This window comes from Lontra canadensis, unplaced genomic scaffold (genome assembly GCF_010015895.1).
Source record: "Lontra canadensis isolate GAN:19392208 unplaced genomic scaffold, GSC_riverotter_1.0 scaffold152, whole genome shotgun sequence".
NCBI classification, from domain to species: Eukaryota; Metazoa; Chordata; class Mammalia; order Carnivora; family Mustelidae; genus Lontra; species Lontra canadensis.
In genome coordinates, this window is record NW_022631146.1 from 1,596,764 (window position 1) to 1,668,852 (window position 72,089).

Sequence of the window (72,089 nt, forward strand, 5' to 3'; positions counted from 1 at the left end):
CTTTCCAGTAAGCATTAATATCTGTTTTCTTCCCAATTTTTCTTCATGTCTTCATTCAACTCTTTTTTTCAAGACTTTATTTATTTGTCAAAGAGAGAGAGAGAGCACAGCAGGCAGAGGGAGAAGCAGGCTCCCTGCCGAGCAAGAAGCCCAATGCAGGACTCGATCCCAGGACCCTGGGATGATGACATGAGCCAAAGGCAGATGCTTAACTGACTGAGGCAACCAGGTGTCCCTTAACTCTTCTTTCTTCCCATCACTTCTATCTTTTACTCTTCAAGACAACTGCTCACATTACTCTGTCTCCATTCTCCCAGTTTCTAGAAGGCCCTTCTTCCATCACGTCTAAACCAGCACCCAGAATCCCCTGGGCCTGCGTGTGCAGCATTTCCTTGCCCTGCCCTGCATCAATTCATCATCCATCTCGCCAGAAGCTTCTCAGAAATCTGCGGGTGGCTTCCGGCATGAAATTCCTAATGAAGGCTCCCTGGGTTCCCATGCCATCTGGTGCTTCTGTTACTCCTGCTCACTGTCGAATGGGGAATATACTCTTCGCTCTAGATAAGCAAAATTATCTGTAACACCCTGGAGCTCACTTACTCACTTTTCTCAGAGCCGTCGCATCCAGCCAACGACCTTCCTCCCCTTCACCATCCTTCAAAAGCCTACTGAACAGGATAGCCACATTGAGTGCCTCCCCAGGGATCTACTATCCATGCAACAGCCAATCTGTGCAAGGCTGCATTTGGGATCTTGAGTTCTACAAAGTAACTCTGCTAGCCTTCTAGTCCCCTCCACCTCCACGTAAGCCCATCATCAGCTCTCTCACCCGAAGAAACAGGGAAAGGGGAGCGGTGAGGAGACCTTCACCTAACAAGGTGACTTGACTAAAGTTCCAAAGAAAAGGAAGAACCACTCACATGGAGACCTAGGAGAAGAATATTCTAGGCAGAGAGAACACTGATGCAGAGCCCTGAGTGCAGAGATGCCTGACGTGATAAAGAAATGACAGGAGACCATGTGGCTGGGACGGAGGGAACAAGATCAACAGATGCAAGGATAAAAGAGAGATGAAATAGACAGATAGATACATAGATAGATAGATACATAGATAATGGAATATTACTCAGTCACGAAAAAGAATGAACTCTTGCCTTTTGCAATGACACGGTTGGAGCTAGAGAGTATAACACTAAGCAGAATTAAGTCAACCAGAGAAAGACAGATACCATATGATTTCACTCATAGGTAGAATTTAAGAATCAAAACAAATGAACACATCGAAAATAAGGAGACAAACCAAAAAATGGACTCAACTATGGAGAACAAACTGGTGGTTACCAGAGGGGAGGTGTGTCGGGGAAATGGGTGAACAAGGTCTTGGGGATCAGGAGGGCACCTACCGCAGTGAGCACTGAGTAATGTATGGAAATGTTGACTCACTAAACTGTACACCTGAACCTAATATAACACTATGTTAAATATGCTGGAATAAAAATAGCAATAATAATAATGAAATATAATAGAAAATAGCAATAACACACACAGGAAATGAGGTCACAAAGGCCTTGGAAGTCGCTCACAGGTTGGAGCAGACAAGTGACACGATATGATTATCACCAGAGCCTTCTACTGACTGTCAGGGAGGTCACAGCAGGAGCAGGGAGATCTGCTAGGACATTGTTGCAATCACATTGGTGCTTTGGACTAAGGCGGTTGCATGGGAAGCCATAGGGAAGGGTGAAACTCTGGGCATACTTTGGAGGGAGAGCCAACACGATTCTCTGGATTGAGGATAAAGCATGAGAGTACACGTCAGGTGTCAGTACAACTCCCAGGGCCTGAGATTTCGGGCCAACAGAATTGCCAACACTGCCCCAGGGCAGATCGCCCCACTTCCCCGTCACACTGACTCTTCCTCGATTTGCAACCCTGGAAGTAAAGGGAGACAGCTCATATAAAAGAGACCCATGAGGGGCACCTGGGTGTCTCAGTGGGTTAAAGCCTCTGCTTTCGGCTCAGGTTGTGATCCCAGGGTCCTGGGATCGAGCCCTGCATAAGGCTCTCTGCTCCGCAGGGAGCCTGCTTCCTCCTCTCTCTCTTTCTCTGCCTACTTGTGATCTCTGTCTGTCAAATAAATAAATTCTTTAAAAGAGACCCATGATCCAATAGGAACCAGAGGGAGGAGGCAAAGACCCCACAGGTTTTTCTGGCCACAGTTGCTGGAAGAAGAGCGTTGCCTCTACCTGAGGTTAAAAAGCTCATCTCACCTTGTGAGGAGCCTTCGTCCCTGACTGTCCAATATTCAGCTCCAGAACCCACAAGCTCCAGCCCGACTTCCTAAAATAGGGGTCTGGAAGATCAATAAAGCCCTTCGGCTTATTTGAGTGGGTTTCTCTTCTTTGGAATGACACTGCTTGTGAAAAGAGAGTCCGAAAAAAGAAAAAAAGAAAAGAAAAAAAGACGGGGCCCCTGCTCTGCCGATTCATCTCATTCTGTGGTACCAGGCTCTGTATCTGCTGCATCAGCTTCCAAAGAGAATGCAATATCCCCTCAACCAACAGAATGAACAGTAAATGTACAAAACAGCCCGCATGCATCAAAGTTGAAAGCAACAGAAATCTGCCTCTGACTGGCTTAAGCTAAAAGGGGAATGCACACTGCCCACCAGGTGAGAAGTCAGAGCTGACTCTTCCAGTATGGTGCCTTCAAGTTCAAATTATACCATCAGGTATCTGTCTGTTTGTCTGTCGTCTATCCATCCATCCATCCATCCATCCATCCATTGATCTCTTGGTGTGCCTACTTCCGTGTAGACATTCTCAGACAGATTCTACCCACATGGTAAGAAAGACAACGCCCAGCATCTCTGGGCTTTGATCTGTCGTGGAGAGACTATCCCCTCTCACAATCCTTATCATTTTGGGGGGAAGGTTTCTGTCTGGCCTGCTCAGATCCCCTGTCAGCTCGTGGGGAGAGTGGCACTGCAAGCCCTTCCCTGACTGACCCATTGCATGGGTGCAAGAGTGGTAAATTCCAGAAGGGAGGGGTCATCAGAGTCAGACAAAAAGGTAAGAGACACTGGCTGCCTATAGGTCCTTATTCTAATGTATGAAAATGGTTTTCTCTGTGATTTGCAATTGACATTACAATGAATGTGAGCATATACATCACCACAAAGAATGGCAGGTGTTTCAGTATGTTTAAAGGAAGTTTTCCTTTACACACACACACACAGAAATACAAGGACTCCAGCAAAGGTGTTAACTTAAAAATTCATTTGAAAGGGTACAGGTAAGCATTTCACAGGGATGTAAATCAAGTGTGACTTCCATAGCTACTAGGGTCAGCTAGCTCTTCTTTTTTTAAAACTGTGTGTAAGTTGTGAGGGAAACACTCCTTGGGCTGGGCTGGGAATGGGTTTCAGTGCTGTCTTGCTCAAGGGACATTTTTTTAGACACTAAACTCTTTCTGCTTAGGACAAAAAAAGCAAGGATTTTAAGAAATGAATGAAACACAAATGAATTTCCCAACGCTAGGAAAATAAAAGCCTCTGGGTCTGAAATACAGTGTGGAGAGTCCAGGTCATGAGAAAAAAAGGAGAGTCATTCAAACAAAGATACTCAAGAGACCTACAAAAGTGTCTCATTTTGTGAGCATTACACATATGAGGGAGGGGGAAATTTGTTGGATATTGATTTATGCACAAGGCCACCAAATGTAACTTTTTGTGGGTTTGGGGTTTTCTTCCTTTTCTCTTTCCTTCTTTCTTTCTTTCTTTCTTTCTTTCTTTCTTTCTTTCTTTCTCTCTCTCTCTCTCTCTCTCTTTTTTTTTAGGAAATGTATTTGTTACTTTTGAAAGGAGAATGAAAGCCAACCCTCAGTCCCTTAGGCACTAACCGCTCTGCTGTGAGCCACCCAAAATCCTTTCCCTCGGTGACAACTTTGCCCAATTACATAATCCTGAGGAGAGCACAAGAGAGGAAGAGGTAAAGCTTTAAAACATCAGCTTGGGCAGGGAGGAAGGAAATCCACCAGCTGAAATGAGAGTTAGGGGCAGAAGACTTAAGGCTATCCTCAATCCCCAGATCCTTTTGTAATTTACAAGATTGTCAGTTCATCTCCTGGGAGCCTTCCTCGGCCTTATTAGGAGAGGAGAAGGGCCCCTGGGCTGGGTTGGGGAGAGGAACCAGAGGTAGTGATACTCAAGGGAAATAAAATCCTCTAGAAAAAAAGGCATAAAGTACTAACAACTAAGAATTCCCGAGGCCTTTTACATTGCTTAAGTTTGGATAAAATGTCTTCTTTATAAAAAAAACACACCAGCTATTTACATGTTGTTTCTTAAAATAACGTCTACTTACTTAACTAAGAATGTATATTTTCCTTTAAGTGTTTATAGAATAGGGGTCCCTGGTTGGCTCAGCCGGTTAAGCATCTGTCTTTCACTAGGTCATGATCCAGGGTCCCAGCATCAGGACCACAGGGGGCTCCCCGCTCAGCAGGGAGTCTGCTTCTCCCTCTGCCCCTCCCCCCACCTGTTCACGTGCACCCTCTCTCTCTTTCTCTCTCACACTCTTTCTCTCAAATAAATAGGTAAAAAAATAAAAATAAATGTTCTGAGAATGCAGAATTAGGTGGGGTACAAAAAGAGCCGCCGTTACCTTCTCCACAGTAACCCTGTAGCAGGCCAGTGTGTAACTTCTAGACATTCTTCTCTGTAGTTGTACCCATGCATACAAGCACGCAGACATGTGCACACACCCATGTATGCATCCATGCACACAGAGAGCAGGTATATGAATAGAATTAAAGCATATGGATGATTCTATGTACACTTTTTCACCTAAAAATATTTCTTATAAATCTTTCCGTGTCAGTTCTGCAGACCTACCTTGTTCTCTAACACTGAGGCATATTATTATATAGTATTATCTACATCACAATTTATTCCCCTAATGATACGCATTTAAATGGTTTCTAGTTTTTTCCTATTATAAACAACGCGCACTGAAAATGGTTATCGATGCTTCTTTGTACACCTGTGCAAAGAATCCTCTCAGACAAAAACCTAGAATTGAAAGTAATGACATCATTTTTACTTTTGAGGCACCCTGCCAAATACACATTTTTACTTTTGATATACATGGCCAAACTGACCTCCAAAAGACTACATTTTATACTCCCTCAACGTTGAAAGCAACAGAATTGTTTCCTTTTTGATTTCCAATCTAATGGATGAAACTGTGATCATTGTTCACTGCTTACTAATTAGATTAAGTATCTTTCACATTTGAATTGGTCACTTTGAAGTCTGTGACCTCACTGTTTCTATTTTCCCCATCTTTCCACTTTTTTTCTTTTTCTTATTTATTTGTATGAGCTCTTTATGTATGGTGGATAATAATATTTATCTAATTGTGTAGCTTGCAAACACTTTACTCAGATTGTTGTTCATGTCTTAAACATTTCACTGTATTAAAACTTCAGATTTTTAATGTAACTTAAAAAAAAAAAAACTTTCTCTTGTATGGTTTCTGTGTTTTATAACTTAATGCTTAGAAAGTCATTACTGGGGAGCAGGAGCGGGGTGGGGGGGGTGGTGCCTAGGTGGCTCACTCAGTTAAGCATCTGGCTTTGACACAGGTCATGATCTCAAGGTCCTGTGATTGAGTGCCATGTCCGGCTCCCCATTCAACAGAGAGCCTGCTTCTCCCTCTCCTCTGCCTGTTGCTCCCCTTGCTTGTGCTCTCTCTCTCAAATAAATAAATAAAATCTAAAGGAAAAAAAGGCTGAAAATTACACTATGGTTTTGAGCTTTTTTCCTAATGCTTATATAGTTTTTCCTTTAGATTCAGTTTTTTAAACCATATGAAATAATGGGAGATTGAAATGTTCTTTCCTTCTTATTGTCCTGACATGATTTACTGAATTGGTCATCTCTTCTTGGAAGTGTTACCTTTGTTATACTCTTAATGCCTATGTAAACATAGTACATGCATCTGTGTATAGATTCATTCCATTGATCTATTTCTCTGTTCTTGAGTTACGAACACACTACTTTAATTACCACCATTTTAAAGTATGTTTTGATATAAAGTAGGATAACTCTGTCCCTGTTAGCTTGTTTCTAATAAGAATCAAAAGATTATTAGAAACAAGCTACTTGACATGAACTTGTACATGGGCTTGTCAAGTTTCATGGAATATCTCCTTGTAATTTTTCTGAGAATTGCACTGAATGAATAGATTACTTAGAGAAGAACTGACAGTCTTCACAATTTTGAGTCTACCATCCAACATGGTGTATGTCTTTTTATTCAAGTTTTCTTTTGTCCTTCAATAAGATGTTACAGTGTTCTTCATACTGGGTTTTTTTCTAGACTCTTTTACTACTGTCATTAAGATGTTTTTGTGACATTTCCTAATTGTGTATTAGAGTCACACGAGATTACTAAAATTTCATCCATGCCCCCAGCAACTATTGTTAAATGATTATTCTGGGACACTGCGCAATCCTGATTACCTAGTGGAGGCATACAGACAAATAATTGACTTCTGTGTTATTTAAAGATAAACCGAGGCATGTTAAAAAACGTATAAGAGCTTATTTTTGCAGAAATCGACTCAAATCAGGCCGAGCCAAACCAGAAATGGTCAGGAATGATCCACTGACAGGATCGGAAAAGACTTACACAGACGTTACAGAAGCCGAGCAAAAAAACAATTGGACTGGTATAGTTTAAGTGTTTGCCTTATTTGGAAAAGCCATACTTGGTTATTTTTGATTGGTTGTCCTCTGGCTTCCAGCTCTTAACCTTGAAGCATTCACAAGCTTGGCTTTTGGTTTTGCTTCCATAGACTATGAAGGCTTCAGAACCACCTCTGCCTAATGGCTTCCCTGTTTCATGAATTTAACAGTATTCTTAATCTCTATAAGAGAAGCTACAGGATGAAATATCAGTGAATAAATTTTTTTAAGACTTTATTTATTTATTTGACAGAGATCACAAGTAGGCAGAGAGAGAGAGAACCAGGCTCACTGCCGAGCAGAGAGCCCGATGAGGGGCTCCATCCCAGGACCCTGGGATCATGACCCGAGCCAAAGGCAGAGGCTTAAAGCACTGAGCCACCCAGGTGTCCCATCAGTGAATAAATTTTAATAACCCAGGTTGAATGGATACATGAGCCAGAAAGCTGAAAGAAAAAACAAAGGACTTAAAAAAAAATTAAAAAAAAAAAAACCCAAAAAACTCTTGAGCACATTTCAAGCTCATTTGTAGTGTCTTCTATAGAAAGTCAGACAGTAGACATTTCTTCACTACTGAGTAGTAGAAAAGGCTTTGCTTTCCTGTGGTCATGTGCTTTTTCCTCACAAAGAACCAAAAATATGCAAGGGCATATACTCTTCCCCAACCCGCCTTTCTTCTGCATCTAATGCCAGGAAGTTCAGAGTTAACTTGCTTGGTCAACCGCAGTGAGTGTCCATTATTCCTAGTCCTCTCCTCCCCACCTACCCGGCCCAGTGTTTGCTTTTGTTCATGTTTTCAGTGTGTATTTCCTATAAAATTGCTTGATCTGGGAAGCAAGGCAAGGAAAGAAGAGAAAATATTTCTCAGCATCTAGGACACTAGTTGGTATAAACAGAATTGAGGACAATGTCAGTCAGCTCTGCGCCTTCACCCACACCCCCCAGTCTCAGGCGCCCCCCACTGCCACCCAGCCCAGGTTCAGAGAGACCCAGAACTGCTCTGTACTGACTACAAGGCCCTCTGTCTGGGGTTGAGCCTCTTGCCCCAAATTACCTTTGGCTCCTCAGTCAGCAGCCAAGTTCTCATGGAGCCACAAAGGACAGACAGTCCTGAACCCTTTTATCATGAAGACAGTATTTTATTGAGTTGTTTGTTGTTGTTTTTTCATTTTTCTAGGTGTTTGTAAGGAGAAAAAAACCTTCTCTCCAGGCCTGAAACACCTTTCAAAGCTGCGTGCTCAAAGCAAACAGCTTTTCTCATTCTGTTTATGTGTTTGGGCCCCACAATTTTGAGTGACTCAGATGTCAAAAACCAATTCCGATCTGGGGGAAGGGCTCCCGTGCCCTAATTTAGCGGATTTTTCACATTGCGAAGCCAAGGAGACAGAAAATGCTGAAAAGAAGCTGGGGACCAATTTCAACCTGAGCTACAGGTTTGCATTTTTCCGTGTCTCTGCATTCCCTTCCTGTCTCCACCCTGCCATCCACACCCCCCCCCCCCCCCCCCCAACTTAGCTTTTCTATTGCAAATGATCAGGGACAGGGATTTGAATCAAAGCAGAAACTACTTCCTCTGTTCCTGACCTGCAGATGACTGCATCACAATCTGAAATATTTTGCACACTTACCACCAATTGTGAAATAAAGGAGCTTATCTGATGTATGTCATATGAGTAAAAGAAAATTACAAAATAATAGATAAAAATAAAGGTTTATTGTGCATGCAGGGGAAGTCATCACTGGATGAATAAATGGCCTTTAGGTTTTCATATCAACTGGGCTGGAGCAAGAGGACAATAACAAAGGATTTACACCCCCCCACCACCACCCCACCCCAAAAAGTGATCACCACAACCTTTGCAACAGATTTCTGACCCTTGAATAATGCAGAACCCGGAAACTAGCGGAGCTAAATTTCATCACAGATAGAGAGAGGTGATTCTTCCACTACAAAAATTTCTAAAAGATTCAACTAACAAATTTTCAACCCAAGTAGCTCCAAGAGAGCTCTCCCACGGAGTTCAGTGAATGACAGTCATTGTTCCTTAAAACAGACTCCTGTGTTTGGAGACTCCTGATTGCAGGATAAGATGTTTTTTTTTTTTCTTTTTTTTTAAATCTGAGGACTCCCAAAGTGGCTTGGGAAGGGAGAACATCCCAGCGTTTTCATAACCGGCTCTGTTTAAACCCTGACCTTGATAAAGAAGTCTTTTTTTTCTTTCCCCCTCGGCATCTTTACTCTTTAATAGCGTTGCCCCTGACCACAGAAGCAATGTGTGTTCCCTTAGACGTTCTGCAAAATGCTGAAAATCGCAGGGAGGAAAAAATTTGAATCGCTTGCTCTTCCAGCACGCCTCCATTAATGTTCTTAACTGACTATTTACATTTAACTGTTGAGTCTTCGGGCCTATACGTTTCAGTGTAGATATTCAGTCTCCCACAAAAATGAGAACATACCATTTTTGGTTTTTCATAAATGGTTAAAAATCCTTACCATTGTGGTTGCTGTTAGATGCCATCAAAAGCTGCATCAGAATGTCTTCAATTCATCCCTTCTCACGGGGCATTTGGGTTTTTCTTGTCAACATAGAGGTCATGGCTAAAGTCATAAATGATGTAAAGTCTAACTTAATTCACTCCAAAGGGATATTTCCACCCCAGTGACCAAGAATCCTCTTGGGGCAGAAGCCTGATGGGGGAAAACAATAAAAGGAAAACATTTTACATAGTTTTAGGGAATTTGGCTAAACCAGAATCTAGTGCCATTTTTAAAATGCCAATGACTAGCATTTTGTTGGCTTAGATACACAGGGAAACAACCCACCAAAATGAAAAAAAAATTCTCTCTTTCTCTATGAAAGTGCTCTGTCCCCTTTCTCTGAGGAAGAAAGAAAGAAAGAAAGAAAACCATCTGAACCTTTACATCCCTTTTTGGCAATGAACTCCCAACATTTTAATGTCACCTCCTCTGTAAAACATCCCCGAGTCCCCTCTGTTAGCCCCTGCTCCCCCCACCCCTCCCCCAACCCCACCCACCCCTCCCTACAAACACTGGCTCTGCTCCTGCTCTCGCCAGTGATCACTGCTTTCTGCTAAGCTGGGGCTGCTTTAAAGGAACCTGTTTCATCTTTCCTCCCAGCTTCCTTTCCACCAGGGTCTACATCCTATTCAATCTGGCAGCCCAACACAGTAGGCACATAAATATTTGTCGAATGATTCTTTCAAGGCACCTTGGCAAGGGTCTCAGGGTGTTTCTTCTGCATTTAGGTCTCTCACAGGCTGGAGGCCACAGTTTAACAAAGCTAGGGCAAGGTCAAGGGGAGCCTGAGAAGGCAGCTTTCAAGTTGAGTAATGAAAGGCAATGTTAATTACTGACATGGGCCATTTAGAAGGAAGAAAAATGCTATCACTTACTAATTTTGCTGAAATGAACACACTCTTGTCAGTGGCTAATAGTTAACAAAGCCCATCTTTTCTGAAGACAGAGCAAGGAAATCCCAGTAAAGGACCTGAGTAGACACAGTGCAAGGCAGCTTCCCGCCCCACATGTCTGCACTGGCCAGAGATAACATGTCTTTCTTTTTTTGGTGGTTCACGTATAAAGTTAGACAGAAAACCATGCTTGGGAAGTTAAAAGGTTCATTTGTACCAAGATGTTTATGATGGGCTTATAGGGGGCCTCTGTCACAAAAGCCCAGCTCAGGAATCAGGTTTACATGTTAATGGGGTTGGGGGGTGTGGGTAGAAAGAGAAGAGAAATCAGCATGTGGAATGGGAATTCCTCCTCCTTTTAGTGGGAAACGCTAATTTAATCAAGAAGAAAGGGTTTGTGGTCCCTGGCATTCTCCCTGGGCTTTCAGATTCCTGGATAATCTTGGGTAGAAGTTCATAAATGCTTCTCAAATGCTCCCATGCTTTCAGTCTGAGCACTGGTTTTGGCAGTTGTGAACTTCAAGTGGACCTATTTAAGCTGATCAGAGGAAACAGGCTGACAGTGAGCTGATTAGAAACCCTTCTTTAGAGGGGTTTCTTAGAGACCCTTCTTTAAAGAGGGGAAGGCGTTCTTAACTTTTTTCCCCTGGGCTTTGGAGAGGGCCCTGGGAGTGGGTCATAAAGAAGAAGGGGAGGGGGAGGGGAGCATCCATCCTAGAACAGGAAGAAAAACAACCTCCTTGCCAGACCTTTGCCAACCTTCTTGTTCTTGTCAAGCTCTGCTCTGAGGGAATGTTTGAAGATAACAGGAAAGGAAATAATGAGATGATATGGCAAAGATGAGCTAGACTTGAAAAGACGAGTACAAGCTGTTTCCTTGACCTGGGCTTATCTCAAGCCTGCCAAAAAAATAACCATGGATCAGGGGCCCATGAATAGGTTAGAAACATCAGAGTAAAATGTCTCCTTGAATAATAAAACAATATCCGAGTTCGTTTAGAAAACAACATGACATACGGGGCAGCCAGTGACACTGCATCCACACAAAGGTGTGTGTTTGTGTCCAGGGATGAAAGGTTGGGTGGGAGGGTGAGTCCTTTCCAAACGCGGACTGTTTATTAGGAGTGAGGAGTTCCATTTGAGAAATGTTATAAACATATTAAACATTCAGAGGGAACATTTCAAAACCTCGGGGTGGTGGGGACTGGATTAGGAGTTGCTGACAGTCACACACGCATGGAGGAGAAGGAGAAGTTTCCATGGCAAATTCTCAATAAATGAGTAAGTTACCCTCTTGCGATCCGCAGAGCCCTTATCAGCAACAAAAAAGCTCAGGTGAAGGATTTGTTTTCCAAACTGATAGCCCACAGCGGACCTAAAATAGAGCAGGTCCTCGGGAGTGGGGGAGACCAGAACCCCTGGAAGAAGCCCACAGCCCCTCGAGCCCCTTGGCAATGCCCCGCTGGCCTCGGGGTTGCCATCTGCTAGAACAGAATGACAGTTTAGATTTTGAACCTAAAACTGAAAATGAAGTTTACAAATTAGCTTTGAATAAATATTATCCTTCCCATCTCCAGAGAAGAGCTGCAGCCAAATTAGAAAAAGACGCAATTCAGCTCCTAAATACAGAGAACCAAACCTAAGCCAACCTAACCTGACAGAGGGCTCTTGCTCTACCAAAATAGCATGGTGATGTCATGCTTTTCATCACCCCTCCCCCCAGAAAACCACCTATCCCTCCTAAAAATAGCTTGATGTAGTTCTAAGGGAAAAAAGGAAGAAGTTGAAATAAAAGGAAAAAAATGTTTTCAACTTTAAACCAGAGAAAAATAAAAGTCAATCTTTTCCTTCCTGTTTAATCATCTCCCTGATTCTGTGCACGTGTTTGTGTGTGTGTGTGTGTCAAAATCCCCTTAAAATTGTACAAGAAGGAAAAATCATTTCCAAAATAATTAAATTTATGGAGTCTTCTTTTCTTTTGTTTTTTCTTTTTTTTAAAGATTTTATTTATGTATTTGACAGAGAGAGACACAGAGAGAGAGGGAACACAAGCAGGGGCAGTGGGAGAGGGAGAAACAGGCCTCCTGCTGAGCAGGGAGCCTGACATGGGGCTAGATCCCAGGACCCTGGGACCATGACCTGAGCCAAAGGCAGAGGCTTAAAGACAGAGCCACCCAGGAGCCCTGGAGTCTTATTTTCTGAATTCATCTCATTTTAGTAGATTTTCCCTTTGTTTTTCACCAGTCAAGGCATTTGCTTTGGGATTTTACCAAATTCTTACTTTGGAGCTCTTTTAAAAATGTTATCTGTGGAGGAAAAGGAACAAATTAAGGAGATCACTAAGTGTCAGGAGCCTAAATCAATGGTTCTTGATGCTTTGGAACCCCAGGAGACATGTCAGGCTTATCAAATAGGGAGGCACACCTGTTACATCCTTTTGAACAAGGCATCCGCATTGTTCAAAAGGAACCTAGGCGGTGCTGGGACACAGTCAGCAGTGAGAGCTGCTGAACAGACTGGATTCTAGAGAGCAGGCTCCTGTGTCCCCATCCCCACACCTGGGACCTGGGTCTTGTCCCAGCCCTCACTGATACAACCGAGGTCAGCTATTCTGAGATATCCATGATTTTATTTGATTTTTTTAAAGATTTATTTTATTTATTGGGGTGGGGACAGGGGAGATAAAGACAGGCTCAGCTCAGAGCCCCATTTGAGGCTCAATCTTATGACCCTGAGATCATCACTTGAGCTGAAACCAAGAGCTGGACACTTAACCAACTGGGCCACCCAGGTGCCCTGAGATTCATGATTTTAGAATCACCCTCCCCTCAAAATAGTTTAGCCTCCCTCTCCCACTTCCTTTGTTTCTCCTAAATTGCTGCTGATTTTCTTTGTCCCAAAATCCGAGCTCCCTATGAAAAGGAGGGAAAGTGATGGAGATGGAGAAAAACCTGACCCAAGACTCCAACGGAAGATGAGCCAGGAGGCCCCCTGCCAGAAATGGAAAACTGGACTGGCTGAGTCTTGCCTGGAGACAAGCAGAGTGAGGGGCCACAGGGAGTCACCTGGGACGCCCCACCTACCCTGCCCTTGGGGAGTCCATTTAACTAATGGCTAAGTGACAGAAAACCCAGGTCAGACAAGTGATTCCTAATAATAAAAATCTCTCTCCTTTTGAGACTTAACTATATCAAAGTCCTGCCACATCTATTATCTGTTTTTATAACAAATCCCATAAATAACCATATGTTCATACAAGATCTACAAACCAAGCAAATATAATATTGCTATCATTTCCTAGCTTAAGAGAAACACAGGAGAATTTTCATGGGATTATGAAATTGATTTTTAAATACCAGTGTTTATAATTTATTTTTTAATCCTCACTTATCAAATATCTGCCCAAGTTATCTTGAAAGCCAAATTGTTTGGCTACAGTGGATCATGGCGGGCAGAGTGTGCACTGGTGGGTGTGGGGGGTGAAGCCTTGAAGGGTGGGGTCATGTTTTCAAATTTCTGTCTTCAGTCAGAGCTTCCGTGAAACTTAAAGACACAGAGTCAAGGATTTTTTACCTCCTGCTCAGGCATGCATCCCTCTGTGGACATGCAGACTGGATGCTGAATGATATGCTTAGATTCATGAAATTGCCTTCTGCTCTGTCTCCTTCCAATGAGGTCCCTCTCCTCCCAAACTCCCAACCATCTTGGCTTCCAGTCTTTCACCACCCCCTTGGGCTCCTCAGACACCCTCAAATTCTATGAGACTCATCCAGGGGTCTCCACCACATGACTGGGCTAGTGGGGACAAGGATGGGACAATGTCACGCAGACTACCAGTGACACAGAAAGTCAGAGAAAGGTGGGTTCCCTCCACCACGGACCTACTGGGAAGATGTCAAGAGACGAGGCAGATTCAAATGTGGGCTTCACAGGAAGGATTAGGCTGTGGGGAGGGGACCTTGGCTTTGCATCAGGATGCGTTCCAGGCTTGCCCCACAGCAGCGCTGGGACACAAGTGAATGTGGGGTGGGGTGTGGGTGCCCCAGGGAGGAATAAAGCAATCAGAAGACTCATTCAAAGGTGGACCTTCTCTGGGAGACTCTTAGAAATAGAGATGGAAGGAAAAGGCTGAAAACTTGGTGAAGCCTGAATGCCAAGCTGAGGGCCTCGGGAATCATCCAGAAGGCAACTGAGAAGGCACTCCTGGCTTTTAAAGAAGAGAAAGACATGTAAGAGACTCACACTGGCAGTCAAGCACACAATGTGTCAGAACATCAGTAAATTTGCCATCTGGGTCTGAGGCAAAAGGACCTCTACAAAGGTTTATTGATAAGTGTGTTGCTTAAGACTGAGCCAGAGGCCCCTGGGCGGCTCAGTAGGTTAAAGCCTCTGCCTTCAGCTCAGGTCATGATCTCAGGGTCCTGGGAGACTGCTTCCTCCTCTCTCTCTCTCTCTCTCTCTCTGCCCGCCTCTCTGCCTACTTGTGATCTCTCTCTGCCAAATTAAAAAAAAAAAAAAAATTAAGACTGAGTCAGAAGTCTCACCACAGTCAAGCTAGATTAGGGCTGTCCCTGGCCTTCAACCTAGCCGGTGCACCAAGACAGCCACTGAAGAGATAAAGCTCATTGGACCCAGGCCTTGTTTCTGAAGTTAGGTGAGTTGTTACTCACAGGACCGAGTCTCTCAGAATATGCGTGCTGGCTGATGTGGTGGCTGCTTGCCCCCTCCCATCACCAGTAACTTCAGTATGGAACTGTTGAAAGATATTAGAATCATAGACCGTTGGGATTCGACACAATCGGACGAACCAGGTTGTGGCCATAACACGCTAGCATGTCATTTCACACATTTGCGAGAAAGCAGACCCCAGCTCTAGCAGAGGGAGGGAATGGAACAGAAGGGAAGCATCTCCCCACCCAGAACACCAGCTCCTTCAACTCCCATATCTTCCAGAGGCCCTAGCTGAGAGGCAGGGACATTACATGGTGTGTCCACGATCACGCAGGTATCCGGGAGCCCAGGGAAATTTACCAGCAGATGGAAATATACAAGGAAAGTTCATCTTTGTATCCGTAACGCAGGAAGCTTATATATTTATAACCTCCCTATGTAGTTCCATTATGTGCATACATGTGTCTGTCTATAAATACATATTATATCCGCAAAAGTCTCCATGGTAACTGAGGCCATCAAAGAGTGAATAAATGTACAACCTAATTTGGCATCCAGACAAGGCAGATAGCAAAGCTCCCCTTTGATTCCCTTACTTAGAGGGAAAATATTAGCGATCTTTATCACGGGGCTCCCTGAGGAGCTGCAATCTGGGAGCAGAAAGGGGTGAACTTTTAAATAGCACTCACATTTATGAACACACCACGCTTCCCCCCCAAGTACAAGGAACTACAAAGCATTCCACTCTTAGAATGCAAGTTCCCATCCTGGGATGTTTTCACTTAAAACAGGCAAGAATGGGTTGCATTTAGCACCAAGGGGCAGCCCTGCTGAGTGAGGCCCTGTGGTTTGTTTCCAAGGTATGGCCTCTAAGACTCCCCATTCACAGGATACCTGAGGATTTGGCTTTATCTGTGGGCAAGGGACCAGGCTCTGACAATCTACAGAACTTGCTCCCTTCTCCCCAGATAATGAGAAGATTTGAAAAGCCATTTAGTCATAACTCAGTCAGCCAGTTTTCCTCACCAGTGGGCCTTCATTTCTCCCCTGGGCGGGAGGGTGGGGAGGGGTGTGGCTTACAGGGACCCCAATGCCATCTGTGTTGAGGGACACTGCATGGAGGGCTTGCCGCTGACGGGATCCAAGCCGTGGCCCTCAAGTTCTTGGTAAAGATGGTGAGTTCTGTTTTAGCTCAGGCTAAGACCAAACCTGGAAGTGAAAAGACAATGCACACAGCCAATGTTGAGAATCCTGAAATAGAAAGCAGCTGTCTTTAAAGGAGACTTTGGCTGCCCCTTGGTACCAAGGGTGGCTGAGCAACAGTTACCCCTCCCGGCTCCTTTCCCCAAAGAGGATTAGTGTTCCTGAGAGAGAAACAAAAAGGAAGAAACCAAGAAAGAGCAATTCTGGAGGGAAAATGCTATCAAGCTCAGGACTGTGGAAGAACTCCAGCCAGCCAGCTTGTGAACGAAGGATCTAGAATCTGGTGCTTGTGATCCCTTAGAGATCTTAGATCGGTATCATTTCAGCCCTATTCTGTAGAAATTTGGTCAGGTATTTTTTAAAAAGGGTCTTTGGCAGAGAAAGGCCAGCTGGTGGAGCGTTCCACTGAAATGCATATGGTTTGGATGACTTTCAGCAGAAATGAAAATGTAGACTTTTGAGATATACTTAAGAGATTTTTTTTAAACCATCCCAAAATATAGCTTGAAAGAGCAGAAAAACAATTGCACTAGGAAAATAAAATAAAATAAGGGGGAGGTGAAGGAAGAAAATGGGAGAGAGAAAGCAATGTAAAAAGGCAAGTGAAACTCTGAAATTTTCCCCCAAGGAAGCCCTGGTTTTCACTTCTAATATTTAATAAATCTTTCCATATCACAAGAGCTCTGAGGACCAAAAGTTGACAGAATCAGGAAGAGCTTGAGAGTTGGAGAAAGTAATCTCCAGGGAGGTTCTGGTCTTAGGAAGAAAAGGTTAAGTTCTGGACACACAAGCTGGAGCCCAGGCTGAGGCTCCAGTCCCAGGGGCACACAAGTGAGCCTGCCTGGTGACGCCCTCCCACAGTGGCGACACATTCCAGAACCGGATCTGTACTTACACAGCCTTGCTTGTTGCCCATGCTGTCCCAGGATGCAGGGGACCAAGATGCCTTTATCCATTTGTGACCAGGGGGTCACATCGACAAGGAGCCAGGGGTGAGGAAGGAATGGAAGAAAATTATATGTTTGAAAGAAGATGACGGCGAGGCAGCAAAGATGAACATTTAAGATGGGGGGGAATGGAATACAGATCTAGAATTTCTAAATTACACTTGGCTCAAGGGTCTGGTTTACCACTAAAACAGTATAATTATAAAGTTGGCTTAAAACAGACCAGGGATCTAGTTACTAATTTCTTACTAGCAATAGCATCAAAACTCTTTCTGCTAGTAACTGGTCTCTTGACAAAAACCGTGTGTCTCATACGCCATGGGACCTATAGGGAGAGCTGGTTTTAATCAGGCAGATCTATAAAATGGTATGCAGTTGTGATCTCCCTTCTCAGATGTCGATCTGAGCAGAGGAGAAAGTAAGGGCTGGAACTGTCAAAGTAATGAGGAGAGGGGGAAAAAAAATATTTTACATAAGCGCTCCCTTGCTGGGCAGATGCACCACATAGGCTTAGTTTGTCAGAAACGTCAGTGGGAACCCTCTGGTGGATTTGAGAAAAATGACCAGAAACATTTCTCTTGTGTTCATGTTTTTGGACCGGATTCTGCATGGCCTCAAAAAAGGAAATCCTGGCCTGGTTAGAGCCTTCAGTGGGTGCTCAAATGCCCTGAATATTCATTGCAGAAACGTGTTCATTCTTACCTATTTTAGTTAGTAAGAACAGCAAGAATCAAAGGCACAGAAGGCTTGACTCCTGTTTACCTTGGCAATTACACAGTCAGAATTCAGAAGAAGACTGTGCACTTCTAAGGTACAAAATTCCTGTTTGAAGTTAAGGAAGGAAGGAAGGAAGGAAGGAAGGAAGGAAGGAAGGAAGGAAGGAAAAGGAAGAAAGAAAAAAGAAAGAAAGAAAGAAAGAAAGAAAGAAAGAAAGAAAGAAAGAAAGAAAGAAAGAAAGAAAGGGAGAAAGAAAGGAAAGGAAAGGAAGGCAACAAAAGGAAAGAAAGGAAACAAAAGGAAAGGAAAGGAAGGAAGAGAGAAACCTTCTCTAGAATTTATATATAGTAGGCATAGGTCTCCCTGTAAGTCCTCCTTCTGTTCCCTGGGGGAATGTACAAGTGTAGCTGAAACATCACCCCTGCCAACATGTGAGCCTTTTTTCAGAATCAGGACCCAAAATTCTTTTCTGATATAACTAATCAGTCAATGATTCCTCATGATTGACACTTGCCCTCTTTTTAAAGGCAGATCTCTGGTGAGAGAATGAAGGAAGTGGGCCAGATGGGTTGGGGAGAACACGGGAAAGTCGTGAAAAGATCATCCGTGGAGAGCACAGGGAGGGGGCGGATGACTGTTGGAGGCTCAGGGAGGTTGGGAATGGAATTAGATTTGGCCTCTGGGAAAGAGAAGATTCCCATACCTGGGTCTCCTAAGATGCTGCAAGTCCTCAAGAAATTGTGACTGCCCTTGTCTGATCTCTGGTGCAGATTCCTGGGACAGAGATCAAAAAGCAAATATAAAGAACAACAACAACAAACTTCAGTGAATACTTGGACATTCCCAAGGTATGTTCCCATAATCAAATATCATCCATTCATTTTTTTTAACAAATATATACCCACCACATATTGGAAACTATCATAGATAGTAGTGATTTTAAAAATTATTTTTATGCCATACTAATCATATCATAATGTACAATCATATGAACAAGGGGCATAAAAATGGTTATAATGAAGAGATCAGAATTTATAATTCCAGGAGTGACATTTGAGCCAGTCCTTAAAGGAGAACCAGAATCTGCTGAACTGATAAGCTGATTGTGGCCAGGAGGGCTAGCTAATCATGCATATTCATGATCTGCTTTTTCCCTTACTTGCACAGCTAGACTACATTTCCCAGCCTCCCTTGCAATTGAGTGTGGCCATGTGACTGAGGTCCAGCCAATAGTATGAGAGTGGAAGGGATATACATCATTCAGTCCTGACCATAAAAATCTCCTTGGTGTGCTTCTCAGGGTGCCTGAGTGGCTCAGTGGGCTAAAGCCTCTGCCTTCAGCTCAGGTCATGATCTCAGGGTCCTGGGATCAAGCCCCACATTGGGCTCTCTGCTCGGCAGGGAGTCTGCTTCTCTCTCTCTCTCTGCCTGCCTCTATGCTACTTGTGATCTCTGTCTGTCACATAAATAAATAATCTTTAAGAAAAAAAAAATCTCTTTGGTGTGCTCCTCAATGCTCTTTTCTCTCTTCATGAAGTTGAATGGAGGTGACCCCCACAGCCACTCTGGAAGCTATATACCAAACGTGGCAGATCCTCAACCAGTCTAGGTTCCCAAAAGACTGGTCACAGACACGTTCAGCCATACCATGCTGTTAGGTGAGCCAAAACAGGCTTCTCTTACATCTATGAACATGCATTTGTCTATTCAGTGTGGCAGTCAGCCTTCGTTATGAATAAAGTGTTGAAAGCATGGCACATGAAAAGCCACACAGGTGCTAAGGTGGAGGGCACATTCGAGGAAGTTCAGGAGAGGCCAATATGAAGCTGGAAAGATAGCAGAGTAAGGCCGACATGCTAAGTTTTGACTTCTAGAACAGGCCAGTGCTTTTGAACCAGTAGTGATATTTTGCCCATCACCCCCATCCTATAAGGAATATTTGCCAATGTCTGGAGCCATGTTTTGATTGTTATCCTGAGCAGGGTGCTGCTGCTGACATCTATAGTCCTACAAATCAAAGAATCATCTGGGCCAAATGTCAGCAGTACTAAGATGGAGAGATCTGCTATAGTCAATGGGTTATGGGCAACAATTCTTAAAAGAAGAGTGTTCCAATCATATTTGTGTTTTGGAGAGCTAATTCTGAAAATAACATTGAAGATTCATGGGAGAGGAGAGAGACAGGAGATAAGAAAAATAATTTCATCCTTTGTTTATCAAGTACCTATTATGTGTCAGTCACCAGGTACAAAGATGATAATAGTCTAGCAAGGGAAATAGTAATGACTTTTACAGGACTTGGGAAACTTGAACTCTAGCCTCAGGTCTATCTCCAGCAGGCATCAACTTCTCTGGCCTTTTGTTATTAGTTAGGAGCCTTCCTAAATAAAGCAAGAGAACATTCCAAGCCAGATCGGTAGGTAAAGTAGTGACAAAGAGGAACCTATTTGAGAAATGTGGTGAAAATGAAATAAATGTGACCCAGTCTGAGAGTGGCTGGACAAGTGGAGAGAAGTGAAAGCCATCTCTGAGGTCTATATCTTGGCAGCAGAACGGAGAGTAATGCTAACAACAAAATGGAAGATTAAGAGCTGACTCAAAATAAAAAATAAATAAATAAAATCAGAGCTGACTCAGAGGACTGTAATATGTGTTTTTCTTTTTGAGATCTGTCGAAGTCTGAGATTCCTATAAGACAGGTACAAACAACTCACATAAGAAAATTAACTTTTTAGAAGATTTTGTTCATTTATTTGTGTGAGAGAGAGAGAGAGCACTGGCAGAGTGGAGGGGCAGAGGGAGAGGGACAAGTAGGCTCCCTGCTGAGCAGGGAGCCCCATGCGGGGCTCAATCCCATGCGGGGCTCAATCCCTGGGATCATGACCTAGCCAAAGGCAGACACAAAACCATTGAGACACCCAGGTGCCCCAAGAAATGCTAATTTCTTATTAGAGGTGCCTGTGTGGTTCAGTCAAGTGTCCAACTTTTGACTTTTGCTCAAGTCCTGATCTCAGGGTTGTGATCTTGGGGCTGTGAGACTGAGCCCCATGTCGGGCTCCAAACTGAGCGGGGAGTCTGCTTGTGATTCTCTCTCTCTCCCTCTCCTTCTGCCCCTCCCCACCCCACTCGCCTGCTCTCTCTTTCTCTAAAATGAATAAAGCCAATCTTAAAGAAAAAAAGAAGTACTAATGTTCAATAAACATTTAAAAAGATATTTTACTTTGTTTACAATTGCAGAGAAGGATATTGAATCCAAATGCTCTTTTGTACCTTTCAGATAGGCAAAAAAAAAAAAATTAATTATTACTATCTAATATTAGCCCTGATATGATAAAACAGGAATTCTCAAGCCCTGTAGATGAACAAGAAAATTTATAAATTCTTTAATGAGAAAACTGATTATTGGCAGTTGAAAATAAATATATATGCACATATATTTATATATACATATATATACATATACGTTGGAATCCAGCAATTTCAATTCTAGGAATAAATCCCAAGAAAATAATCAAATAAATATTTTCCTGAAAGTATGCATATCCCAAGCATTTAATATAATATTATTTATATTACATTGAAACAAATGTCCATAAATAGGGGACTGGTTAAATAAATTACAGTACTTTTTGAACTAATAGAAAACTAGGCAGTCACTAGAAAGAACATTTGTTGAATGGAAAGATATTCACAATATTGACAATATTAATAACTTGACAATATTAGAGTGACCAAGCTCAGGTTGGTAGGATTATATAACTATATGTACATATAATAGGAATAATTAAAATTCAATTGGTAGATAACCAAGGGCCATAATGGGTGTCTCTGGGTGATGGACTTGTATGTGATCTTTCATTTCCTGATGAAAGAACGAACATGTGTGGGCTTTTCGCTTTTTAGTTACACAATTTGTCTGATGATTTTTATGAGCATTTTTTTCTTCATTACAGCATAAATAATGCAGATCCTTAAAAATGTTCATAAGAACCCCAGTCCCCCAAAGAGAAACAAAACTGAAAGATGATGGCCTATCTAGTCCTTTGTGTTCAAAGAAATGGTGACCACATGGGCCGGATCCCCCGCGATAGACCTGGGGTCACCTGCTGTCCTGACATTTACTATAGCTGTCCACCTCCACTCTCAAGTGTCCTGGTTGGAGGATTAGTTATATGACATTCTAGTCCAGGAAGAAACTTACAAATGTATCATCACCTAATTTTAATTCTTACAAGCAGTTTTTCTGGTCTCCCAGATGTTCTGTTTGCATCCCCAGAGCTCTCAACCTTGTACTCTAATCATTTCACGTACCATTTATAGAGAAAGAGAACGAGCTAAACTATCTTGCCCCTTTGATTCCCTCGAGCCAGCAGCTATAGTAATTTATCTTAGCCTTTTCTGAAGACTAAATTGTATCATTTAAGGCTTTTGTCTAAATCCTATTATTTTGACTTTTTGACTCCCTTTGCACCCTCTAATATATAAAGTAACAACAATTTCTACAATGAACAATTGTGTTTGTTCATCAGAAATTCTTTCTGTTCCCCAGACTTCTTTCCTGTTTCCTAAAGGTTATGTATGTGAAAATTTGATCAACGGCCTGGCAGAGTCTGAGTTTAATGGGAGCATTTAAACCTACTTTCCCTGCAAAGTTTATCAGTTAGTTACTTAACGTTTATGAATAGGTTAAATATTTTCCACAGTATTTATATAAATATGATACCTGGTTTCAAGTTAAACTTAATAAAAAGGAAGTTATTCTTTGCTTAAGTTCCTCCTATTTCTTTTCATTTTTATCTTCCCCTTCTTCATGACCACTTGACGAAGAAAGAAATTCACAAGGCAGATGTGGGAATGTCATTTTATAAATGCAACATTCAGCCAGCGTACTGTTGCTGTCCTTGTTTTAAGTAAAGAAAAGGTAACTATTCCTCCAGGATGTATGCTTTGGCCATGAAATTGAGGTCTCAAGTCAAGTCAAAGGGCTATGTTGAGTTAAAAAAAAAAAAAATCTTGGAAATAAAACAATCTATGTGTTGAATTCAGAGTGATGATGCAGAGGCTTGTGTGATACACAGAAAGCATCCCCGTGGGTTCTCAGTTCTTTACAAAGCATTCCTTGTTTCCGTATTTCCCAAAGGCTCCGAGCACACACACACTACCTCTCTCTGCCAATGGAGAAATGCTCACGAAGTGCTTCATTCATTCTCACATGCTATGTTTATTTATTTTTCCAACAAAAAGTGGCATATTGAATATGCATTCCTGGAAATTCCTGAAATCCATTCATTAGGCTTTCAGGTAGTTTCTCATCCACCTCCATTTCCCAGGAGCCAACCCCAGCAAACCCCAGTCCTGGGTCACTCAGCAGTCTAATGCCTTAGGGTGGAGAAAACCATCGTTAGGCCAAGTGCACGTGATGGTAAGTAATCAGCTAGCCCTGTCACCTTGTAACTCTCAATAAAACCCAATCTCCTAACTGTGATGCCACCCAAATTATTAGCCTTCGTCTGGGGGCCCTATGCCTCGTGCCTTCTATTTTCTTCCCTGAAATCGTACAGGAAAAGAATTAGACCAACGTATGACTGACCCACTCTCATTATCAGGGACAGCCCCTGAAATGTAAACAAGTGGGAGGGAGAAGCTTCAGGCAAGTCTGAGGTTGGCTGCCTGACCTTCATCCATTTCATGAAGCCCTTGACACACATCCTTGACCTTCAGAGGGGATGCAGCAAAGACACTGACAGCTCAAACCTCACACCCAGCATGCTTGACCTATTTCAGGAAATGGGAAAACAAACTTCCCTGGAAATGCATCTGAAATTGTGCAGTTTTCAACAGAACTAGAACAAAAGAAAAAAGTGTTTAGGGGCACCTGGGTGACTCAGTTGGTTAAGTGGCTGACCCTTGATTTTCTTTGAGGGGTTTTTAAATAATTATAATAATTTAAAAATTTAATTATTTTTTTTATTTTTTAAGTAATCTCTATACCCAATGTGGGACTCAAATTTACAACCCCAAGATTAAGAGTCACATGCTCTACCCACTGAGCCAGCCAGGCACCCTGATTACTACAACTTTGTAGCTTATCTTGAAATCTGAGATTGTGCTACTTCCAGTTTTTTCCTTCTCAAGATTGCTTTGGCTATGTGGGGTCTTGTGGTTCCATACAAATTTTAGGATTATTTGTTCTAGTCTGTGAAAAATGTTGTTGGTGTTTTGATAAGGATTGCAAAAAGAGTAATCATAATAAAGACTTTTAAAACTAGAATAGCTATCAGAGAGAGTGGGGTCTCGTATGTGATTGGTAAATGTCCAGACATAGAAAGCAAAGAATCATAGATAAATACAGAGGAAAAGTCTGAGAACCCAAGCTCTGAAAAAAAACTCATTCTCTTGGTCAATCATAATAATAGCAACAATATAACAAATATTTATTGAGTTCACACCATATGCTGGGCTCTATTCTAGAAGCTCCCGTTGTTTAACTCATTTAATCCTCAAAACAACTGGATAAGGTCAATTACAGTGAATACTCCCACTACACAGATGAGAAAACCGAGGCCCAGAGAGGTCTACTTACTCCCCAAGTTCCACAGCTTCTAAGTGATTGAACCAAGTTCCAACCCAAGCACTCTGTTTCTAGACCCAGTGACTCAATCCTAAACCAGGACGCCACATACATTTCAAAAGATTACAGGCAAAAATTCAGGGCATGAGTTCAGTGTTGCCTGAAAATAAAATACCTTTTTATTTGGGTGGCTCTGAACACGTCACTTGTTTATGACTTTTACGTACTACTTTCCTGTGTAGTCTGTATTTCAGGTACGGCTTCTGGCCACTTCTGCAACTAGGCAGCTGGAAAAGAGAACTAACACCAGCTGAACCCTTATTCCGGATTAGCATTGTTGCATTTCATCTCGCATTGCTGCATTTCATCTCGCATTGCTGCTAGTGAGGAAGAGGGTGTTCCGAGGAGATAAGCAACTGTCCCAATTGAAGTGCTCCAGGAACAGGGTATGACCCCAGTGATTTCTCTCCCGTCCATGCTGAGGAGACCTCTGAGAAGGGAAGTGAAACTAGGAGGCCCAGAGTCCCATGTGGGCTCCATGCAAGGCCGGCAGGGCCCTGTTGTGACTTTTGTGGGCCCTGGCATTTTTGCCTTCGCGGGTTTCTTCTTCAATCAATCAATTAATCAAAATTATCATCTATGATTGTATCGGTATAAGGACAAATATATTAGTATTACATATTAAAACATTTTTCAAAGATTTTATTTATTTGTCAGAGAAAGAGAGGACAAGCAGGCAGGGTGGCAGGCAGAGGCATAGAGAGAAGCAAGCTCCCTGCTGAGCAAGGAGACCGAAGCAAGACTCAAACTCAGGACTCTGGGATCATGACCTGAGCCAAAGGCAGCTGCTTAACCAACTGAGCCACACAGGCACCCCTAAAACATTTTTTTTTAAATCTAGAAGTTCATTTTTCGTCTTTTGATCTTAAAAGAAATTGCAACATTGTTTCAGCCCCTGAAAGACTCCTGGGCCCAAGGCACTATGACTCCTGGTGAAGTGTCAGCCTTGGTTGCTCCTTACCCAAAGGGAAGCTGAATCCCAGAAACAGTGGAGATCCTGAACTACACTCCTGGGAGGGATGAGTGCTGAGAACATAAAAACGGGACCAACCCAAGCGTTGTGACTAATATTCTTGTGCTCGACAAAACCTTTGATGACGCCAAAAGAAAATGCATCTGTATACATGGTGATCCAAACTGGTGACAAATGTTGTGATAAGTACAGTTGAATGCCGGCACCATCATCCAACCTTGAGTAACTACGTTAATCTCTCTAAGCCTGTTTCCTCATTTGTAAAATGACAGGATAAATGTCTGTAACTCAGGGGCACCTGGGTGGCAAAGTTGGTTGGGCATCTGCCTTTGGATCAGGTCGTGATCTTGGGGTCCCGGGATGGAGCCCTGCACTGAGCTCCCTGCTCAGTGGGAAGTCTGCTTCTCCCTCTCCCTCTGCTTCATGTCCCCGCTCATGCTTGCTCTCACTCTCTCTAACATAAATAAATAAAATCTTTTTTTTAATCATTTTTTAAATTTATTTTCAACATAACAGTATTCATTGTTTTTGTACCACACCCAGTGCTCCATGCAATCTGTGCCCTCTCTAATACCCACCACCTGGTTCCCCCAACCTCCCACCCCCCCACCACTTCAAACCCTTCAGATTTTTTTTCAGAGTCCATAGTCTCTCATGGTTCACCTCCCCTTCCAATTTCCCCCAACTCCCTTCTCCTAACTCCCCATGTCCTCCATGCTATTTGTTATGCTCCACAAATAAGTGAAACCATATGATAATTGACTCTTTCTGCTTGACTTATTTCACTCAGCATAATCTCTTCCAGTCCTGTCCATGTTGCTACAAAAGTTGGGTATTCATCCTTTCTGATGGAGGCATAATACTCCATAGTGTATATGGACCACATCTTCCTTATCCATTCGTCCACTGAAGGGCATCTTGGTTCTTTCCACAGTTTGGCAACTGTGGCCATTGCTGCTATAAACATTGGGGTACAGATGGCCCTTCTTTTCACTACATCTGTATCTTTGGGGTAAATACCCAGTAGTGCAATTGCAGGGTCATAGGGAAGCTCTATTTTTAATTTCTTGAGGAATCTCCACACTGTTCTTCAAAAAGGCTACACCAACTTGCATTCCCACCAACAGTGTAAGAGGGTTCCCCTTTCTCCACATCCCCTCCAACACATGTTGTTTCCTGTCTTGCTAATTTTGGCCATTCTAACTGGTGTAAGGTGATATCTCAATGTGGTTTTCATTTGAATCTCCCTGATGGCTAGTGATGATGAACATTTTTCATGTGTCTGATAGCCATTTGGATGTCTTCATTGGAGAAGTGTCTGTTCATATCTTCTGCCCATTTTTTGATATGATTATCTGTTTTGTGTGTGTTGAGTTTGAAGAGCTCTTTATAGATCCTGGATATCAATCTTTTGTCTGTACTGTCATTGCAAGTATCTTCCCCCATTCTGTGGGTTGCCTCTTTGTTTTCTTGACTGTTTCCTTTGCTGTGCAGAAGCTTTTGATTTTGATGAAGTCCCAAAAGTTTATTTTGGCTTTTGTTTCCTTTGCCTTTGGAGACATATCTTGACAGAAGTTGCTGTGGCTGATATAGAAGAGTTTATAGCGCATATTCTCCTCTAGGATTCTGATGGATTCCTGTGTCATGTTGAGGTCTTTTATCCATTTTGAGTTTATCTTTGTGTACGGTGTAAGAGAATGGTCGAGTTTCATTCTTCTACATATATCTGTCCAGTTTTCCCAGCACCATTTATTGAAGAGACTGTCTTTTTTCCACTGTATAGTGTGGTTTTAGTGCTATGGTTAAGATCCCATGAATCCCTAGGTCCTGAGTATATTTTACTATTTTCTTTTTAAAAAGTTTTATACTTGTATGCTTTATTTTGATTCAATGATATAATAAGTGTATAGTTCTCTATTGTGAAGTTTAGGTGTAGTTATTTTGGTTTGCTTTGGTTTTCTTTCTCTGCCAGTGAGGGTCTAAAGTCTCTGACACATTTTGTTGAAAAGACTATCCTTCTCATGAAGGAGATTATTTACCATTGTCAAAAATCAGTGAGTCATAGTGGCATATGTCTAATTCATGGTCCTTTCTTCTCTTTTATTGTTCATTTCCACCACCAATCTTCAAATGGAACATACTGATTGCTCCCATTTCATTTATTTTACTCTTCTTTTCTTTTTTAAAAACTTTTATTTTAATTTAAATTCAACCTAGTTAACACATTGTGTATTTTCAGAGTCAGGGGCAGAATTTAGTGATTCAGTAGTTGCATATTATCCAATCCTCTGCCAATGGATATTTGGGACTTTTCCTTATTTTGGCAACTGTGGACATTTCTGCTACAAACATTGGGGTGCAGGTTCCACTTCGAATAACTAGGTTTGTGTCCTTTGGATAAATAGTTGTGCAATTCCTTGGTTGTATGGTAGTTTTATTTTTAATTTTTTGAGGAACCTTTATACTTTTTCCAGTGTGGATGCTCCAGTTTGAATTCCCACCAATAGGTAAGTGGACTCCCCTTTCTCTGCATCTTGACCAGCATCTGTTTTTTCCTTACTCGTTTCCTACTCTGATATGTGTGAATTCCATCTTAGTCTGTTTGTTTATTTGTTTGTTTTGTTTTGTTTCCTATGGGGGAGTCATGTTTGTTTATAATTTATTTATTTTTATATTTTATTGTATTTTTCAGTGTTACAAGATTCATTTTTATGTGCCACATCCAGTGTTCCATACAGTATATGCCGTCCTTAATACCAACCGCCAGACTCACCTATCCCCACATCCCCCTCCCTCTAAAACCCTCCATTTTTTTCCTCAGAGTCCACAGTATCTTGTTTGTCTACCCCTCCAATTTCCCCAAAGTCACTTTTCCTTTCCTTCTCCTAAGTGAAACAATATAATTGACTTTCTCCTAAGTGAAACAATATGATAATTGACTTTCTCTCCTTGACTTATTTCACTCAGCATGATTTCCTCCAGGTCCATACAAAAGTTGGGTATTCATCCTTTCTGATAGCTGAGTAATATTCTATTGTGTATATGGTCCACATCTTCTTTATCCATTTATCTCTTGAGGGGCATTTCATCTCTTTCCTCAGTTTGGCGATTGTGACCATTGTTGCTATGAACATCGGGATACAGATGGCCCTTCTTTTCACTACATCTGTATCTTTGGGGTAAATACCCAGGGGTGCAATTGCAGGGTCAGAGGGTAGCTCTATTTTTAATTTTTTTAGGAATCTCCACACTGTTTTCCAAAGAAGCTACACCAACTTGCATTCCCACCAAGAGTGGGAATTTCTTTGTTTCTTACTCTTTCACTTATTATAGTGAACTGTCAAATTTATATGGCTTATTTATATTAGACTGGGAATAATACTTCCTTTTCCCCTAGATAGGTAAGTTTAATCAGTGTTTGATAATTATTACCTAGAAGTCTCCTCATTTTTCTGAAAGCATTGTGATCCTATAATCCCAGCATTATACGGATGCAAAAAAATGTTATTGTTAAACTGGGGCCCTGTCTTGAATATAAAATGAATTATTTATTAATGTTTTTATCTTCTGTCTCATAGCACTATAATTTAAATTTGTGATTTAGATGTATTCTTGTTTTTATTTATTCCTGTTTTAGTGGTTGGATAGCTAACAAGATGGCCTTTGAGGTTATCATTTGATATCCTGAAAATTATTGAAGGTAGTATTGGTACATATTTCTTTCTTTCTTTCTTTCTTTTCTTTTCTTTTTTCTTCTTTTTTTTTTTTTTTTTAGATTTGCTCTATAACTCTATAGTATCCATAAGAACTTTTGTTGCTCTTTAGAAAAAAACACAATAAACAGAATCTTGCCTCAGGGTGCCTAGTTTACAAATGACAACACAGCACAGACCTTTAAAGGAGAAATTGTGAATGGATTGAAAGAAATGCAATGTTTCTCATCTGGTTTTTCTCTTGACTCCCTAGATCTGTGTTACCCCCTGTGCTTGTTAGGTTTGCAGATTTAAGGCTCCCACACAGTCCCACAGAACCCCCTGAGCTGGGGCCAGGAGCTCCAGGTAACAAGCCCTCTGGAATGCACTTATGTCAGAATGATGGGTGCTTCCAGTACACTCACTCTCTGGGTAAGTTTTGTCACATTGATGATAAAAATAGCTTTGTGATTTCTGGCACCTAAAGGGGAAAAAAAAAAAAGAGAGCAAGAGAGAGAGATTGAGGTTCCTAATTTTTCCTTTTTCTCCACAATAATTTGATCTAGATTTAATTCTTTATCTACATTCTGGTATTTTTATTTCTCTTAGTTAAAGTATAATACTCTTAAGTTTTATTTATGTAATTTTTAAAAAATATTTTATTTGAGTGAGAGAGAGAGCATATAAGCAGGAACAGAGGGAGAGAGAGAAGCAAACTCCACGCTGAGCAGGGAGCCTGATGTGGGACTCCATCCTGGGACCCTAGGATCATGGACCTGTGCCAAAGGCAGAAACTTAACCCATGGAGCCACCCAGGTGCCCTTATTATTTAAGTTTTGATGGGGGTGTATGATGGATTCCTTTCACAATCTAGGAAAGCCATGGAACCTCTGGCAAGAAAAATGCATATCACATTTTTGCATACAATATCAAGGGTTTATGGAGCACCTGAACTCACCATGGTCCATAAGATAATAATCCCCCTACCAGTTGGACTTCATAATTAATATGTCTGTGATTTAGAGATTTATTTGTTTTTTTGCATATGTGATCACTGTTGGACAGTGGACAGCACAATCCCCGGTTTTTCAATGTGTATGTGGTTTACTTGTACTTCATAATGGTTTGTCAGGGCCCCTAAGTGTATAAAAATGTAATTACTGAATTAAAAACAATCTGTATAGTTCTTTGGATAGTTCAGAATAGCACCAAAGTGTAAACATGCAATTTCGTTTTTTTAAGGTTACATTTACTCCACAGGCCACGAAAATTGCAAAAAATTTCTTTTTTTTTTTTACGTTTTCAGAAAGACTAACGCCAGAGAAGACTTTATATTAAATCAGAGCTTATTGTCAAATTGACATGGGTGTACCTCCTAAGACCTTATGATAAACTTTTACATGAGAAGACATGTTTTTAGTTCTTAGTTTTTAGCTATATATAGTTTTTAGTTTTTAGCTATATACCCAGATGTGGGACTGCTGGATCATACGGCAGTTCTAGTGTTAATTTCTGGAAGAACTTCCATACTGTTTTCTATAACGGCTGCACCATTTTGCATTCGCATCAGCAGTGTTGCAAGGGTTCCATTTTGTTTAGAAGTATCCAGGAGTGTCTTTTGGTATATTGATGCATTCTATTTGATAACTTAAAAAGAATTCTGCTTCATTATTCTCTAATTCTATAAATGAAATTGATTATATATTTATATTCATATTATAATTATCAGGTTTTGTATAATATTTATGCTTAACTTAAAATAATTTCAGGAATTTTCTGTGTTTTCTATAGTCTTAATAAATAATTTAAATTAATAATAATTTAAATAAATTTGGAATTGTCCACTTTTTAAAGGTTACTGAAGAATTCTCTGTAAAAAAAAGGAGACATTCAGAAATTTATTTAACAAAACACATTCTCATCTAGTTGCTTTTCTGAAGGCTTCACTATGCTTAATAAAGACATGTCTAAATACCTTTTATTTTTTTGGAAAAAAGACCACACATATCAAAGCACAGAGTTATCAGTTGTATTCATCAGACACACTGCAGGCCAGAAGATCAAAGCTTTAGTTTTCATAATTTCATTTAACCTCTCCAAAATGCAGTCAGCTGCCCCATATGGCAGCACAGTTGTATTTGAAGAGTGAGAATGACGCAGGTTTTTGGCTGTCAAAGCTAACCTGCTAAACAAAGACATATTAAATTTATGTGAAGACTTGGAAAGACAGTGTGAATGTGTTGTTTCTTCTGTCATTTTGAGAATTTATTAGGGAGATGTGAAATTGATAAATGAAAAGTATCCACTCACAGGCAGAAAGGAATCTAAATGTGTTTCCACATAATATGTACCAAACTATCATTTTTAGCATTATCCTTTTGATTTTCCAAACCAATTTTACAGGTGAGGAAGTTAAGGTGAACATAACTTGCTCAAATAAGTGCATTTTTTTTATATAATTTTATTTTTTATATATATATATATATATTTTTTTTTCCCCCCAGGGGTACAGGTCTGTGAATCTCCACATTTACAAACTTCACAGCACTCACCATAGCACATACCCTACCCAATGTCCATAACCCCCCCCAACCCCCCTCTGCCCAACAACCCTCAGTTTGTTTTGTGAGATTAAGAGTCACTTATGGTTTGTCTCCCTCCCAATCCCATCTTGTTTCATTTACTCTTCTCCTACCCCCTTAACCCCCCATGTTGCATCTCCTCTCCCTCATATCAGGGAGATCATATGATAGTTGTCTTTCTCTGATTGACTTATTTCGCTAAGCATGATAGGGTGAGGATAACACAGAGTTCTAGGGGAATACAGGATAGATCTCATTAAAACATCAACTGTTGCATTTAGAGCTATGCAGATAGTTCTCTTCTTGGTAGAATTTGAGAATCTAGGCTAATGGACTTCAGGTCAGACTGTGTGGATCAAAATCGATATCATTGGGCCTGTATTGTAAAATAATGAATAAGATATGAATTCTACATACTATTGACAAAGCAGGGTTGTGGAGGCAGCTGAGGTCAGTATCAGCAAATTCTAGGAACCACTGGGTATTGTGGTGGAACCTTTAATTGAGAGTGGGGCACATTAAGCAACCATAGTAATGGGGATGGTCATGAGGACCCCAGAAACACAGATAGATAAACTCATGTTTTGAAAGACATTCTTACCCAAAGGCTAAGATTGCATTGATATCTCTTTGTAAGCATGTATATGTATATGTGTGTATAAATACACACACACACACACAGAGATATATGTGTAAATATATGTATATACATGACGTGTATATACACATGTAAGCATATATATGCTGTGTGATTATTTGTGTGTGTTCATGTGTACATATATAATTATTATTTCTGGTTACTAGAATGTTAGTTTACTGTTTTAAATGAAGCATTACATAGGAACTATATAGGACATGATGGAGCAATTTAGTAAGAGCTCATTTTGTTGAGTAGTATGGAAAATTAAATCACAAATAAAAGCTTTTCTTTTGAATCCCTATAAGAATTCACTGTTACAGTGAACAGAAACACAAATTTCACATCAAGCAGTACATTATTTCCTTACATGGGAAACAAAATCGTAATCAAAAAGGCATGTGAAGAGTTGGATGAATCAAGGGGGCTGGTCATGACAGAAGTACTCCAGTGGACCCACTGGGTTAAAAGACCCACCAAGCAAAATTTTCCCTGGGCTTGGATGTTGCAGGATCTCATTTTAAAGAGACAACCCAATCAGAACTTATCAGATTTCCCCAAATCTTGCCCAGTAGCGTTTTCCAGAGTGTGTGGAGAAGGAATATTTTAGCAAGTGGCTACCCCCTTGTTTGGTTGTCTGCCTGCTATTTCATCTGTAATACTCTCACATTCATCATGGTAAGAGAACAATGATCAGCTAGATGCTTGCCGGTCTGTTTTTCAGGAACAAAATTACTTGCCAGAGTAACCTGTTTTATTTATTTAGTGACCATGGAGTGTCTGCTTTATCCTTCCTGCAGCACTGAACACTTTAGGACCACATGGGGTTTAGTCCTGAGGATCTTACAAACATTGGCAACGTAGGGCTGGAGAGAGACTTATGTGAATAAAAAGATGCATGCTCTCCCTCTGCAAATGTTTCTCAAAAATGAAGACTATACCAGGAGGTAGCCCCAAAATATATAACCTCCAGAAAAACTAAATGAAGAGCTGAGGATGTGGATTTGATTGAGAACCAGCTGCACCAATATGTTCCAAAAATTTTATTTTTTTATACTTTATTTTTTGGAAATTATAATATATGAATTTTTCTTACATTATATTTTATCTTTTTAGAGATTTTTATTTTTTCCTCAAGTTTTTATTTAAGTTTCACTCAGTTAACATACAGCGTGATATTAGTTTCAGGTGTTCCAAAAATTTTAAATTGCAGTATATATAATAATCTCTAGTAAACTTCCTGGAGGTTTCCATATATGAAAAATGCTCTTTGTCTCTCTCTCATACACTCATACCTCTCTCCTTTGCACTTCTCTTCATGTGTAATGTCTCTTTGTCTCTCATCCAATCCAACTCAGTGTATGCCTCCTTGAGGAAGTTAAGAGAAGAGCATTTTTGGAATTTCTGCAGTGTGTATTAGCCACATTGGCAGGTGCCTTCCCAAAGTCTTTACTGCTCATCCCAGAACCGCCACAAAGGTGTTCATCACAGATGTCTGGCAGGGGGAATGGGATGGAGGTTTAGAGAGGCTAGGTGGGTCCACACTGATCAGCTCCCAGACCTTTGTCCTTTCCACATTATGGCACATCCCATGCCTGTTAACGTCTTTGGGACAGATGGTGATTTCAGAATAAGTGCTTGGTTTCCAGTTATCACTAAAGCCTCTAAATCTTCTGTCAGCATTTAAGAGTTACTTCTAATAAATCACAACCACAAGAAACAAAGTAAATGTAAACTGAAGCCAGAAACAAAGGAGATGAAGTCCTTTTTATTTCAATAATTTTTCTGGATATTAGGAGCACAGTTTTCTACATATCTCTTGAGGGTCTGATACTGTGTTGTACAAATGTCCAAGAGTAAGTCAGTCTATAAAGGGCAATCATATAAAATGTATTCATGTGTTTGAAGTTAAATTTTATGATGTACCATAATATGATGATCTCTCCTTAGTTTATAACTCTGGTGACATACTGTTGGAAGGCATTTGGAAGTAAACTAAAGGCTGATATTGTCCTTTCTTTATAGGAACAATAGCTATCAGAAAATCACACTGAATTTTATTGAAGGTCTATCAATAGGTAACATGAAAATAAGTATGTCTTTCTAATCCTGTCATCTTATTGGGGAAAATCTGGGAAATATATCAAGTAATTTAATAGGTAATTCATTGTTTTCATCTATGTAGAAAACAAAGAATATAAAATTAACCTCTAAGTTTGTTTTCTCTAGATTGTCCTCCTATCTGGACTTTAAGAAATGTTATATCACATATTTCTGGTTAAATTTCCCCTCTGTTTCACTTTCCTTTTAATTTACTTTGATACCTGATTTACATCAAAATCTTACTTGTGCTATAGAACTACCAATTATCTGTGTATGACAGAAGTGAGTAAAATTAAATAAGGGTAGTAGATTAGAAATGCCATGCATTTGATAATTTGCTGTCAGTTATAAATCTGTATGTCTGGGAACAACATTGGAATGAAAAATGTGGTTGTATTAGTAGTAGTAGTATAGCCACTCATGTCCTCCTAGGAGTTATAAGCAAGCATTTTGCAATCCAGATTCCAGCTTGCCCTCTACAGGGCAAATTATCTCTAAGGCCCAATTTTTTTTTTCTTTTTTTGTAGTAAAATGGAGGATAGTTTATTCATTTGTGGGAATGAAAAATGAATACACACACACATATGTATGCATGCGTGTGTGTGTGTTTGTGTGTGTGTATGTATATAGTGTTTAGGAGAGTGTGTCATACTCCCTCAGTAACTCAGAACTGTCACTGACATGCCCTTCTCTGGTATCCCTGTGGCCAGTCCTTTGTAAACCCTGTTTTCTCTTCTGTCTTCTATTTATTGCTTTTGCCCATTTTCATCATTGTCACTTTATCATAGCTTGCCTGGACCATGGTGATTGCCATAATGGCCCATCCTGTCTCTTCACTCCCCCAACTCCATTCACCCACTGCCACTTCCTGACAGAGCACGGGAGAAGAATGAGGCACAAACAAGTCAGCTGCAAGAGAAAGGGAGCAGGGGACAACAGTAGAAAAGACTGTTGCCCCGAACAACTCCTCAGTCCTGCTTTTATTAGTTAGAAACAGTAATCAACAGAAGAGCTGAGGAAGGCCAAACATTAATCATATGCCTTGTAGATAAACAAGAAGGCAGACAAAATATGTCTGGACAAGCAGTTTAAAGTTTATAGTTGAACGAGCACATTCAGAGGACTTATCTAACTAGACACAGGCGCTCTCGGGGTTGGGGTGGGGGAAATAATGTAAAAATGAAGCAGGCAGCCTTCTGCCCTGAGCCAGCCTGGCATCCCCCGCTGCTCAGCTTCAAGGCCATATATCGTCCTCTCCCCCAGAGGCCTGTTGCCAGTATGTGTTTTTCTTAAGACTATATCTAAACGTTCTTGGCAACTAGTAAAATTTCCCATGGGTTATATTTTAAGTGATACATTGTTCTGAGGGACAGTTGCAATCCACATTGCTGTTAGATTACCATTTGTAATGTACAAACACAGTAATACCTTCACCACGGTCAGATTCTTCCTAATACTGCTTTTTGTTGATTTGTTTGTTTGTTTGTTTGTTTGTTTTTGGCCTATTGAGTTCAGATGTAGCATCTTAGCATCAGTGACCTTCCACAGTATAAACTTTCAGTCTCTTCCCTCCTACTCTACTGTACATACCCTGTTATCTAATAAACTGAACTTCTTTCTATTCTTACTTACTCTTCTTTATTCCTTGAGTTTGCTCCTGTGGTTCTTTCTGCCTACAACAGCCATTCTTAAAATCCATCTCTCATGACCTGTTCCCATACTGGATCCCACAAATACCTGTGACCTTCTGTCAACCTGCAAAACCTTTGACTTTCCTTCCCTTATGACATATACCATTTTTTTTCCTAGCACGTATTATTGTCAGTTATGTATCTTTTTCCTCCTATAATGTAAGGTCTTTGTTGTATAAAGACTTACACTTACCATGAGTCCCTGGGAACATTCATTCAGGGCAGTACATATAGTAAATAGCCAATGAATAAATTGTTTAATTGAATAGCTACATCTCAAAGCCCTCTCTTCCTGTTATTAGTTCTGTGAGTTTCTGTAAGTGTGTAAATTATAATACTGAAAAAATTTTTTAAAAATGGTCATTCTCTAATACCATTTGGCCTCTTCAGGAATCCATAGAGACAAAGATATAAGGTCAAAGTGCTGTGGGGAAGGAAGGGGTGGGAGTTATGTTGAATGAGCTTCTAGGGTGGGAGTTTTTTTTTTTTTTTTTAAGATTTTATTTATTTATTTGACAGAGATCACAAGTAGTAGGAGAGGCAGGCAGAGAGAGAGGAAGGGAAGCAGGCTCCCTGCTGAGCAGAGAGCCTGATGCAGGGCTCCATAAAAGGACCCTGGAATCATGACCTGAGCTGAAAGCAGAGGCTTTAAACCCACTGAGCCACCCAGGCGCCCCAAGGGTGGGAGTATTTTTTAAATTAAATAATGTGGATTTTTATTTTCCAGCTGGATTATAATAGTTTTGAGGCTGTCTAAAGTGGTCAATGTTTGTCTTAGGTTTATAGGTAGCTATAGCAATTAATATCATAGTCTGGACTTCAAATTTACTTATCTCTCTCATTTGTTATTTTTACTGCCAAATGAAGTTTCATTTTGTACCACCTATTTTTATAGACAACATGACAACATCTATGAACTTTCCATTTGTACTAGCAGGCAGGAGAATTAAGGCATAAAGGGATGGAAACTGTCCGTCTTCTGACCCCTTCTTTGAGTTTCTAGTTGATGCCTAGTTAAGTTGCAATCAAGTGATCTTATTTCTGAGAAGACTGTACGCAGCTATAGCATCAACACACAAAAAAGCTAACTAGTGTTCAGGCCCTCTTGGCCTGTGGGTAATGTTTGCAGCAGAGTTGGTACATTTCTCACAGCCTTCCTTGTCTGATGCTTCTCCTGGGCCTAGAAATACATCAGCGCCTGCATCATGCTGTGCGCTGAGGGCAGTAATGCAGTGCACTGAACAAGAAAACATTCTTCCCATCTATAAATGCAGGCCTCCTCTTCCTTTCTTTCCCATGATCTTCTCCATCTCAACTAGGGAAAATGATACTAACTCAACAAAGCCCAATTATTTCTGCCGTAACGATAAAGTTGTGTCATAAGTAATATAGTTATTGTGAAAGATACATTTAAATGAAGAAAGCTCATTTTGTAAACATGTTTTCTTCTTTCAGCTATAAAGATGAGATTATCAAAGAATATATGATAATCTTTTGAAGATGCATATTACCTCTTCCAGAGTGAGTTTGTGTTTTCTTTTTTGTTGTTTTTGTTTGTTTACGTGTTTTGTTTTTCTTTTGTTCCTGTTGTTGAAAGCATGGGGAAGGCATAAAATGATGTTTGGGGATCTGTCAGTGTCTTTTAGATTGCCCCAGCCCATTTTAAAATATCAGAAGAAGTGAGACTATAATTGGCTCCAATGTTGTGTGAGACTAGAATTGGCTCCAATGTTCACCATTAGTTCACTGCAGAGTTTCTAGGTGTTTCCCTTTCTGCATTTTGAAAACAAAGAATTTAAATGGCTTAGGTTACCCTTTTCAGTCTGTATAGGCTGTCATATGTTACACTGTGAACCATTCAACCCTGCATCTAATGCTGATTCTTGGGCCAGTCACCCAAGGGCAGGTCCCACGTAGGGTCACAGTGGTATGAAATGTGGCTGCTTAGGCAAAGGACTATGGTTGGGCTGGGCAATTATCCAGGAGAGATCCTTTGACATCTCTGGTGCAGTCATAAGATCAGAAGTGCCATCAGGTAATGGCAGGTGATGGTTCACTACCATCAGGTAATGAACACAAATGCAGAGAGCTCTGTTGCACAGTTGTAGGCTAGGGTGGTACAAACACAGATCCCGGACTTCATTTATAACAGACAAGGCTAGATGCATAAGAAATTGTGTTATCAGTAACAGAGAAAACATTTGAGAGGTTGATGAATGGCTGTTCATATCCCTTATGTGACATCAAATCTTAGAAAGGCAGTTGTTCACAGATTTTGGTGCTTGGTAAATCATCTCAAGCTGCTGTGGAGTCAGTATCAGGCATATGACAAAATTCGGCAAGTCAAATGGGTGTTACCAGAGTGGCTCGTTTTGCCTTATGCTCTGTTACATTTGTAGCTACATCTGCATCTTTGGCACGTAGCAGTAATTGACGTTCAGAATGCTAACACTGAGTCTTTAAGGAAATTTGCTATTATGCCTAGTACCATACACTTGAGAAGTGAAGAGATGTGGTCCAGGAAGGAATAAGACTTATGGAATACCTGCCGAGTATACACAGAGAGAGATGAACTGCTTATGCTTTTGCCGTGAAGAAACAGAATTTCTGTGAGGCAGGTACAGTTACCCCAACTTTACAACTCAAGAGACATATTTAGACAGGTTATGTACATTGTCCAAAGTCAGATCAGGAATCTACATCCAACTTAAACTCCAGAACTTATCCTCTCCTTCTTCTATCGCATGTTTGTTAAAAAAGAGAGAGAGAGAGAAAAATGTTTGAGTCAGAATTTAAATGAGTTCCTCTTGGCTAGTCAACTTTAGCTAGTCAATGATTGGAAATTTCCACAAAAGAGGGAAGAGAACTGACATTTGGAATCATGCACGATTATTTATTACCCTGTGAGCTAGGTATGGCGATCTCCAAGGTATAAATTGAGGAAATAAGAGTTCAATGGGGCAAAGTGACTTGCTCAAGGCTATACACTTACAAAGCTGGGCCTTTAGTCATTCTTCACAGGCTTCTCTTTTTCAAGAAGAAAAATACTACTTAAATATTGTTTTTTATTTTAAGTTAGTTCTAGCTTCAGCCCTTTTTTCTTCTTCAGTATACTTTTTAAAATTGTAATACGTATAATATTATGTTGAATTTAATATAATGTATTGAATTGATCATAACAAATATTTGACTAATATGACATAAATATTAATATTAGCAATTATTAATAGTTGTTATGATACCCTATAGATGTAGAGCATTTTCTGATATACATACAGTATAGAATGTGATCTTCATCTTCAGTATAGTTTTTTTTAAGATTTTATTTATTTATTTGAGAGACAGAGATCTCAAGTAGGCAGAGAGGCAGGCAGAGAGAGAGGAGGGAGCATGCTCCCTGCTGAGCAGAGCCGGATGCAGGGCTCGATCCCAGGACTCTGGGATCATGACCTGAGCTGAAGGCAGAGGCTTTAAACCACTGAGCCACCCAGGCACCCCACTTCAGTATAGTTTTTAAGAGTAGTTTCAGGGGCAACTGGGTGGCTCAGTGGGTTAAAGCCTCTGCCTTCGGCTCAGGTCATGATCCCAGAGTCCTGGGATCGAGCCCCGCATCGGGCTCTCTGCTCGGCGGGGAGCCTGCTTCCCCTGTCTCGGTCTGCCTCTCTGCCTACTTGTGATCTCTGTCTGTCAAATAAATAAATAAAATTAAAAAAAAAAAAGAGTAGTTTCAGATACTGTACCAAGTTTGAAGTTGTTAGCTTTAAACCCCACCTCTCTCTCAGATTCTCTTAGATTCTCCCACCTTAATGTCTGATGGAACAGTCAGACTCCAAATATGTAATATTACTGTTGTTAGTATGCATTTATTATGTCGTTATTTTCAATAGCCTACCATAGCTGCCTCCCACCCTGTGTTCTTGTGCCAGTGAGTGGCCCTAGTTTACCAAGCAAGAAATCTATGCATCATCCTGTTGGGAGTCAGTCAATGCTGATTACTTTCTGGTATTGTTGACTTTCATCCCCTCCTTCTGCTTGTATGCAGTTTCTCTGGTTACAGTAGAATGGTCTTTCAGTTGAGTAATTTTGATCATTATCCTCTCTTGCTCACAGTTCTTCAGTTGCTCCCCAAAGCCTAAAGAATAGAATAGCATCCATACCTCTTTGCATAATATATATAAACCTTCATGACCTGGATTCTGTTGCCTTTCTAATCTTATTCCTGCTACTCACTCTCACTTCATGAGGCTACATTGATTTTGAGATACTTATGGTTCCCTGGACACACCAAATATTATTGCAGTTTCTTGATTTCCTATGATGTTCCCCTCACCTGCTGTTTCACTTAAGTTTAAGCTTTTCCATTTTTTTTTTTCCCAGGAGGGCTACTACTGTTCCCTCAAACTTCCAATACTGTGGCTATCTAGTGTGTTAAATTACACCTGGATCTTTGCTCCCTTAGCTGATAATCTTTAACTGAGATGCAGAGTGTATGTGGGTAGTCATACTGTTTGTGGTGGGCATTCTTCCTAATTTTATCAGGCATTTGTGCTGATTGGTTGGGGCTCATGGCATATAGTTGTTACATACTTTGAATATCGACTCCAGCTTACTACCAAGCAGCGTGTGGCATGGAGAGGGTTCCCCAAAATGCCGGCTGTTAGTTAGATTATGAATGGCTAAATGCCTAATTGATGGCTGGCTCCAAAGCCCCATCTGCCCCTCTTATTCTCACTGCCGCTGGTTGTACTGTGCTAAGTCAGCTGAGTCCCTCTAATATATCCACCTGGGCTGGTTCTGTACAAAATCAAAGAACAAATATATCTCACAACACACTCATTTAAAGAAAATTTCCATGTCTTATTGAGATATCATTCCTTTTTTTCGCTTTTACTTATTCAAGTATGGTTAACATACATTATTATATTAGTTTTAGGTATACGATAAAATGATTCGACAATTCTGTACATTTCTCAGTGCTCATCAAAGTAAGTATACTCTTAATCTCCTTTATCTGTTTTACACATTCCCTTGTCCTCCTCTCCTCTGACAACCACTCATTTATTCTTTCAGTCTTTTTGTTTGTTTGTCTGATTTTTCTTTTTTTTTCCCTTAAATTCCACATATGAGTAAAATCGTGTAGTATTTCTCTTTCTCTGACTAATTTCACTTAGTCTTATGCCCTTTAGGTCCATCTATATTGTTGTAAATGAAAAGATTTCATTCTTTTTATGACTGAGTAATATTTCCTTATATATATCTATTAGCCACATCCATTTTATATAAACACACACACACCCCCCCCACATGTTTTTTTATTCATTTATCTATCAGTGGACTCTTGGTTTGCTTCCATAATTTGGCTATTGTAAATAATGCTGCAGTAAACATAGGGGTTCATATATCTTTTTGAATTAGTGTTTTCATTTTCTTTAGGTAAACTCAACACCAAAATATATAACCTAATTAAAAAACAGTCAGAAGACCTATATAGATATTTTCCCAAAGAAGGCATACAGATGGCCAACAGACATATGAAGATATGTTTGACATCACCAGTCATCAGGGAAATACAAATCAAAGGCACGTTGGTGCTATTACATTACACCTGTTATAATGGCTAAACTTTAAAACAGGAAAAAGCAAGTGTTGGCAAGGATGTTGCTACGTGCACTGTTAGTAGGAATGCAACTTGGTGCAACTACTGTGGTAAACAATGGAAAGTCCTCAAAGACTTAAAATAGAACTACCCTATGATCCAGAACTTCTGCTAGGTATTTACACAAGGCTTCATTTTTAACAAACTAATATCCTCACTTCCCTTGGTTCTTTCTCAAGTAGTTGTAACTAGATTTAAGACTTTCTGCTTCCCATAGACTGTCCACTAATCATCCAAATTTCTGCCTACAGAACAGGAATCAGAGCTAAGATTATAAATAATGGCATGGTGAAGTAAGATGATTGCCTCCCATGAGTTGGAAGGACTTTGTCTGATAACCAATGCAGCTCCCTTCCCAAACATATAACATTGAACTTGTAATTTTTAAAGCCCAGTGTTTTGTTTTATTTTTTCCATAGGAGCTGCTATCAGGTTAGGTAATTATGCTACCATACTTGTATCATTGATTTTTAAAATCTAAATGTAAGCCTTTAATTATTTTCCTGAATATTTGAAAAAATAAGTTTATATTTCCAGTGATCTCATCCTGTATTCACTTTTGTTTTCCATCCTGTTTGGGATTCTCTGTTGTTTGTCAAGTTTGCTTTTTATAGCTTTCTTACAAATCACTGACAAAAATACGTAAATGGAAATGTAAGTCACAGAACCCCAAATTCTACCACTTTCCCTTCAACTTCAGATAGCTTCATCAATCGACATTGTTTGGGTGCAAAATATTCAGGTTTCTGACTCTTGGGGTGTTTTTATTTTTATTTCCCTCTGTCTCATCCCTCTGCTTTACCCACAGAAGATAAGACTTACCTAATGCATTGTTTAAATTAACAAGTACCAGGTCTGCAAGTTTACTTAATCAATTACCTGCTTTATTAGAAATTAATGCTCATTGTTGTCATCGTCATTGATATCATCACGCATCTTTTGAAGTCAATTTACGTTTGTAAACCCCAGTCTTAGCTGTTAGCAGGACTCCAGTCCTGTATCTCAGAGTAATTTTTAACATGGATTAACCTTGAATTCCTTGGCCTGGAATGTTCAAGTTCTCTCCAGCCTTTCTGCTGAGGCCCAGAAGGGCTCACTCATGGTCTCCTTTGCCTCTGTCTCCTCTCAGCTGCCTTCATAAACTCAGGTGCAAACTGAGCACCTTTTCCTGATATCCTACAAAGTCCATCCAGGCTGAGCCTTTTGGGAGATCTGTGTAGAGATCTCCATGCACAGAGGTGGGTTACATTACTTATTGTGTCGCCATCTGCCACCTTGTTGACTCAGGGGATTTAGGGTTCAGAATCCATTTTTGTGACTCAGAGACATCCATGTGAGATATTGGATTAAATCATCCTGTTATCTCATGAGCAGATTTCCTTTTTTTCCTTCTTCCCTTCTCTCTTCAGCCCTCTCCTCATAAGATGTCTAGGATAAAGGCCAGAGCCTAGGTTCATCCTTTCCAGGTCAAACCCCTAAATGGAAATCGGAATATTTTTCACATACCGTCCAACAAATTATACACAATGGAAAGAGGACAATGTTTTTCCTTGTTGTTGTTTTAGTTTTGTTTGTTTTTGTTTTTAATTTTGATTTAATTTTAGCCAAGCATTAGTGATAAGGAAGAAAATCTCTACAGTCTGGTTAAACTGTGAGCTCAGTTCTTCAAGCATGGTTTCTGATCTGCAAAAGGAAGCAACATGGAGAAAACTTTCTTTAGGGAGTTGCCTCATTTTATAGACTTTTGACTTCTTGCCTAATCATATTTTCATGTCAGAAACTGACCATGCTTCAGTTTTTCTGTTTGCAATGTATCTAAAACAAATCTTAATGAGTCCCTAAGCAGATGAATGCCTTAAACTAAGAGGGGAACAATAAAAGAAAAAAATGGTAATATTTAAATGGTCCACTTAAGTAAAAGATTGGCTATATTAATAATTTTTAGTTTTATTTTTGATTTGATTTGAGATTTTCTTTGAGAACATGGAAGAAAATCACAGCTGAGAAGTTAAAGTTTTGATCTAACAAGTGCTAATATTATGTAATCCTCTGATACTTGTAGTGGATCCATCACTTCCATGATTATTTTCTTTTTAAAATATGCCTTTTATCTTAATATTATTGTCCTTAGTATTTTTAATAAGTCTCCATTCATTTTGAACTGTAATCACCTTAGAAGAACTCTATTAGCTTCTGATTTTATTTTTTCCTTCTTTTGTGACACTTTTCATGGCCATTTTTTTCCTAGGGAGTTTATTAGAAAGCAGGCCATGAAATGACATTTTTTTAATGATCTCACATTTTTTTCTCCTTAAGATTATTATTATTATTTAAAAAAATAAAGACTTTATTTATTTGCTAGAGATAGACACAGCGAGAGAGGAAACACAAGCAGGGGGAGTAGGAGAGGGAGAAGTAGGTTTTCTGTTGATCAGGGAGCCCAATGTGGGGCTTGATTCCAGGATCCTCAGATCATGACCTGAGCTGAAGACAGATGCTTAATGGCTGAGCCACCCAATGCCCCTAATATTATTTTTTAAAGATGTATTTATTTATTTGAGAGACAGAGAGTGAGCAAGTGCCAGGTAGGGTAAGGGAGAGGGAGAGAATCTCATACAATCTATCAATATAATAAAAACTCATGCACTGAAACTTTTCAACTGATAATTTTTACTATTATACTATACAAAGCTACTCCAGTCTATTTTATGGGATTTTCTATTAAGACAGCAAGAAAAACAACCAATTAAATGTGTCTGGTTAGGAACTGAATGTTGACTTTTTTTTTTTTTTTAATGTTGAATCCATTGTAGTTAACAGTGTTAGTTAGTTTCAGGTGTATCACATAGCGATTCAACAGGTCTACGTTACTCAATGCTCAACAAAATGTGTAGACTTGTGTTTTCTAACTGATTTGGTCCACAGTGAGAATTTATCAAAATAACAACAGGTTATCAGAGTGAAATGGCAGGTTATCTTTGTATCTCTGTCATCATCACATTGATCAAGTGGTTATTATCTATCTGCCTGTTTTGTGTACAGTACTTTACCATTATCATAAGTCTAATAGAGCAGACTTACCTAATAGGTCCAGTTTGTTGTTTGTCAGGTTCCCCTTCTCACACTCTGCAGTGTTCAGGCTAGCTTTAATGATTTCTCACAGTGCACAAGTACATCTTAAATATGACACTGGGAGTTTTCCTCCAAAAGAGTTCTATGTGGGAATGTACAGAGAAGAGTCTGTAATTAAGTAGTTAATGGGCTTTTCACTCAGTGAATGCCAATGAACCTGATATGCATACTAAATAAATTCTTCTGTTGATTAGCAAGCCTGCATACATCTAAAAATTTCACTCCAATTTTCCCTCCCTCACATGGATATAATTCTAACTAACTGAACTGGAGAGAACAGATTGGTGGAGGAAACCTGGTTGGACCTGTTTTGGGGATGTGTCTAAACATCTGGGCTCAAATGACCAGTAATTTTATTTTTTTAAAGGTCAATAGTCATGAAATTAATCATATTATTTACATATTTATGAATACTTACTGAAAGGGGCTAATTACTCTTTTGTAATCTTAAAATACTTAGAAAATGGAAAAATTTCTAGGAAAGTTAATCCATTTCTTTTTTTAAATTTTTTTAATTAACATATAATGTATTATTAGCCCCAGGGGTACAGGTGTGTGACTCGCCAGGTTTACACACTGCACAGCACTCACCATAACACATACTCTCCCCAATATCCATAACCCCACAACCCTCTCCCTACCTCCCTTCCCCGGCAACCCTCAGGGTTTTTTTTTTTTGTTTTTTTTTTTTTTGGTGAGATTAAGAGCCTCTTATGGTTTGTCTCCCTCCAGATCCCATCTTGTTTCATTTATTCTTTTCTTACCCCCCAGCCCTCCCATGTTGCATCTCCACTTCCAAAATCTATAAAGAACTTATAATCAATTTCTTTTATGATGAGAAATGTTTGGGTTCCTATCAAGAATGTGAAGGGTCTGAGATTTTCTTCTACTTTCATGCCAGCTTTTTAGCCTGCAACAGTTTTATGGCTGATTCTGGCAGGAAGCATGATATTCCTGGATCAGAGACAAAGACTTTATTACTCACAGTAGAGCAAGGGTCATCAACTGTATTAGCCCTCCAAGTGCTTCTGGAATGACATGGATAGGCCCACCCAGTATACAAAACTGGTTTGTATCACAGCTGCCGAATCTTGAATTTAGGAAATCTAAATCTTTTATAATGGATACTAAGCAAATCTGTTTGAATTTTGTTAGGGAGAGAGGTATTATCTATCTTGATTATACTGGACAGTAAACATACCTGCCCTCTGTTCTCATGGGAGACATTAACTGTCTTCCCAAGCTATTTACTATAGGGCAGTTAGTATTTCTGCCTCATTCTATACAGAAATGAGAGAGACCCATAGAGATCTAGCACTTATGATATGTCCTATGCCCTAGAGTCTGTGGTAGCTTATGATAAATGATAATGAGGACTGATGAAGCTCTTGATGAGCTTGTGTAATATTTCTGACTCAGGTAAAATAAAGGCAATATATGGAAAACAACATCAGTGGGGATAAACATGCCTCAGTTTTACCAACAGCTAGTGTAACTAATACAAGAATTTCTTTAGCCCCAGGTTAAACTGATATGTTCCATCTTACATCAAATGTGAGAATGTTACTAATCCTTGACTATATATGAATATATATTTCTATCTCATTGCTCATTCAACATGTATATCATTATATATACCAAATAATTAAGTTTAATTTTGGAATTGTTTTCTGGGTTTTCAAACAATTTTTTATAGCAGCTAAATGTAACACATTATACCAACAATGCACAGGGCTCAGTCAGGTAAAGACAATTTGCTTAGCTATGATCAAGAGCAAGTATTTGCAACTATATAACAACTGTCCCTTATATTTGTCTTCCCAGCATTTGCAAGACCCCATCAGTTTTAAAAGGTGTCCTGACTTAGAGATGTTAAAATGTAAACAATAACAACAACAACAACAACAACAACAACAACAGGCCTAAAAAATTCAGTCTTGAAATTGGTGAAATATGATACCTCCTTAAGATCTGCAAGATCAGAGTATTAATTCTTGAGTAATATTTTTTACAGAATACTCTGCTTATTTACCTATAAAGGCTCCTTATCTCTTGCTGCCCCTCTAACCAGAGAAATACATCTGGGACTTTTGATTGCATGCATATCCCAATACATTTTCATATTTTCCCAAACCTGATAGTTTGCTTAGTAAATGCTCCTTAGTATATAAGTTTGAAGTTTTAACTTTGTGTTTGGTAGATTGCTCTTGTGTCAGAAAACTTATTTACATGCAATGAATAAGTGATCACAGATTTTTAAAATTGAGAGTGGTCTGTTCTTCATTTTTTAAAATTGAAATATATTTCAAAAGAATATAACTTCAAAATCATTAAACTACCCAAAGCATTACCCAGTTCTCTACTATTTATTTGAATCATGTTGTTGAATATTCAGTACCAAAAAGTTTGATTAGTTGTTTTTGTTGTTTTTTTTGTTTGTTTGTTTTTTAGTACCTTGGTTTAGAATATTTTGACTCTATGTAGAGGACAGGAATTTAATTTCGAATAAGTTTTCCAACTCTTTCTAGCTCACCAAGTCGTAATTAGTATTTTGACAGTTATGTCTCATAGTTATGTTATGTCTCATTTATTTTACAGTTATGTCTCATTTATTTTAATTGCATATGTTAACAATCCATTTTGGCATGACAGTCTCTGCCATTGGTGTGTTGCTGAATTATGCTTATAGAAACTATGTCAGAAATTCAACATGTAGAGAACAGTAATTAACCTGAATCATCATAGCTTTTGTGAATACAGATGTCCTAGAATACACTGCAGTTGTTTTTTTTTTCTTTTTTAATTGAGTAAAATCTCACTAATCCTGAGTGTCTTTGCTTATCCCCTATTTCTAACCCAACACTAAGTCTTCTTGATTTCCTTCCTAAATATGATTTGAACATGTCCTCTCTTATCTGCACCATCATTACCCTTGTATGTCTTAACTTTAGCTCTCACCTAGGTTCTGCTAATAGCCTGCTGCCTCCCCCACACCCACTCTTAACCCTTGCAATTCATTTCCCACTTTGTAAATAGAGGACTGTTTATAAATGCAAGTCATACCTTATCACACCTGCTTGCTTAGAAAGATTCAGGGGCTACTCCATAGGAAAAGACTAACATCCTTGAGAGAGGCAAGGGCTGTGCACATTTGATCCCACTACCCTGAGTCTCACCGTATGCCCTTGACTACGCCCACAGGCCACACTATCTTGCCAGTAGAAAGTTTGCTGCCTCCTCCATAAGGCATGTGTTTCTTCTACTAGAGTACTCTTAAGGTTCCCCTTAGCTTGGCCAGCTCCCTTAATTTGCATATCAAGCCCCTGCAATCATTGCCTCCTCTGACCGCCCAAACCAGCTTCAGTATTCTCTATGTGTTCCCATAGAAACTTGAACTTGTCCTATATTATTCTCAACACAAAGTGCGAACATATATTTGTGTGCTTATTTTCACAGGGTATCTTTGCTGGAGCATAGTGAACTTTGTAGGGAATCTGTATTTACCAGAGTATTCTCAGCCATCGGCCCAGCAATTGTCAGATAATAAGTGTGCAATACTTACTTGTAGGGAGAAAAAAAAAAGAATAATTCTACTATAACGAAATGAGTGATTGTTCAATCTAGGCTAAAGTGAAGTTAACTTTTTATTTTTTTAAAGATTTTTATTTATTTATTTATTTGAGAGAGAGAGAGAGATCACAATTAGGCAGAGAGGCAGGCAGAGGGAGAGGGGGAAGCAGGCTCCCCACCAAGTAGAGAGCTCGATGCAGGACTCAATCCCAGGACCCTAAGATCAGGACCTGAGCTGAAGGCAAAGGCTTAACCCACTAAGCCACCCAAGTGCCCCGTGAAGATGACTTTAAAAACAAAACAAAACAAAAAGTGGGGCATAAAAAATAGCATGATCAATACATTGGTCCTTTTAAATGGCCTTTGAGGAATTTAACAATATGTAGTTTGGGAATGCTCTTAATTAAAAAAATGTACCTTACCATTTGTGAGTCAGACACCTTATATATTTAGTTGAGCACTGCTACTTACTGGCTGTGTGAAGTTGAGCAATTAATTACCTTCCTGAATCTGCTTCCTGCTCTACCTATTTCTCTGCTTTGTTGTAAAGAGAAAGCCCTGAGGGGTCGGGGTGTGTGAATGATAAAGCAATGTTTATTAGGTTTAACTATTTAAGTATGCCAATCAGATTCCCTGGCAGCCATTGATTTGATTTTTACTACATCTTTTAAAATAATTTCTAAACTGCCTTTAAGATATTCTATACTTTGTATTTCCACCAATTAAAATTGGCTATCTTTAAAGTAGTTTAAATTTTAATGCACATTAGTATATCATATGCATTTGTTTCACTAACCAATATTTGTATTGAGGACAATGCATTCAATTCAGTTCTTAAATCTAAAGTTTCAACTCACCTGAAAAAGAACTCATAATAAATCCAAAGCTTTTCTCTGCTGTCATACAAATTCCTTAATAAAATTTTCAGCTCTTGCAGTCATACAGATTACAAAGGGCATTTTTTAAATTAGTACAGTGACTCTTTTAATCATATATATATATATATATACATACATACAGTAGTGTGTATATATATATGTGTATATACATATACATATACTAATACATATTCAGCACAAATGTTGATTAGGCTTTTATCTAGATTACCACTTTTGCAATTTGGATGCATATATACTATATTATAGACATATTTTTATAAATGCACATTTAAGTACAAGGGATATGTATACACTTAAAAAAAAAACCTTAAACACTTTGTTGTTGTTGTTGTTGTTTTTAAAGATTTTATTTGTTTATTTGTCAGAGAGAGATAAAGAGCACAAGCAGGCAAAGGCACAGTGACAGGCAGAGGTAGAGGGAGAAGCAGGCTCCCCACCGAGCAAGGACCAGTTGCAGGACTCGATCCCAGGACCCTAGGATCATGACCTGACCCTAAGGCAGCCACTTAACCAACTGAACCATCCCAAAAACCTTAAACACTTCGAAATATCTCCTTCTGATCCTATCCATGCCATGCCTTACCATTATCTTATATACAAATCTGGAGAAGTATTTGAAGTGCCTATTCAATTAATTAGGCTTTAGTGTTTTACAATAATAGTTTACAACAATAAGCAGTTTATATCTATCCCTTACCCAAGGTTGTATTTTCTTAAGAGAAGATCAGGACTTGACAATTTTCACTGAATTCATTCTATGTTTTAGGTTAAAGTTTATAACTGAAGTTACATAATTGTAAATTAGACACTAAGTAAGATTAACCAATATTTATAACCTCCTGGATGGTCTGGAATCATTGAAGCTCAATAGCTCCCATCCCCCAAATATAGGGAGGTAGACACTTTTCTTGCTTAATAAGCCATATTTACCTCTAATTATGAACATTAAAGTGATTAAAGACTTTCTATTGCTGAAATAGATTATCTTTTCCCATGTCTCTTATTTGTGGAGCATAAGGAATAACATGGAGGACATGGGGAGATGGAGAGGAGAAGGGAGTTTGGGGAAGCTGGAGGGGGAGACAAACCATGAGAGACTGGGGACTCCGAGGAACTAACAGGGTTTTGGAGGAGAGAAGGGTGGGAGTTTGCGTGAGCCTGGTTGTTGGTATTAAGGAGGGCACATATGACATGGAGCACTGGGTGTGGTGCATAATCAATTAATTCTGGAACACTGAAAAGAAATTAAAAAAATAAATAAAAATTTAAAAAAAGAAAAATAAAAGATATTGTTGAAAGAAATACAGGCCTAATGACTGGAATTCAGATACCATGTATATTTTGTAATATGTAACAATAGATGTATTTTGAAGTTAGTATGTATGTAATAATGTCATATATGACCTACTTTAGTAACTAATCATGACATTTAATTCTGAGTCCACTTCAGTTTCATTCAAGTTACCAGAGACTTTCCAGAATAAATTTTATGTTTGATATCTATTTGCGCTATGCCAAATGGGATGCATTTTTGTTTGGCTAAGACTTTGAATGCAAATTTATCCCTTTTAGTGAATACTGGGTTGACTTTTGCTCATTCTTTCATGAATACCTGTTAAAGAATACATTAACTACTGTGCTTAAGCTTAAGACTACTTATAGACAGTTATGTTTTTATTTCTTTGTATTATCCTTCAGTTAAAATGTGTAGCTTTCCTAGATGTCCCAAGGTTTGTGAAACTACTGAATCTGACATCATAAATCCTGCTAGTACATGCCTGTATATAGTGCCATTCCCAGTCATAATAGTTAACTTCATGAAGATATTCATGAAAATATTGTTGCAGAAGTTAGGGTTTGTAGGGAACCTCCTATGTTCACCCAACATAGGAGGTGCTTCCCAACTTATCCAACATCAATTCGTAACGTGCCCATGGTAGTCGAAAAATTCCTACATTATAGAAATTTGTTAGAACCAGTGAAACATGATGAAATATGAAAACTAATAGTGCCTAATATCAGCCATTTAACTGAGGGGGGAAAAAGCAGACAACCATGTTTTTATTGACCATACTGGAAATAATTTAGGGAGTGCTTTGTCCTTTTATAAGTGGTTGGAATTACTGAAAGAGAGGAGAAATACTTTTATTTATCTCCTGTGATTGAAATGTTTATGATATAGATAACTCTTCAAGAAATATAATTAATATCATAATTATTTCCATCTCCAGAATGATTTTTTTAAAGATTTTATTTATTTATTTGACAAAGAGACAGTGAGAAGGGAATATAAGCAGGGGTAGTGAGAGAGGGAGAAGCAGGCTCCTTACAGGGTCAATCCTAGGACTCTGGGATCACAACCTGAGCCAAGGGCAGACACTTAACCACAAGCAACCCAGGTGCCCCTCCAAAATGATTTTGTAAGACCTACAGCATTATTCAACACTGAATGTTTACTGTGTGTATACATCCATTCCAAATGCTTTTGAATGAATTTGAATGAAATTATTTCATTCCGTCTTTATGGTAACCCTCTGCATTAGTCTGCTGTGGCTGCCATAACAAAATACCACAGTATTGAAGCCACTGAATGGCTTCAATAACAGAGATTTATTTTTCCATACTCCTGGAGGTTGGAAGTCTGATGTCTGCATGCCGGCATGATTGGTTTCTGGAGAGGGCTCTCTTCATGGTTTACAGACAGCTGCCTTTTGTCTGTGTCTTTATATGGCCTCTTTTTGTGTGTGCATAGGGAGAGAAAGAGAGAGAGAGAGCTCTGTGATATCTCTTATAGAGAGAGACACTAATCTTACTGGACCCACACCTTTACCTTCTTTACCCTTCATTACTACTGTAGGGTCCCCATCTCCAAATAAAGCCATACTAGGGGGCTAGGGCTTCAACACAATGAAATTTGGGGGACAAACACATTTGTTCCACATTGCCTACTGAAGCAGGTTCTCTTACAATCATCTCCAGTTTTCAGAAGAGACAGTTGAGACACAGAGTTTGGTGATTTGCCAGGTGCCACCTGGTAGCAAGTGTTAGAACTAGGTTTCCAAACCAGGCTATCTCACTCAAATCTCATGCCCCTTATCATAATCTCATTCTCTGCTTTGTCCTGAGGAAACACAGAAAAGGTAAAAAGAGTAGAGACATTAGTGATAAGAGTAATGGATGAGGAAAAGGGACTTAGAACAGTAACATGTCTTACTCATAGTTACAGAACATGTGAAATGGCTCTAATCTAGAATCAACTTGGTCATGCTTTCTGAATTTGTTCTGTGATCTCTGTCTCTGTCAGTTAGTTTTAAATCAGTCTTTTTTAAAGGAGAGACCACAGTAGATTCTCAAGCCCACCTCACAATTACTGAATCAGAGTCTCTGGGTGAGATTGCATTTTGAAAGTTTCTCAAATGCTCCATATGTGTTCTAAGGTTTGAGAATTGCCATGTCTCAAAGGGACATCCAGTTCAGGTTAGGAGACATGTGTTTGAAGGCGAACCCATATTTGGGTGGTGCATTGGCTATGTTTAAGCTCGGGCTCAGGGAGAAAAGGTGGACATGCACCAAGCTCTTTCAAGACAGCTCTCCAAGGAAAATGTGTTCTTCTTTTAGGTAATCAATTCCTACTGCAAGCATTTTCTCCTTGTGCCTATTTCACAGTTTCCTTGGGTGTTTTTCCAGTCTCTTGACTTGGCTCCACTTTCTGATTGCCATCTTGATACAACTTTTGTTCGCCCACTCCCATCTTCCCTGCAAAGTGCATTCACTTTATCATGTAACACCTTTCATTTCTTATAAGAAAAGTGTTGTATGTATAATATCCCATACTGATATCTTGCATATCATAAAAGGATGTCAGATATCATGTACTGCTTTCATTCAGGACAGACTCCCTTGTCCTCTTTTCTCTCACTTTGCCACTTTTTATGCCTAAGATAGTGGTAAGTCATTTATCTGGCTCTATTTGAGCAGCACTGACAGGCTCACCTGACCCGACATTATTTGAAAGTCTAATTTCTGCAGTATGTTATGCATGGACTACTTACACTGCATGGAGCAATTTTTCCAAGGTAGAGTTCAAGCAAAGCTCCACGGTCAGTTTTGATTGTAAAACACTTCAGACTGACCTCATCTTAGAGGTGAACCATGCATGTCTAGCATAGTAAATGATCTGAAAGGAAAAGACTTAATTAAGTGTAGTTGAACTTACCAATCTCCAAAGATATTTAATCACAGAACCCATGTCTTCTGCATAACTGTGTTGATGTTCTGAGGAACTGATTGTGGACACACTTGGAGGTCTGCTACGCTGCACCGGTATGCCTTGAAGTACTGGTTGAGGCTTAATTTCCCAAACATCTTTTATAAATACAAGCAGTGTGCCTGGGGCAGGGGGTGGCAGGAGTTTCTGAATACCCGTGGAAAATTGTATCACAAAGAGTTTAAAAGATAGGTGAGCAGAGAGTACAGAATAAGAACCATGCCTTGACACACCAACATATCAAATATGTATGTTTTGAGATGAGAAAGGTAGTGTGAAGGAACTAGAATGGAATGTGGGTGCAACTAGCGTGATTGTGATGTTCTTGAGTTAACTCTGATGTACTTGGGAGGGAACAAATGAATGGAGAAGATGAAAGGAAAGATGGATATGAAGATGGGGTATTTAAAAGCAGATTTTATGTCCTTCACAAAATTGTTTTTACCTGTTAACCCTATCAGGAAGGTAGAAAATTGAAATCTAGAGGTAAGGGTGTGTGTGTGTGTGTGTGTGTGTGTGTGTGTGTGTGTCTATCGAACATTAAGTTACTAAAACTCATCATGTCTGGACTCTAAACTTATATCAATGTCATAGTCCTCTCTAAAACTTTTCAAAATTGTGAAGTTCCTGAGCAAGAGACCTAATAGCCTACCATGTGTGAAGACAAGAACATAGCCATAGATTAGAATGCGTGGAACTTTTTTTTTTGTTTTTACTTTTACTTTCAAGTCTGTCATTTTTATGAAGGTTCTTAGAACCTCTTTCTCTGAGGATGGACTCTGAAACTTTCTGTATTTTTTTTTTTAAGAGACAGACTCTCTATTAAGTTGAACAGAAGCAGGTGAGCTTAGATTTCATCCCTTTTTCATGTTCCCATTTGAATTTATATAATAGCAAAATGCATGTGTGCCCTAGGGTGACGATCCTGCTTGCATCCCCTATTGGCAAATACAGTTTTTTGAAGCAGATATGTAAGCGTGTATCCTAAGAAAACTTCCTGAATTTTAGCTTGAAATTACAAATCATCCATAGAATGTGTACTTCAGGTAAAAACTCTAAAAAGAGTGGCGCCTGGGTGGCTCAGTGGGTTAAAGCCTCTGCCTTCAGCTCAGGTCATGATATCAGGGTCCTGGGATTGAGCCCCACAATGGGCTCTCTGCTCTGCAGAGAGCCTCCTTCCCCACCCCCCTGCCTGCCTCTCTGCCTATTTGTAATCTCTGTCTGTCAAATAAATAAATAAATCTTAAAAAAAAACTCTAAAAAGTGTGTACTCTGTCTAAAAGTTCATAATAAAACTGAGCAATTGAAATTTCTTACTATTTGCGTTTGTCACAGCAATGTACGGCCACATATGAAAGGCCATTCCAAACTTAATCTTCAATTTGGCTCATCTTGCTTCATTGAGAATCTCCTTGTGGGTCTGTTTTTTTTCCACATCTCTTCACATGTCTCCACATGGTCACTCTGTCCATCAAAGCCTGCCCTCAGGAAAGGAGCAGATGGGTGAGTTCCTAATAAGTATTAATAACTGATATGGCTGAACATATTATAGGAGGAGCTCATTATGTTTTATTAATGTTAACCCTTGATCTTAGTGAATTAAGTTCTTGTTAGGAAATATCATCTATATTTAAAAGTTATCTGTGAACTGTGTGCTTCCCTTTCTATATATAACTAACATTTATTGAAAACTTATATATGTATATATGTCCACACACTTTCTCAGAAATTCAGGTGTTACATATGGAGCAGCAGACCATTGAGAAGAGTGTGCATGAATCCCTTTAATCAGATTGTCTCCGTGTATGTGTCATTTGCTGAAAGTTTAGAGCTACTAATTTTCATGTTTTCCCAGTTGTTTACCAAACATTTAATATAGGGACAGAAAAAAATCCTTATCTATTATGTTCGTGTTATTTGAAAGAGAGATAGGAAATTTTTGCTTTCTAAATGTGGAACAACTAATATTAATTGCATTGTGTCTTTTTTATGCAAAACCCCAAAAGTACTTAACTGTGGTTTAATAAATGTAATATTTTCACAAAAATGCTATTCAGATACTTCTACTGCAAAGACGAAGTTCAAGTGTGAATAATTGCAGGTGGTTTAGTTTTCAAAGCCTCTGAAAACACTAGAACATTGAAACCTCCATGGTATTTTATCTCCTCAAGAGAGAGAGCTTGAGTGGATTCCACAGTTGTTTGAAGTTCCTGGTGGTGGGTATTGTGGAAGGCACATATTGCATGGAAGCACTGGGTGTGGGGCAAAAACAATGAATCTTGAAACACTGAAAAGAAATTAAAAAAATAAAATTAAAAAAAATGTTTGTAGTTTCATAATGCCTCAGAATTTCAAATTCAAGATTTAATAATCTCTCACCTGCTAAATCGTCAAATGCCTTTTCATAATGGAATGCTATAGAATGGCAGCCATGGGATAATATCGTCTTAAGCCATTGATAGTGATAAAGAACCTGCAGAGCATCAAGGGGAGGAAAAAGCCAGAAAGAAAGATTCTGCATGGACTTAATATGTTTTTGCTTCTTCAAAATAGGCCGGAGAATATTAACTTTAATTGACAGAGTTATTTGTTTTTTTTCAGCCTGCAGCATTACATTACATAATGTGGAAAATAAAATGAAAAGAATAGATATGCAAAATAGTAGTTCCTTGTATGAATAGTGCTTTTCATTATATTATATTCACAGTGCAAAGAAAATAAGGATTCTCTTTGCTTGACTTGACTTAGCAATGAATATGATGGAAAGACAAAATCAATATGAAATGAAATTTACATAAAGGCTGTTTTCTGTGTGGTACAGATCTTATACACTTCCAGAGTACATATATTTGGCTTTGTAAAGCGGTTTATTTTTTTAAGATTTTATTTCTTTATTTGACAGACAGAGATCACAAGTAGGCAGAGAGGCAGGCAGAGAGAGAGGGTGAAGCAGGCTCCCTGCCAAACAGAGAGCCATATGTGGGGCTCGATCCCAGGACCCTGAGATCATGACTGAGCCAAAGGCAGAGCCACCCAGGTGCCCCTGTAAAGCAGTTTAAAAAGAAGTACCTGGAGTCAGTGGCAATAACCATGTGGCAGAATAAGTATGTTATTTCTAGAATGGTGGTAATAGAATCCTGCTTTAGAATTGTTACTTTATAACTCTGACAGGTTTTAAACTGGACTAATTTGGGGCGGATACTTCTTTAACTATGCAGGGATCTTAAACCCTTACCTTGAGCCAGTGCTCAAGGTTATTGTGTATAGGACTATGAGCAAAATATTTCATTGCTATTTTTTCTTTTTGATGTACCAAAGCCTAAGGTTTCTGAGCCCTCAATCTTACCCCAACCACCCAGGCAACAGCACCATTGTTTTCTCCACTCTACATGCCAACTAAGAGTAAGGAAAACAATTCAGATTCCTTCAAACTTGATATAAGATTCACATTCATATTTTGACTATACCTATTAATTATGAGAGGTTCAGATAATGGAATGCTAATAATTTGTTTTTCAATGGTGGTTAAAGTAGAATTTAAACAAGTTACTAGTATGTGTACGATTTTCCCTCTTGAATTAAGAGTCTGTGAGGGCATTAAAATTTGCAATTTTAAATCACTTTAGAGTTGCCATTTAAACTTCATACATTGGGGCAAAATGTAAATAGAATATAGCCTGTTAACAATTATTAATATAATATCAATGCAAATGCGAGCATCAGAATAGTGAATGTTAGCCTTATCCACCTGTGTTGATACATGGTGTTGAATATATTACTTGTCTTTATTATAGTCTCCCAAAAAATTGAATGCATTATTGAACAACTTAATAAAGAACAAAATAAAAAGTAACACTGAAGGTTTATTTGTTTGTTTTTTAATTTCTAAAGTTCAAATATGCATAAGTTTGCTTATAAGTGAGTAAACATGTATTACACATACAGGTACACATTATTAAGGCTTGTTCTTAATTGATTGACTTGTTTCTACAGGGCAGAGTATATTGTCAATGAATTCAAGAGTTCACTATTTATCAGGGCAATTAGCTTCATGGTTAAATAACAAAAAAAAAAAAAGTAATTTTCTGGCTTAATTTCGTAACCACTTGCTTAATTTTTTCACATTATTCCCCAGTTTGAGCCCTTCTATGTGACCCATTAGGATTATTTGACATGTCTGGCTGTATTTCTTGTTTTGTTGTTGTTATTGTTGGTGGTGGTGGTGGTGGTGTTTTCTCTCTCTGTGTACCTGAAATGTCTTGCAATTATCTTCTGTAACTAGCTACAGAATTATTAGTCAACATTATGATACAGGTATTAGAATAGTAATGATTTGGGAACACTGGGTGTTGAGTGAGCCTTGAACTACAAAAAGAGAGTTAAGTCCAAAATACCATAATTTTTCTGAGATGTATTTGTATTGGAGATGGGGTGAAGAGGGAGAGAAGAGAAGGGGAGAGATGGTATGGGAGAAAGAGAAAGACCAAGCAGATAGAGCAGAGGGTTGGGAGGGGATGTTTTGGGGTCCACAACAGTATGTCTTATTAGGTTAGCATTTATTCAAGTTGGTCATTATCAGAGTGATCTGGGAGTGCTAATCAGAACTGTGAGGAGCACTGGATCAGGACAATGTTGTTTGAAAGGTCATATTAAAATTATATGTCCCCTTTGATAAGCTTGAAACATTTTGTTTAGTTAGATCTATCAAAAACTTTATTGCCATGTGATCAAATTTTTTTTTCTAGAAAAATGTCCACATTATTGTCCACCATATAGCCTGACATTTGCAGAGTAATTGTTGGCTCTGATTTAGATGCTGGAGATGCAAAAGTGTGTATGATGCAGACCCTTGTCAACCTCAGAGGAGTGAACATCTTAGGGATTCCAGGACTATAAAATCATGTGCTTATACTAATATTGTATTTGTCACTTTCAGACACTTTAATAGACTTAAAATCTTGTAGACATGCATAGGGGGTAGGGTTTCTTAATTCTTAAAGTGTAGAATTTATAGAGATAACTTTTAGGTTGACTGTTAAGGAGAGATTTAACTATATATAGTTTGTATGAAAAGGAATCAGGCTATGATATTTCAGTTTGTGCACAGAGCATGAAGAAAGGTGGCAAGGGTGTCAGCTGCATTTCATTCTGCTTCTGTGTGACCCTGGGGGTAGATAGGGATAGGGAGGGGGTTGGGTTTGGGGCGGCCATAAAATATAAATATAAAAGGATACTAAGAATATGATTTTAAAGGACAATGGTAAGCTACAGAATTTGAGCATGGTTTATAAATAGTGGGACCCATTAAGTAGATTTTTAAACTAGAGGTGACCATTATTGTAAAAAAAAAAAAAAGATACCGTATAAGAATGATAAATTTAATAGCAAGATAGCAATTGGAGAGATAAGAAAATTGTGGGAAAGTGGCAGGAGAAATTGGAAGACTACTGCAATAATTCAGTAAGAAAGGAGAAGTACGTGACCAAGGGTCATCAATGTGGAAATGCAATAGAAAGAGTGTATTTGAGCTTAAAGCCTAAACTGAAAGAAAACTCCTTCTGTCACATTTTCCCTTTTACTCTTCTTCCTCCTATTCTTTCCTTTCTTCCTTTCTTTCTTTTTTCTTCTTTTTTTTTTTTTTAATTTTCCACATAGGTATTGGTACTCAGTGCCTACCCTGTGCCAGGCTGTGGGAGTGGGGAAGAGAATGGATCAAAGATAATTCCAGTAGGTTGAGCTTGGTGAATAGGGCTGTGAACTATGACAGGGAATATTTTAGGAAAAGAAACAGTTTTGCAGCAGGGAATAAAATGACTTTGAATTTGGACAGATTGATTTGGAAATGCCTTTGGGACTCTCTTATTGAGATGTCCAGGAAAGAGCTGAAAAGGTTCCCTTACATTACTGTGGCTGTGTGCAATGAACAGTTCCCTGATGAGCTCAGGAACTCCTAGCACTAGGAAGAGACATGACTTGGCCAGATGGCCTTGAGCCAGACATGTTAGATGGAACTCTGATGAGAAGTAAGTAGCAGTCTTGAACCATATGGAACACAATGTCCTTCCAACTATACAAGTCTGTACGTCTGTGGATGTGTAAGAGACACACACACCTTGACTTCTTTTTAAACACATCTGGTATCATAAGCATTATTACATCTGTTGACATTGTCCATGTCACTTTTCTTAACTTCTTAACCTCTAAAGTGAATGTCTGGACTACTATGGATATTTGAATCCTCTGTTTCCCCTGAGCCTGCTCATGTCTTGTCTGATAAGCACATATTCATGGATTTGCCACAACCTAAATGTCACTTGGTACTGCATATCTCAACCAAATTAAGGTAAATAGTTGAGGACATATTTTCTATTCACAATATCATTAGGATTTCCCATTGTAAATTAAAACTCTGGAAATTTTACACAGTTCTTCTTGGTGATTTTTTTTGGGGGGGGGTTAAACTTGTCACTAGTAAGAAATAAGGGTGAGCCAATATTTTTTAACTTTAAAGTTAAGGTTAGGTTATATTATAATTATTATTCCTATTAATTTTTAAGTTCCCTATATTCAGACTTTCACGTATGCTTCTGTGGTTTTTAAGTCTTGGGAAAGTATGTGAAATGATATGCTATCCATAACTTCAACATACGTGTAAATACAATTCATATCTTTCATAAGATTCTAAAAATGTAGCACTGACATACACCAAACTATCAAAAAGAGAAAGTGATGTTGGATCTAACGTCTTATTTTTAATATCTATATACATATCTGAAATCATTTGCCTTCAATACAGGAACATTAGTTTTAGATTCTGTGAGGTTTTTCTCTGGATGAGGTTAAACTCAGCAATGTAAATTCTTAGGAAAGCTGTTCCTGACACTCAGTTATCAACCATGAATTTGATAGGTGAGTTAAGATTAAAATTTTGACCTACAGAGCTGTTTTTGCACTCTTCAGTTCTCACCTTTCTCTGAAATGAATCAGTTTGGTCGTTACTGAATGATTCACAGCAGTTGAAACAGGCACTGATTAAGGCAACACAAATGACTTTTTATAACCCTAAATAAAAGGAAATGATGAGTTAACATTTAGTAAATAAAAGAAAAAGTTAAAAAAATTAAAATAATTGACATTATTGATGGAATTATAAAGTGGAAAGAAAACTTCTGGAGAAAAATATGTCAAAATCAAAATTAAAGTGATACTTTTTTTTTAACTCCATGAACTCATGTGCAGCACTCTAAGTAAATACATGTACAGGTGACCAAATATGTATGTACTATAAGTTCTGATGGTAAAAGATTACATCAAGCTAACTGGTATATACTCTAGAGTACCAACAAATGAAAACATGGAGTTCTATAAAGAATGAGTTAGATATACATGCAGTGACCTGGAAAAGTTCATGATATCCTGTTGAATGAAAATCAACAAATTATATGGGTGCAATCCCATTTTATAAGTGTATTTATATACATTCAAAGTCTGGAAAGATACACAGATACTGTTATCCGTTAGCATTCTCTCATTCAATAAATGTTTAGTGAGCCCCAATTATACAGTATGCAACATAGTGGCCAAAAGACTTATGAAACAGTTATTAAAAATAAACTGTGATGGCTTATGATATGTTTGATTTTAATTGAGGTTGTGAGGGTTGCATGTGGGAGGGAAACTACCGGTTTAACCATCTGGGAAGACATTCTTGGGGAAAAAAAAAAAAAAAAAAGATGTTTCAGTGAAACCAGAAAGAGAAGTAAGAATCAACCAGGAAAAAATTATTTCAGGCCAAGGGAGTAACATCTAAGAAAGACTACAGGCCAGAGAGGTTTAATTTATTGAAGGAACTGAAAAAGTTGGGGATAAACGGATTGTGGCGTACAAGAGAGGTTTACCTTTTGGATGAGCATTATGCATACAAGTTGACTTCCTATTTATAAATTTCTATTTTTGTTAACAGACATGTTCCCATTAAAGCACACATAACTAAGAAATTAGCTAAAATTGATCACAGAAATAATGAGACATTTAAAATAGGACACAGAAAACTAATAAAACAAAAGAGGTTGCAAACAATTAAGTTGAAGCCAAAAACAAAAGGAAAACACAGACTATGTATTCTTCCTTCCCTTTCTGAATTGGAGAGGAGTACAGTGATTTTAGAAGATATTTATAATAGACTTAAATTGAAACATTAAATTAAAAAAAAGTGTACATCTTTTAAAATCAGATTCTTATTCTATAAAGACCCACAGGAATATTTGTGCCAACATTGCTGTGAAACACTTAGCTGACCTTCCTTTCGATGATTCTTTTAAGGTCTCAGGTGTCCAGGTCGATATCTTGAGGCAAAAGCAGGATCCAAAGGTCTACATTAGTGTTTTTTTTCCTCATTGTTTCCAGTCCAGTTTTATTTTCTGTAATCCTTTCCAAAGGGACAGATGAGTAGTTCTAAACCTTGGCTTCATGTTAGAATCACCAGGAGAGATTTTTTAAAATGTGAGGCTCATGTCCACTTCAGGTCAATGAAATCATTATCTCTGGCATTGGGACCCAGATAGCAGATGTTTTTAATCCTCCCAGGTTATTCTTACAGGTGACTGAGACTGAAAAAAATCACTGTTCTAGGAAGGTTTGGCCTATTAACACCTTCTGTGTATCAACAAAGTTGCCTAGAGTCAAACTGGGGACAGCATCACTCCAATGAATGAGTCCAAAGGACTCAGAAGGACAGGTCTCAAACTTCACTGACAGGTTGGGTGGTGAGGTTGTTTGGGATGTCGCCATTTGAAAGGTGTTCTGTGAAGAATGGAGGAGGACTCTTTGCTGGAGAGATTAGCTATAATACATAGGAGAAATTTAAAATTAAGATAGTGTAGAAGCCAAGGGCAGGCCGCCTCAAAATGTGCCACTTTGGGAGATGATTTTAAATAAAAGTTACTTAAGAAACAGTGCAAAGACACTCAGACCCTCCTCTGTACCCCTGAAAGCAGGAAACAGACATCCCATTTAAAAAATGGATTCACCATGCTAAGAAGTAAAAAGACATCCCATTGTCAGAAAAAGAGCTGACAGAGCTGTACAAACATTGTTACTTTTTCCTTATCACTATCTCTGCCCAAATTCCACTTATAATTCTTTACTAATTAAAGCTCCCAAACAACAGCTTTCTGTATCCTGTGAATGAATTCCTTGTACATTTACTGCCTATCTAAAATCTATTAAAAACTGCCAGCCTTCTTCATTTCATTCACTTATTTATTTATTTATTTATTTATTTATTTATTTATTTTGTCTTCTTCATTTCTTTAGGTCTCAATTTGGGCCTTTATATGCAGATAATAAAGCTGATTTTTTTTCCTTCTATTTATCTGTCTCATCTAAATTGAAATCTTAGTCCAGCTAGAAGACCTTGAAGGGTCAAGATAAGAATTTTCTTTCTCTACAATAACATTGCATATGTTAAAGATAAGCTTCACATTCCTAGGACTCTCAGTTTTGTCATCTGTGAAATGAGAATTAACTAGTTCATTCCAAAGTTGTGGTAATTAAATCAGAAATCATCTGTAAGCATGGTGCAATAGTGTGGTTCCCTTAGAGTTCAGAGGCTCAATAAATAGAATAAAAAATAGAAAAGTAGAGAATCAGGATCTTTTATATCTTATCTGTCAAATGTATGATAGATTCCATTCTTGGTTTCCATCAATTAAGTTTTTTTTTTTTCCTTTTACTGGACACTAGTGCTGTTTTGTTCATAGTAACTAGACCCAAAAAGCAGTAAGTAGAAATTGTACATATTATCTTGGACAGGTTGGAAGAGTAGTGCTCTTTTTGGCTTTTTGAAGATATTTGTATGTCCCTAATGATCTTTCCGTGGAATGCTTGCCTATACATTGGTTTTCTATTGCTGTATAACAAGTTACCACAAATTACCTGCCTGTTGGAGGAGGGCATCAAGAGCATGTGACTGTCAATTGACCCTGGAAGTAGACCTTGGACAATGGGATGCTCATCACCCTCTCCCTTGAACTTGGAATGTATATTCTGCTCCGTGTTCCCATGGTGGGAGCTATTCGAAGGCTATAGCCTTGAAAGAGAAACATGCTGTTTTGACCATCTGTACCCCATATGTGGCTAAACCAAGTAAGGCCCCTGTATGTACTTTTAAGATTCTGGTGGGCTGGCATAGAAATCTACTTGTCCTATGGCCACCTAAGACAGGCCCCATATGGAAGTTCTCTTGCTTCTTAAAGCTGCCATCTGCCAGTCTGGAGTGTTTTGCCTCTATCTTTGGTCTCTGCTCGCCCTCCATGTATGGGGCTATTTTGAAAACCACCAGTGCTTTAAAGTAGCTATTTATTAGCTGAGATCTGTAGGTAAGAAAACTAGGCTGATGAGGCCGGTTTTCCTGTCCAGGGTCTTACAAGGCAAAAAACAAGTTTTTAGCTGAGTTGCTTTATCACCTGAACTCAGATTCTTTTCCAAGCTCACATGATTGTGGCTGGGTCAAATTTTTGGCAGTTAGAGGGCTGAGCATTTTGTCTCCTTTCTGGCTTTTAGCCAGAGGTCCCCTCCTCTTTTGGAGGCAGCCTGCATTCCTTGTCCAGTGGCCCCCTCTGTTGTCAGAGCCAGTGACAGAGAATTTCCTTCTGATGTTTCAAATCTGTGACTTTCTCTCTCTGATACCCCCATCTACAGTTAAGGGGTTCAAGTGATTGGATAAGGCCTCCCTTATAAGAGACTCATGCTTCCTTAAAGTCAGTGGTACCAAATAAACTAGTTACAGGAGTGAGACTGCCTCTGTTCACAGGTGTATCTCAAAGAGGGAGATGATGATACAAGGGTGTAAGACACTGAGGACCACCTTAGAAGGTGCCCTACCTCCTCATTTAAGAAGGAGAAGACTGTGTCACATGATAAGATGACTTGAAAGCACAGAATGAGAAAACTGTCACTACTTTGCTTTGTCAGTGAATATTGCTTTTTATTGGCTATGGTGTATAAGCCTTGCTTTAACTCCTACAGGAAAAATAGGGGGAAAAAGCATAGAAAGATATTAACTCATGAGTTAAAAATATAAACTTTGTTTTTTCATTATGATTTTGGTGCCTAGTAAACACTATATGCACTCTTATTTCTTCGTTCTTTCCTTCCTTTTCATTCTTAATAAATAAAATTTCTCATACCACCTCCTCTCATGTTAAGTAGATATTTAAGTATGTAAACTTAAACCTTCCTAAAGAGTGACATTCAGCAAATAAAAATTGACACACATTCACTGGGTTTTTTGGATGTTTGTAGTTTGATACAAGAAAACAAGAATAGCTTGGCGGCACTCTTGCCCGCATTCAGTGAAACTGGTTGTATGAGTTCCATGGACTTACCACAGAACAAGGAAGGTATCTGCGTGCAGACTCTCAAAGTTGTAAAACTGCTCAACACTTGTTTTAAGTATTTGGCTGCTTTCTTAATTCCCTGTAACCCTTTAAGAAATGGTGTCTGGCGCTAGGAAATATTGTTTAGGTTTGAGCCAATTTTCTATTTCTCGGAACCCAGCTAAGGAAATACATCTAATTGTTTTCAAAAAATTAAAAATGAATGGATTAATGGGTATTACTAATAATGCTTGGCCTTGTTTGGTTGGTACAATATTCCTGAGGAAAGTAAAACAAATCCTGGCATTTTTTGGAAGATTTCTTCATAATTTGTATTAAAACTGAATACAGTGCCATAGATATTTGAATCGTTAAGGGTGTGTGTGTGTGTGTGTGTGTGTGTGTGTATGCTGATGATAAAAAAGAAAATCCTTAGGATGATTGATTTCATTTAAAGTTATTTGATTCATATTTACGGTGTGCTCTATTTTCACTCATGTATTTTAAGAGAATTTAAGTGGGCATCAGACTGTTGTGTAGCTGACTTTAAATTGGAGTGTGCATATCCTTGGGGTTATATGAGTATTTCCCACTGCCATACAGACTCAATTGTTTGAGGATACCAAAAAACAGATTATTTGTTTGGTCATAGTATTGACGGATGGAATGACTCTGATGACTGGGTAACAGATCCATTTGCAAGGCAGGTGGTTTGCAGTTCTCTACTTTAAACAAAGCTGCAGAAGGGCCTAACTGAGTTCACAGCCATTATATGATTAAAATAATTTTTCATTATTTAAATAATTTTTGAAGAATTGATTTGATATTGATTTTAATTGATATTGTTAAATTGACCATTTTAATAATAATTGTTGATTAGATCACTGACTTTTGACATATTACTGAAGAGTTTGAGGAATTGAGTGACATTGCTATAATGGAAGGGATTTCTTCCATTTTCATCTGTTTAATTCACATGAGCAAAATCTCCATAGTTAACAGTAATAGAAACAAAAGCTAAAAAAAAAAAAAAAGAAGAAAAAAGAAAGAAAGAAAGAAAACTGATGCTGGGCCCTGTTTCATTTTAGCAGTAAGTAATATTTCATGTATTCCATGGGTGATGGGGAAAAAAAGACAAATCTGTACATATTATTAAGAAATTAATTTCCAGTAACTGTGATATTTATTTAATCCTATTTAATTCATCACAATTTTAAGTATGTTTTGGTAATTGTGTTTTTCCAAGTGATTTTAACTGCAACTCAGTCCAGAAGAAACTTTTTTTTTTCCCACTTACAGTCATATCATCATGGGAAACTTTTTTAAGTCAATTTTCATACATATTTTTGTTGCAGAGAAATATGATTGGTGAAAAGACTTTGGAGCATAAAAATTTTTTACATTAGGATAAATTCGGTGGGGAGGAAAATGAGTTCAGAAAAGAATAGGAATGAAATAAAACACCCAGCTGTAAATAAGGTCCTGTTCATATGGTTGTCTATAGTAGTTAGATGACTCTGGTTTCATTAAAAGAATTATTCAAGTTTTATTCCAAAACATCAATATTTCTAATAATATGTTACAACTTGTGTCCCTTATTTTAACTTAGCATGAAAAAAATTAAATGTCCACCTCAAGGTGTGTGAAGGGTATAGAATGTCAAATTGCTTAGATGTGTATGTGAAGTTTGAAGACTATTGCTGCTGTGGAAAGGACTATCCATGGTTGGCCTTCTCAGTGTTGCAGCTAGATCAAAGATTGGCAGTAGTTCCCTCTTCTCTGAACTCCTAAAGCCCTCATCAATCCTCCCAATTATGTGATGTGTTTCACATGTCTGATATTGTGGACTCAAATTTTTGGTCACATTAGACTGGATCTTGACTGCACTTTAGACCAGCTCTTAATGTACCATCCATAGATGGATGGTTTCAATGAAATAATTAGTTGGACTTTAAATACTAAAATATTTTATTAAATACACATACAGTGTCTTCCAAGTCCTGAACTTAACAATGATGTCCAGAATGCTTTCCCATATACACATATTGTATGTTTTAATAATGAAATGAAAATATATGCTACAAGGAGTAGTAAAGAAATAAAGCAAAATTCACTTTTCTTAAAGAAGTTAAAGCTTATTTTGATCCCATTTATATCTGAGGAGTGTTAATCTGTTTTGTTTAATGCAGTTTAAAACTCTACAATTACAATTTTGATTATCAGATGCTTCATGAGTACTTAAATCCTTGATTTCTGTGTTTGCTGAAGTGTTCTGCACTTTAGAACTAGTCCTGCCATTTGAAGTCCATGACCTGGAAATGGCATTTGAAGACCCAGGCAGACATGAGATGGAGAAGGCGAAGGGTATACTGTGAGAGTAGAAGTAAGGTTCTTGGATATTTAAAATAATGGTGGGGAAGGATAAGGCAAGGTTGGAAGGATCCTGAGAAGGATAGTAAGAGAAGAAAACCTGGAGCATGGGGAGATCTCAAGGCAACAGGAAGAGACAGCACCATATGATGCTTAGCAATTAAGTAAAAAGAGGAATGAAGTGTCCACAGGAATTTTAACATAAAATATTTCCAAGGACATAAAATTCAAAGGGAGAAGAAAAAGCCTCACTTTCTGTAAGACAGACTTAAAACTTGGAAGTGGTCATTTGTGGTTAATTTTGTTATTTCATGTGGCTAGAAGTGAGAAAGGATGAGAAAAATATCTTTTTTAATGTTCTCTGGTATGAGTGGTGGAGGTAGAGGCGTGTAAAGACAGGTAGGCATTTAGGGTAGGTAATAATGTGTCACTGGCAGAATGAAGTTTCCTCTGTTTTCTTAAGAAAATAGAGAGTTCTCTTTTCTCATGAAAGGGATTTCTGCTGAGAATGAATGAGGGGGGTTCCTAAGATGTCAGAGGTTGAAAACAGTACTTAAATTTGGAAAACCTGTGCAGAGTGGAAGAATTCATTGATTAGGGAATGTGGTAGAGTCGTTGGACTTAATGGATGAAAATATTAGAATATTGACCAAATATTTTGGGTCAACTGATAAAATATTTATTCCTTCATGAGGAAAATGTAAACTAATATAAGTGTATATACCAATCAATTAAACTGTAACATATTTATTGAGCTTAAGACCTTAATGTAATGATTTGAAGACAAGATTATAAAATTATGAATATGTGTATAATGGAAAAACAGATGGATTGCCTTTTTGAACAGAGACCACTATGCAGAATAACTATGAAATATTTGATGGCAGGCAAGTCTGGGACTGGAAGAGATAAAGCTGGAGTGACCTTATTAGACTAAATCAATGACTAAAGAAGGTGATCTTTATTAGTGGGAGCCGAGTGGTGTTGCTTCCAGATACATTTACTGTCTCTTGTTTCTCTTTTATCCCCTTGTGGTACATTTGCCTCTAAAATAAGCTCTGTAACAAAACTATTATGAGCCCGTAATCTTTGTTCTACTAACTAGGTTTGAAGCCCAGCCTTACTGCTTACTATTTCTGAGAACCCACACAAAGACCATAAACTGTTTTTTTTTTCCCTATCTGGTGAAGCAGGAATGATAATACACCCGTTTCCTCAGTGAGCTGTGAGAATCAAATAGAATAAGTTATGTAACAAACTTGGCACACTCTGTGGTATATAAAAACTCAATTGTGTTAACATGTTATTGTTAACTTTCTTAATAGGGTGTTTAAGGCACAAGAGTATTCACCTATTTCTGCCCACATCATTTTCTGTCATTGTTACACTGTGCTAATTATTCTAATTCACTTCATTATCATAAGTGATAATACAATTGAGGTATGAAGATCATTCTGATTATAGTTATAAGGGAATTAGTGTAGTAACAGCTATGCATTTCGGCAGTCTGACCAGTATTAGATGAAAATCAAGAGTAGTCCATAAGTCTTAAAATTTTATGAGTTAATATTTAGTGTTCTTTGATATTTTGAAAAGGACACTTTCTCTTCAAGCCTCAAGCTCTATATGGGCATAACCCATGTGTTTCATTGGTATCCAATTTGCTTACTTAACTATCCTTAAATAAAACCTTTAACAGTTGCGGTGCCTGGATGGCTCAGTGGGTTAAAGCCTCTGTCTTCAGCTCAGGTCATGATCTCAGGGTCCTGGGATCGAGCCCCACATTGGGCTCTCTGCTCAGCAGGCAGCCTATTTCCTCCTCTCTCTCTGCCTGCCTCTCGGCCTACTTGTGATCTCTCTCTGTGTCAAATAAATAAGTAAAATCTTGGAAAAAAACCTTTAATGGTTGACTCTTGTTGTTGATGATGTCAATACCTACTGATTAAATGAAAGTCAACTAGGTAGTTATTTTGACAACCAGTGCTTCTAGAGTGATCCATATCCAGGGTGCATTCTCCCCAGAGTTACATTGCTTGTAAATTTTATTGATGATTCATATAAGGTTTTATGTTCCAATATTTTTCTAAGGACATCCTTTATGTCCATGTGCCTGCCCTTTGCTATAGTGTAACTGTCCATTTTATATTAAGGATCATATAGAAAGTAGTTCTTGTGATATTTCTGAATTATGGGAGTATTGCATTCCTTTTCCAGTAAAGCTCTGGTGCAGCTGAAATGTATTGTGGCTATGCAGTAAGCTAATTGGAGTAAAAATAATTTCAATGACCTTTCATGGTATTGAAATGGCTAATAGAGCTTACTTTGCCTTGGCCAGATGGAGGGCTCAGGTATAGAGCCAGATTACCCACAACCATCCTTTGTGGTTGGAAAGTTTGTTGGAAAGTTTTCTATTGAGACTCAAAGTGTTTGTCCTTGGGCAGTCGTGGCTTTAAATGTGTTCTGCCCACTGAGCTCTGTGAAGTAAACTTCAGTTTGGTGAAGGGAGAGGGACAAAGAAATCAAAATTTTTTTTCCCTCATTTTCTGAGATTGCATCTCTCAACCTTTTCAGTGTACCCCTGGATACACATTGCATTTCCAGGCTTTCTCTAGCCTAAAATGGAGTGGAGGAATAGAGTTTCTGATCTTGACATAATTTACCACTTTGTTGTAGGTCATACTTAGTTGCCCTGTAAGAAAATAGGCTCTCAGAGCATTTTCCCCAGAATGTCAGGAAGCTCTCTGCTTAAACTGGAGAGAAAAGCATAGCTCAGTTACACCAACAATCCTCTTCTCATACCTTCCCCCACTGGCCTCCTATTGGCTGTAACCAAATGAGTTCGTTTGATCTCCTTTATATAAAAGGGCCACCCTTCTTACAAAGATGTGTCCTATAGGTTTCTGTGCTACCTGTTGTAGGAAAAAAAAAAAAAAAAAAACAAACAAAAAACAAACTTAAAACCAGTGCACTATTAGTCTGCTTTGTTATAACAAGGTCCTGAGAAACCTTACGCTGCCATTGTTTTGTATTTTGACCTGTTTGTGGGAGAGCTAAATGTTATGCCCACTTTTTGAGGTGTAAGGAGCATAAGGAAGAACCAACTTAATAGAATTCAAAGGCTGCATTTTTTAATTTTTTATTTACTTATTTTTAGGCTCTCTAAGTAAAAATTGCAAAATGGGGAAGGGAATTTAGTCAGTCCTGTTAACATTTGGTGAATGTTTGTCATGTGCCAGGTGCTATTGGCAAGTCTGGGGACCCAAATAAAAGAAAGACAGTCCTGTCCTTAAGGACCTCACAGTCTTCTGGGAGAGATTAATTTGAAGGATTTTAACAAATGACACGATGGAGGTGGGCCTCATAACCACCAACGATGAGGAGGAGCTAGCCAGGTGACAAAAGGTGACAAGAAAGTTCCAGGCAAAATATTTGGAAATGGGAGAGAAGAACCAAGAACTTGCCCTTTAGAAACAGACAAAAGCATACAGAATCCCTTCTGCATGACTGGACTGTGTGAACTAGCTTCCTGAGAAGTAAAAATAGTTAATTCTTGTCTTTGTAAGGGAGTTCCTGAGGGATAAGTAGAATAATTTATGGAAGGCACCAAGTATGGTTGGCAGAATTGTTAAAAAAGGGTAAATTCTCTTTCATCCCCTTTCATTAGCTCCTTAATCATGAAATCAGTATTTTAAAGATGAAGCAATTTACATGTAATCAGAAATTAATGAGTAGTCAGATGATGAATTGGCCCTTTTTTGATGTAGTTGGTTCCATCAGATAGAAATCCAAAACCACCATCTTTGCTATAAAGGCATTAAAACATTACCAATAGTTTTTGTAAATTCACAGAAAGATTTTATTTGTAAGTCTGAAGGATTTTCTTGGTAGATGTTTTAATAGTTATTTTTTAAATTTATTTATCTTTATTTTTAAAATTTCTTTTAAGTGTACCAGAATTCATTGTGTATGTGCCACACCCAGTGCTCAATGCAATATGTGCCCTCCTTAATACCCACCACCTGGCTCATCCAACGTCCCATCCCCCACCCCTTCAAAACCCTCAGATTGTTTTTCAGAGTCGCATTCTCTCGTGGTTTATTTCCCCCTCCAATTTCCCTCAACTCCCTTCTCCTCTCCATCTCCCCATGTCATCCATGTTATTTCTTATGCTCCACAAATAAGTGAAACCATATGATAATTGACTCTCTCTGCTTGACTTATTTCACTCAGCATAATCTCTTCCATTCCCATCCATGTTGATACAAAAGTTGGGTATTCATCCTTTCTGATGGAGGCATAATATCCCATAGTTTATATGGGCTTTAATAGTCATTAAATAATCCACAGGTTGGTTATTCAAAAAAATTGAAAGTCCCCAATACAATCAGTTAGCTGTGTATACATTTTACCTCTATCATTCATTATTATTATTGAGATTGCTGATAGTTTAACAAAGAATTAAGACTATCCGTGGAGTCAAGTACCAAACATAGCCAGATGAATTTTTTCTTTTTTTTTAACAAATGAGTTTGTCATCTTAGTAAATGGGAAATTTTCGCTTTCCCTTAAAATCCTCATCAGTTAGTGAGATCTGGGTATAACATGTCTAAAAGTTTGTATTTTCAGGATATTTGAAGCAACAAAAGGGTGTATAAAGAGGAAACAAAACCATAGAAGCCTTTTATTAAATATTCAGTTCTTTTTAATCCACCTTTCCTATTTCATTCTTCTTCTTCTTCTTCTTTTTTTCCCTTAGCTGCATTGACTCGTACTTTTTTTAAACTGAA